General features: G+C 54.8%; 1 protein-coding gene across 9 annotated transcripts; it reads right to left on the reverse strand.

The window, feature by feature from the left end:
• Positions 1 to 23,100: 23,100 nt before the first annotated feature.
• On the reverse strand, positions 23,101 to 59,628 carry MATK (megakaryocyte-associated tyrosine kinase). 9 transcript variants are annotated; one of them, XM_073324013.1, is made up of 15 exons: positions 59,400 to 59,627; positions 57,820 to 58,175; positions 43,887 to 44,018; positions 41,185 to 41,263; positions 40,152 to 40,265; positions 39,420 to 39,535; positions 38,479 to 38,698; positions 37,078 to 37,171; positions 36,706 to 36,771; positions 36,129 to 36,228; positions 31,757 to 31,841; positions 31,224 to 31,297; positions 30,528 to 30,723; positions 29,573 to 29,659; positions 23,101 to 29,153 (listed from the first exon to the last, which is right to left on the reverse strand). In XM_073324013.1, exons 4-15 carry the CDS (start codon positions 41,191 to 41,193, stop codon positions 28,971 to 28,973), a joined length of 1,344 nt encoding a protein of 447 aa, XP_073180114.1. In that variant the 5' UTR covers positions 41,194 to 41,263; positions 43,887 to 44,018; positions 57,820 to 58,175; positions 59,400 to 59,627; the 3' UTR covers positions 23,101 to 28,970. The 9 variants fall into 9 exon arrangements, with proteins under 9 accessions (XP_073180114.1, XP_073180119.1, XP_073180117.1 ...); XM_073324018.1 differs by lacking the exon at positions 43,887 to 44,018 and having other exon boundaries at positions 39,420 to 39,532; positions 40,161 to 40,265; positions 59,400 to 59,628; XM_073324016.1 differs by lacking the exon at positions 43,887 to 44,018 and having other exon boundaries at positions 40,161 to 40,265; positions 59,400 to 59,628.
• Positions 59,629 to 60,948: the final 1,320 nt, after the last annotated feature.

Consider the following 60,948-nt stretch of genomic DNA (forward strand, 5'->3'; position numbering starts at 1 on the left):
TGAGGATCAATGGATTTCTGGATCAATGGATTTTTATACTGTTTAAGGACTGCACATTCTTCATCCAGATATGGCATATCGATTTTTTGGCAGTCACATGGGATGGACTTGCACACAGCCTTAGAAATTGCTTTGGTAAACCTAGAATATGCTTGACCTCTTGAGATGTTACGCTGGATATAGACTATGGGCTATGAGTATATTGGGCTATGAGCTTACCATAATTGTCCCAGTCCGCATTTCTGTAGTTCCAATGTAGCCTTGGACTAGTGGTCACTATGGATACTGTAACCCCTATTTGGATGAGAATAGGGTGACACTGGATATGAGGAAAATTTCCAAGGCCCCTGCAGGTGGCTTGTAGGGGGAAATCTCCCGCAGAAGTGACCCAGCTGAGGTCAGAGGAGTAGCCTTGGTTTCAGTGGGCAGAGTGAAAAGTTGCCGGTTGATTAGGGTCAGGAAGAAGGCGTAGTTAACCAAGGGAGGCTCCGTTGCAAAGTTTAGCCCACTTTGATCAGATTCCCTGTAGCCCCAAGTGGGGCGTGGCTATTGAAGTCTCTGGCATAGATGGTAGGATGCTGAAGTGATGGTAAAGCAGGAGCAGGCCATAACAGATGAGGCGGCTTGTAGACATTAGCCACTTTAAGCTGATTGATCCTTACGAGGTCAGAGTTGTCAGATGTGGATGGTAGACTCTCCGCAGCAGCTAAACTGCATCTTATGTAAGTGGCTCGGCCATATTTTTCATGCAAACTGTAATTGATTATGTCAAAACCAAAGATTATGAACCATGGGCAACATGGGAATTAACTTGGGTTTCCTGAAGGCAGAGGACATGGATGTTGTGACAGGAGGCATAATTATAAGGGCGTTGAACTAACATCACTTGGGTAGCCTGAATTCAGGCATTTCCTGACTTGTGAGTGCTTGACTTTGCACCCTTAATGATGTTCTTTTCATGTACCTTTTGGGTGTGTAATCAGGCACTGTACAGACACATAGTAAGAGACAGTCCCGCTCCTGAAGAGATTAGAACCTAAAAAGTCAAGACAGAGTGTGAAACAGAAGCACAATACCTTCCTCCTGGTCAGCAGAAGAGCCAGGAATAGAGCCCAGACTAGAGCCCCAGCCCACAGGCACTGACTTTTGTTTTCGCCGGTGGTTGCTCCTTTCTGCCCCCTCCCGTTCATGAGAGCAGTAGACAGGGCCTTGAGGGGAAGAGGCCAAGCAGGGGGCAGGGCCTTGGGGCAGAGCAGCAGGCAGAATGGGGGCTGGAGCTATGGTCTGGGCACCAGGGCCCACAAAAGATTAAACCGGCCCTGCTGGTCCTGAGCATCGTCTATTTTTTTTTTCTTTTTGGTGGATGCTTGAGCCCCGGAGCACTCATGGAGTCAGCGCCTATGCTGACTCACACTGACCCACACTGTCTCTGTCAGAGGAGCTATACAGTGCTACCAAAGTGAGCCCTGCCCTCTGTCACAGAGTGGCACAAGCTGCCCTGCCCAGGTTTCATGCTGTTCGGGGTTTGATCCCATGTGCCCATTTCTGATCTGTTGCAATACCTCTCTCATGGTCAGGAACAGATTTCTCCATCACTGCTTGATGAGCTAGACATCTCTGAGGATTCCTGATAATTGGAGGCTGTACTCTTCTCATTCTCCCTTGCATTTCACACACTGGAGGAGACAGTCTCGGGGCCAGATCCTCAGCTGGTGCAAATCCACACATTGCCAGGGAATGGAAAGTAAGAGAATGTACCTGTCTCAGAGGTCAATCAGGCAGCATCTCTACTGACCTGTGTAGCTGAGAGACACTAAAGAAGTAGAAAACATTATTATTTTTACAACACAAGCTATGTTTCTTGGCCTTTACATCCTGGAGTTCATGGTAAGGCTTTTTCAGTACACTTCAGTTAATATGCAGTCCTGATCTCAGTTACGTCAGTGTAAATCTGGACTAACGCCATGGACGTCAGTAGACTTACTCCAGATTGACAATGAGAACAGAGTCTGGCCCAATAGATTTTCAGTATCATGACTTTTTTACATTTTAGGGAAAGGGTGTACTGGGTCACGGGTTTTACCGACCAGCGGCTTAAGTCCGGACCTGGTTAGTGGCTTATGAATAAGGGAAAAATAGTTACTATGAACTAGGTGGTGCTATTTAGTTATTTAGCAAGAGAGAGAAAGAGAGAGATGAACACAAATACTATCCCAATCCAAACCATCCCAAACCCTGGGGTGATTTGGACCTGAATTATAAGAGGAATGGGAAACTGTCTTTGATGTCCCTTCTTAAGCACAGCTGGAAATGGTTAGGAACCTGATTCAGCACTCATTACTTCGGCCTGCCCTGCACACAGTGGTATAACTGTTTCGGTTAGAGGTGTGATTGTTTACTGATATAGTTATACTGGTACAACCTCAGGTGTGGAGACAGTTGTATTGGTATAAAGGTGCCGTATCCTCATATATTTTATTCCTCTTCCCAGATGTGAATAGCTATACACCGTGGTGTAAGCATATTTATACCAGTATAGCTGTTCTCCAGTGGGGGTTGGTAACACTTTAGCTACACCAGCCTAGTGAAAGCTGTACAACTTTGTGTGTAGTCAAAACCATTACAAATCCAGACTGGAAATCAGGCATGTGTATTTTAACAATCAGGGTAATTAACCATTGGAACAACTGACCAAGGACTGTGGTAGATTCTCCATCACTGGCAATTAATAAATCAAGGTTGGCTGTTCTCCTAAAAGTTGTGGTCTAGTTTAAACAGAAATTCTTTCTGGGATGTTGTCTGGCCAGGGTGATCCAGGAGGTCAGGCTAGATAATCACAATCGTCTCTGCTGGCTTAGAATCTATGAATCACAGGCAAAGCTCCCCTTGACTTGCTGAGGAGAATTTTAGGAACATAGGAATGTCTCGGACAGTGGCCCGCACCAGCTGCTTCAGAGGAAGATGCAAGTGCCCTGTAGGGATGGGGTAGCCTGTCGCCAGGGACAGTTCCCTCCTGACGCCCCTAGTTAGAGGTCAGCTTATGCCCTGAAGCAGGCGGGTTTCTAGCCTTTCCAAAGCTCTTATTTACTTTTTGCTGTATACTGTTATGACTCTGGTTATGCTCATTCACCAGAGAAATGTCTAATCCCTTTTCTGAATCCTGACAAGCTCCTGGCTTCAGTGAGTTTTTGTGGCAGTGAGTTCCACAGGCCTACTGTGCATTGTGTGAAAAAAGAATTTCCTGTTTTCAGTCTGGATTTTGCCACCTTTCGATGTCCTTGAATGTCCCTTTGTTCTTGCATTATGAGGCAGGCTGAATGGTTCTGTATGCATGAGGACTGTAAGGTCAGGTCTCTGCTGGAAAATTAAGTATGTTGCTTAAAGCATTGCCTTCCATGGTAGCCATGAAATCATTCTGATGGGTGATTGTCCATTTGTCCTGGTGAGGGTGCCGAGACAATTTTCCAATTAAGCCATTTTCAATGAAAAATGGGGTTTTCAACCAAAGAAAAAATGTTCGCAGAAAACTAAACAAAACTTGGCCTGGCAAGTGTCTGCGGAAAAAAGCCACTTTTGTATTGAAACCCCAAAACTTTCATCCAAACCCCAAAAGCTTTTTGATCATAACCTGAAAAGTCAAAATTTTCTGTGGAAACAGCCCTGTCCACCCCCAGCCCAATATTCTGACCTGCTCTAATAGGTGGTCTGGTGGAGGATGCTGCAGGTTGGCTGGATTGTGGTCTAGTGCCTTGAGCAGGGGCCTATGAGTCAGGAAACCTGGTCTCTATCTCCAGCTTGTCATTCATTTACGTGGGCAAGTCCCTTAGGCCCAGCCCCTCAAGGGTGTTTAAGTGCCTCACTCCAGGGAAGTGTGAGCGCTGTGACAGGTGTGGGCGTGCCGGAGTGTGAATTCCGTGAGCAGGAGCATGTGTGGGAGAAAGTGAGTGTGCACATCAGAGGGCATGCTGCATACGTGTGAGTGTGTGTGTTGGCATGTATGCGAGCGTTGTGCACCAGCGCTCACAGATATGAAAATGCAGCCTACACAGCTGAGTGCGTGACTGTGATAAACCCAGATCTGAAGCAGCCTCTGAAACGCATCATCTCCTCCGCTCGCATCCGCTGCACGTTTAGGGAGACCAAGCCTGCCTCAGACCCAGCCGGGGGTCATCTGAGTTAACCATGCTCGCCAGTCAGTGCCTATCTAATTGTAGGTGCCATGGCACGGTGGCAGCTGTGAACCTGGGAGGCCCGTCCAGCTGCCCCCTGCCTCTCCATGTTAGGGATTTGCCTTTTCCTGACAATGGCTGCGTGCTCAGAGCCTTCCCATCTAACCTCCTTAAGGTGTTGGTGAGCACGGACGGGAGGGAGGGGATGTATCTGACAAATGATTATAATTGCCTTTTAGGCGCAGATAGCAAATTGATTTGCTTCCTAGTCTGAGGCCCATAATCACTTCATCACTTTAAAATATTAATGCTATACTTCTTTGCTAGTTTCCCAATTACCCTAATTGAAGGCAAATTGGTTAAGAAGGTGCAATGCAGGGTATCAAGAGGTTTAGTTCACTCAAATGACAGTTTTAAACCTTGCTAATCCTATTAGAAGCTAAAGCTGCTAACGCTTAGAGACGCTGCGTCAGCTTACCAGGGAGGGGATGGGTGGGAGGTGGGGGGCTGCCAGGGGTAGGGGAAGGCCGGGAGGTGTGGGGCACTCACGTGGTCAGCTCTGAGAGGGATTTATCACTTTTTTAGTTCATTAAGAGGACTGGGGCAGGCGGGGGAGCCAGGCAGGAGTGACCCAAAAGAGTCCTGGGGAGGCGGAGGCAGAGGGAGAGGAGGGACAGGTGGTGACATGGTAGGGGGGAGCGGGGTGATTAGCCAGGTTCTGACCCGAATCACACACACGCTCACAACTGCGCCCAGAGTGGGAGCCTGCAAACTTGTCCCTGGCTATGCGGGCCCCTCCCAGGCTTGGAGGGGGCAGGGGGGGAATGGGGGAGGAGGAGGGGGGAGGGGAGGGGAGAGGAGGGGAGGAGGTAGCTGTCTGTGATGAGAACACCAGGTGCTGAGGGCATCCCATAGCCCACACACCTGAGCCCAGAGGGACGGTGCTGAGCACGGCTAACTGGATACTTCCCCTCCCTGTGTTCTGTGCTTCCGGGTGGCTGAGCCCATTTGGGCATGAGCTCACCACGCCCCACCCCCCGGGCCCCAGCGCATCTCCACATGTCGCGGGGTGAGGAGAGAGAGGCCAGCAAGCCAGAGGGCCCGCTTTCCCTTTTGGTGCAGGGCCTCGGGGGGGTGAGCCCAGGTCCCCATGATGTGGATGCCCAGCAGCCCTGCCGTGTTTCCCCAGCCAGGGGGCAGAGGAGGTTGTGGGGAAGTGTATCTCCTTCCCCTCCCCTCCCCAAGCTCCCCTCTGCATTCAGCAGTCTGAGATCGGAGCCGCAAGACCCTCTGAGGCGCTGACCCAACTCTCGCAGTCTCAAGGGTGGAGGGGAGCCACTGAAACCCGGGCAGCCTCTGAGCGGAGCACTCCAGATGTCTTCACCTTAGCATGCATGGCCACACCTCATGCACCACCCTACTTCAGAGCAAACCCCAGGGCCTCTGCACCATGTGATGCTGGAGATCACTAGGAAGCCCCCTCAGGCCTGGCCATGAACACGGAGCTGGCTGGGATAGAGGGGGGATGGGAGATAGGGAGTAGGGCAGCAGTTCCCAAACTTTCCAAAGCCCCTGTTCTAAATCTGGGTTAATATCACAATCCTCATCCCCGGCCGTCTGGCTCTCTGCCATTGGCTGATCACAAGCTGGTGTCACCCTGCCCAGAGAGTTGCCCTGAGCTCCTTGGCCGGGCACTGGGCAGACAGCCCGGACTGAGATTAGGGATCGTGGCACAGAACCGGTGCCATGGTTAAACAGAGGGCGAGCGCCCTCCCCGCCATGCCAGCCCCTTCCCCCTTCCCCTCCTCGTTGCTGAGCACCCACCTCAGCTCTGCATGGCTTCCCCAGCAGCAGTAGCCCATTATTGCCTTTACTCAGTCAGTGCCACCATGCCTGGAGGAGAGGCAGGGCAGCCGAACCTCCAGGCATGGTGGCACCTCCCTGGCAATAGTGTGCCTCCCTGCCAGTGTTGCTGGCTCCGTGCCCAGTGCCCGCCGGTCCCCGTGCCCAACCCCACTGGAGCGCCACAGGCTTGGGAATCGCAAACGTGCTGTCCTCCGGGCAGGCTGCAAGGCGTAGTTCACTGCCGAGGATTAGTGATGAGCTTTGAGATCATCGGACAAAACAGGCCAGGGAAAGGTTATTAATTAATAATTACATTAATTAATAATAATTGTAATATATTAATTACATTAGTCATTATTATTGAGTCAGTATCAATAATCATCCCCAGATTTTATCCCTAGGGAGCTGTCCATCAATTATGTAACACTTTGGGGGTGATTGTCAAGACCCACACTGAAACAAACATGCAGCATTAAGCCCCACCCCCCACGCATGATGTAATTCACAGACAGCCCCAAGCTGTCAAACGGCTCCACACAGGAGGTCGGTGGCATTAGCTCTACTTTACAGATGGGAAAACTGAGGCATCTCTAAACGAGTTAATCTGGGGCTGGTGCTGATCTACCTCAGTTGCTCAGCAGGTACTGGAGCTATCTGGAAATGCTGTGGGGAGGCATGGGGGGGTGCGATCTGCCTGTCCCAATGCCAGTGTCGACAAGCACACTTCAATGGGGAGCCCTGACTGTGCAAGGACTGCAAGACCACCCCCCAGCTTGTGCAAAGCTGACGTTTACCATGAAGGATGTTACAATACTCTAGCGCCAGTTTCATCATTTTTGGAGCACTGGCCCCAAAGGCCCGTGTTTTGCAGCAGCCGTTTCAGTGCAAATACTAACCTTCTCCAAAACGAAATTTCAGAGTCTCAAATTTCCAACGTGTTGCTATTTTCTGCCTCAGAAGCAGGGCCCTTTCCTTGGAAGAGAGGGGGAGGAATTGACCCAGTTTCACTCAAGCTGGTCCATTTCCCCCTCCACTGGAACATGCTGCAGCTCCTCCATAAAAACAGGATCATGGTGTGACTGCAAAAAAGCCTCCTCAGATTTGTAGGTTTTCGAATCTGGTGGTGCGTATTCCCCATGCCTGAGCCTGACACATGCTGAAACCCACTAGCCTTAAACAAGGGCCCTGCCCACAGCACGGCTGGAGGGGAGCATGGCACAGCGCTGGGTCAGGGACGGGCTGCACTTGATGTGCAGGACCTGTAGCTTTCACACAAGCAGGCACGTGGGGGTAGGTGGGCGAACTGGCTTCTTGTCCCCCTCGGTCACACACCCAGGCATTTGTTACATTTTAATATAAGGCCAGATCTCTGATGCATCGCTGTTTCAATTGTTCTTTCCTTCCTGTCCCTTCCCATCCTACCTCGTCCCCCGAAATCAGCCATGAGTGTGTAATTCTGGACCCTTTGAATAGTTCACTGACAAGGCAGGGGCTGGGAGATGTCCTCCAGGGCTGGGGACCCCCCTCCCACATGCCTGGGCTATTTTGCCCTGGGAGCAACCAGGTACCCCCAAGGCCATGTCCCAGGAGCTGGCCTGGCTTGCAAGGCACCTTCGCCGCAGCCCTTAGTCCCAGGCAGCTCCATATTCCTCAGTAACAGGAGAGAGGGGAGGAGGTCATGGCCTTTCAGAGAAGTATTTGCTTACCATTCCTTACCATCAACTCCAGCAAGCTCTGGGCCAGCACCCCCACAATGCTGCTCACCCCTGCTAGGCCCATCCCCGCCATGGGTGTCACCCTGCTGTATGAATCTGGGCTTGGCATCTTTCCTTCTTCCCCAAAAGGACCAGAGTGTTGCCCCCTGGGGCACCCTGGGCTCCTCTGCTCAGGCAGGCACACATCAGCAGGGGCTGGGATCGCTGCTGCTGGACTCCCAGCGCCTCCCCTACGACTACCCAGTGCTCCCTGGGATGGTGGCAGTTGCAGAGGTGCCCCCCGAATCATTCTAGGGAGGAAAGAACCCTGGGAAGACACAAAGGGCAGCCCAGCCTGGCCCAGCCCAGCATGTCAGACGGCAGCTTGGGACAGGCCTGGCATGGCAAGTGTGCTGTGTGCTTGGGGCTGAGTGGGTGTTATTCCTGTGGGGGCAGCAGATATCCTGAGAGAGGTCTCTGTAGCTTACCTGAACTTCTGTGTGCTGCTAAACAGCTGGTGCGTTCCACCCCGGGGTGACTACATTTTAGTTGTGGCTGGTCTGTGTGAGATCCTGCACGGTGCTCAGCACCCACTGAAGCTAATGGGAATTGAGTGCAGCAGATATCTCGAGGGGGACCTCTGTGAGAGAACCTGGATTTGTGCAGGAAATGGCCCACCTTGATTATCATACACATTGTGAAGAGAGTTGTCACTTTGGATGGGCTATTACCAGCAGGAGAGTGAGTTTGTGGGGGGGGGAGGTGAAGGGTGAGAAACCTGGATTTGTGCTGGAAATGGCCCAACTTGATGATCACTTTAGATAAGCTATTACCAGCAGGACAGTGGGGTGGGAGGAGGTATTGTTTCATGATCTCTGTGTGTATATAATGTCTGCTGCAGTTTCCACGGTATGCATCCGATGAAGTGAGCTGTAGCTCACGAAAGCTCATGCTCAAATAAATTGGTTAGTCTCTAAGGTGCCACAAGTCCTCCTTTTCTTTTATCTGAACCAAGTGTCTCCTCTCCCCATTACTGTGATCTGTGGTACCTGGACTATGTATTCTCATAATACTCTGTCCTTCTAGGTGCTGACAAGGCCCCTTCACTGTCATATCCAAGCACGTTTGTGCTTTCCAGTAGAGGAGGATCATGAGCCTCATTTTACAGCAGTTGAAACTGAGGCACAGAGCAGGGATGTGACTTGACCAGGGCCACTCAGCAATTCTCTGACATGGTTAGGAAGAGACCCAAAACTCTCCGACTCCCATTTCTGTCTTTAGCTGCTAGATCACGTTCCTGAGTACTTGGCCTACCAAATATCTCAGTTGGCTACCAAAAGTACTGAGGAACACCAGGAGCCAAGCCAGCGGCTATGGGAACAGGGCAAGAAAATGTCCCTGCAGGAAAAAAGGCTCTCAGTTACTGAGATTAAACATGCCAAGAGTGCATTACCCAAAGGGAGGAGAGCAGCCAGGGCTAGTGTTGCGAAATGGGATTCAGGACTCAGGGACGACTCTCACCTCAGCTCTCCCACTGTCTGCCTGTGGGCCTTGGTTAAGTCACTTCACCCTGTGAAACCTGGACACTACACTTGTTTGCCAAGAAAAGCTCACCACTGTGGTTCCAGGAGCATCCACGATGCCGGAGGTGCTTTGCAAACACAAACGGAGGCAGAGTCCTTGGCCCAGACAGCCTCCTTTGAAACTCCAGCTCTTACAGACACATGGGTTAACATTCAGGCAGGACAATGCACAGCCACATGCAGCCCAGTGCAGGGGCTGCAATCAAAGGGCTTGATTTCCTTTATAAACCTATAACCCAATATTCTCCAGCCATGACCCCGAGCCCCACAGCTTCCTTGGTCACACAGCAACGTTTGGGGCCATTACTATAGAATACTGCCGTGCATTTTGCAAGGGTTCAGCTAGCTTAGTGCTCTGGGGACAGGAGATTCAGGCAGATTAGACCTCACTAAAATAGACAGGTATTAGTGATCTTAGCAGCCTTCAACCTTCCATGGCTATTTGTCTGCTCTGCACTATTTAAGCCTATGGTACCTGTGGAATATACGTAATAAGGGAATGTCCTCAATGAAGTAATCTTAGAGTTGAAAAATAGAACTAATGTCATCTTGATTTTTTTATTTATTTTTTTTGTCTTCCAAAGACAGGAGCTTTTTAACCATGTAGCTCACGTGAGGAGTTCAAATGGGGCTAGGAGGGAATGAATAGCCTTTCCCTTCAACAGCGGCGAGTTTATTTTTAATAAAACTGAATAATAAAAATAACATATTGGGGCCTTTGAGTCTGAAGTCGTTTACAAAGAGAGGTCCTAATCCTGTAAGGCAGCCACACTCATTCCTATTCATTTCAATAAGCACTCACCACCTTGCAAAGCATCTGGATAGATCAGCCACAGCTGAAATGCAGCCACCTCTGGGGTAGAAGGCACCAGCTGTTTAACAGTCAACAGCAGTGCTGCACAAATAGTTGAGGTCAGGAGGGCAAGAAGAATCCTGGATCCGTGCGAAGCTTCAGCAGGGACTGAAGGTTGAATCCAATTTACTTGGGTTGGATTTTAGTTGGGACAGCAGGGTTATCATGTCCGCTCTGGGAAAAAGTACCCTGATCTGTGTTATGGCTACAAACAGTTAGGATCTGGATTTTATTGAATGATATTGAATGAAAACATGCCCATTTACACCAGACACACTCTAGGGCCAGATCCTCAGCTGGTGGAAATCGGTGCATGCTCTTCTACACCAGTTGAGGTTCTGAATCTGGATGTCCATAAATCCATAAAAACATGCATCTGAAGAAGTGGGTTTTTTACCCACGAAAGCTTATGCCCAAATAAATCTGTTAGTCTTTAAGGTGCCACCGGACTCCTTGTTGTTTCTGTGGATACACACTAATACGGCTACCCCCGATACATAAATCCATAGTCATTCCTGTACTTCCTCCCCAGTCCCACGCCTTGGCTTGAACTAGCGAACGGCCTCTCCGTATCCGTTTGCCTGAGCTCTGGCAGGGCAGATAAACTGGAAGCAGAAGTTGAACCAGTCTGGGCGGTAGTGTCATTTTTGGAGAACCAAACCCAGCCTCCCAACAAGCCCTGTACTGTTGTGCAGTGATGAGACAGGCCCGTGGTATTGAGCTTCAGTTCTTATTCATTAGATTATGGTAACTGCTAGGCCTCTGTGACCCTAGGAGCCCCTCGTGCCAGTTGACAAAGGGCTCACTGTCATGTACCAGCAACCTCTCTCAGACCTGACAAACTCACTACACCTAACACATGGCTACCATGGTATTAATCTATAAAGAATGTTGTGTAAGGTCTTAAATAAAAGGTTATATTCTACTGGGCATCATAAGCATTGTGAGGTGTATGAACAGGTGTCATGCAAGCCGTTGTATGTATGTATTACAAATCTGTTTTCCCCAGACAAAAGAACGTTGGTTGACTGGGCTGCCTGGAGCTCTGATGCATAGTAAGCAGGGTAAGGCAAACACCATGGGAGTTTATTTGCATCTGAAGTCAACAGGAAAAGCAAACTAACAAGAGGATGAGAAGAGCAACAGAGCAACCAGCGCTCCGGAGAGCAAACAGCCGGTTACGTTTCAAAGGTCTACTGGACTATAAGAAGGAGGCAAACAGGGATTTTTGGTATCCAGCACTGAGGAAGCAAAAAGGGCAGCGTTTTTCGCACCCATGAAAGCTGGATCCTGGCCCTGGGGGATGGTGACACGGAGAGGTTGCTTTAGGTGAGAAGCTTATCTTAGACAAAGAGTTTAGCCTGATAAAGTTATGTTCAGTCTCTCAGCTGTTTCCTCTCTTCTTACACAGTATCACTTAAATCTCTATCTTTGTTAACAAACTTCTCCTTGTGTTATCGTACCTAACTCTCAGTACAGTCTGTGTAATATGAGTCATTGATTCAAACAAACCGATGTGTGCACTCTCTCTCTGGAGCTAGCGGACTTGGGCGTTTCTGGGCACATCCAGGGGAACACACTCATCCAGGGGGCTTGGGAGCTGGCAAGAACCAAGTGTTACCTGCAAGGCAAAGTAAAGGCTGGCAGACCTTTGGAGGAGATTGATTGGGTGGCAACTGACTGTGAGTGTCAGGGAACTGGTGTACACTTCAACTCCCTAGCAAGTCTCTTTGCTAAGGCAGAGGGGTAAAGAGGGGAGGTGACCCATAATTCTGGGTGCCTTGAGACAGTGTCAATTCTGGATGCCCTGAGACAGCGTCACAGCCTCAGTCAAGATGAGGATCCCTCAGTGCTGAGGGCTGTACAAACATAGAGTCAGAAACCTCCCTGCTCCCAAGACCTGACAAGCTAAATAGACAGCAGGTGGGAGGAGAAACAGAAGAGACCTCTAGGTCACCTGCAGAACCAGGTGTAGAATCCAGAGGTCCCGGGTCCCATACCAGGACCCTATCCACTGCACCACACTGCCTCTGGCTAGGAATGAAAGTGACAATTGATGCATATTTGTACATGAGAAAAATAAAATGAGGCACATGGGTTTTGTAAAACTAAAATACCCCGATTTCCCCTAGTTCCAGGTCCTGTGAGGCTTTGATTATGGATTGGACACAAATGCCCCTTGGGGCTGGTCCTGCATTCTGTGCGCTTCCAAAACCTCGCTGTACAAAGGGTGGTGGGGTCTGACCAGATAGATTGGGTGGTGGGGTATGGCTAGAGATGGATCCATAGCTAGAGGGGTAGGTAGCTAGATAGCCGGGTACTCTCTGGAGACAGAGAGAGGAGAATTCAAAAGCTACCTCAGTGCTTAGACCCCTGGGACCCTGGCCGTGCTCGGTGAAAGATGCACCCCTCCCCCAGCCAGCACCTTCACAGGGTGTTTGATGCCAAAAAACGATTTCACACATTGCTGTTCGAAATCCTGCAACAGTGGTGATACTTCCCTCTCTCCAGCAGGGGGTGCACACAGACCCCTTCAATCTCAGTGTCAAGGGGGGAACAGAAAAAGGGGCAAGTGGCATGGCAGGAATTCCCGGCCCAGCCTGGGTCTCCAGCTGTGGATCCATAGCCACAGGGCACCCAGAACAGGCTGAAATCCTGAGTATGGGACGGAGCCACGGGCTTGTGCAACTCCAACCTATCCAGGATGACAGAGAGCTTGGGCTGAGCCCGCCGACTGTGGCGCTCCAGTGACCCGGAAAGCAGTGCCAGGACATGCACCCTCACCCCCGAGGGCAGCGGGAAAGCCCCAGCCTTTCCTGGGGGAATTTGCCACCAGAGCCCTGATTTCAGCCAGGCCCTAAACACCAGATCAGTTGAACGCAGCCTCATACACAGTGAGGGAAGCGGGTGGCTGCACCACACCCCAGAGGAGCAGGAAGGGCTGTGGCAGAAGCAGTCTCTGCTGAACAGGGTCTGGGTCCCTGCACCAGCTGTCAGCAGGGTTGTGTCTGTGCTCTGTGGCCGAGGGAGGAGAGGAGGCAGTTGGGGGTTATTCTAGTCCAAGTCTTAGCTGGCGCCCAGCATGGTGGGATCCGAATGTCTAAAATATCAAGGTTCTGAATGTTCCCATCCCAGATGCCATTTGAAGCCACCTTGGCCGGCATAGGCCGCCCCCGCCTCACCCATTAGGCCACGGAAGCCGAGCAAGTGGGCTCTCAGTTTGGATTCATTTAGCAGGAGGCAAGCTGGGTCATACACCAGTAAGCACTTCTCCTTCACCACATGGGCAGCGCCCTGCACTCGACTCCTCAGGCTTCAAAATCCACCTCTTGCAGCTTCCTCAACCCCTGCCTCCTCCTCACCTTCACCGCTAATGCCAGCTTCTTGGGGAGATCTCCAGCCATTTGGAGCAGGGCACCATCCCGGTCCCTCTGCAAGTAGGCAAGGTGTGTGAGTGCAACAAGTAACAGTCCCTCTGCCCTGCCCGTAGGCTCAGGGCTACTGCCAAGCAGCAATGGGGGCCAGGGATGCCACAGCCAAGAAAGTGACAAAAGAACAGAGGAAAACAGAAAGCAGCCTGCAGAGGTGGCAACTGCTGCCTGGCTATGGTGACAGTGTCAGCTTTGAGAACCCTGCATGAAGACAAGAGCTATTTCACTGACTCACACTGGCTGTCAGAGCAGGTGGGTCTCATTAATGCCATATAAAAGATGGAGAGGCTCTGAGCCAGGTGGAGGCCAGGGAAAGAGGCAGGAGGGTTGGCTGGGAGAAACCCTGGAAACAGCCAACACAAGGGGGAAACCCCTTGGTATTGCAGGGAGGGGAGATGGGTGAGTTTTGGACAATAGCCGTTTGCGAGCCAGAGCTGCGCTGAACCCACTTGGGATGCTGCTGCATTGTAGGCAGGCACCTAATTCCTTTGATCCCAGCTACACCGGAGGCTGCTGCTTGGCGTTGTCATGTCGCCAGCTAGTGTGTGCATGTGCATATGTGCGCGCCTGCTGCCCCCTGCTGCAGGGGATGAGCCCTGCTCTGTGTGGGGGTGGGTGGGGGGAGACCACTGCCTGCTACGGGAATGAATCTCAATCTGGTGTCACCCCTCCCGCCCCAGAGACCAGAGGACACCTAAGGCTGTTACAGCAAGCGGTGAGGACCAGCAGGGCCTGCATCTCTGGATCTGAAGGGCCTGAGCACGTGCCCTGAAGTGCATGCGATGGAAGCAACAAGTGTGACTGCTGCAACCACAGTACAGCTCGGTCCCTTGGCTCTCGGGGGTTTCCAGCCACTGGAGTGGAAAATGTGGGGAAACCATGTGGGGAAACCATTGGCCAACCCCTTAATTTAAGGGACATTTTAGGGAAGCCCCAGTGCCCTGAGCATGTTGTGCATTTTCCTCTCCAGCGTACACTTCTACTGCCCTCTGCAAGCGTTCTCCCAAGCTGCAGTGTAACGTTGCCATGGTACCTGTCAGCCGTAGGGATACACTTCAATACGGCTTAACACCAGGGACGCCCTAAGGGACAGATAAATGAAATATGGGGCAGTGCCTTAAAATCAGGGAGCGGAGGGCGGAGTGACACTGGCCTGCAGCAGCTGGTACCTGCCCCTCAGGTGCCCCCACACAGCTGCCCTTTCTGCCATCCTGCAGGAGGAATGAGACACAGCACGAGAGAGACTCTCTGCCAGGCCACAGCCGCACCCCCGGGGCCCCCCAGCCGGGGCCACGGGAGCTCAGCACTGCCAGGCCCAGGGTGTCTCAGGCTGGGTCCCCAGTGACTGAGGTACCAGCAGCAGGGGTCACTTGGGAAAATATTGATCGGACCCTGCTGGAGAAACGGCTTTGTCCTCTAGTAGCCGCGATCTGCACTCACACAAACTTATTCACACACCAACCAACCACGCCCTCAGACAGCCCCCCACACACATTCACAATCCTTCACCCTCACACACACACTCCCACACCCTGATGCACTCACTCCCAGGCAGACGTACGCATTGAGCCCTGGATTCTGAGCGGGGCAGAGCCTCAGTGTCCCAGCCCCTGCTGGGTTTAGCCATTGAGACATGGATTTCTGCAGGTGGAAAATGCAAATTGCCTTCCCAACAGCAACGCCTGTAGAAGCAGCAGGTACTTGTTTGTAAAGCACTGTGCAAACTCCTGTATGCCACCAAGAAGACACAATGCTACAAGGCCCCATGTCCCAGGATCTGAAATGATTCCAGCTCACCTCATCCTAATTCGTCCGCAGGTGGCACTGCCAGGCCTGCTCCTTAGCCGGCCCCAGCACCTTCCAGCTGAGGAGCTCGGAGAACTTTATCAGCTTCAAAAAGTGGCCTCTGCTGCTGGTTGTTGTGGCTCCGTCATCTGGAGAAGTGGCTGCTCAGCATGTCTCTGGGCATTGGGCCCATGGGGGCTCAGGTTGGGGGCCCCAGATCAGTGGCTGCTTTTGAAAATTTGGCACCCACTGATCAAGCCTCATGGCACCCTGTACTGCAGCGCACAGATAGCAGAGAATTGCGGCTGCAGTGCCATAATCAAGGGCAAGGTGAGCTTAGCACTTAGTGTATAATATCGGAATTGCTTTACCCACCACTGAAATGCAGCCCCCTCTGGGAGGAAATATGGCAGCTTCTTAACAATCTATAGCTCATGGTGGGAAGCAAAGAATTAGATGCCACCAAATGCCCACTCTGAGCCCCTTTGTACTACTTGAAAACATCCCATTCATTGGCCACCGTCAAATCCTAGCCCAGCTATTAAAGGCTCCATATCTGTTTCCAGTCAGCAGGGACACAAGCACTGTGTGTCCTAGCTTGGCACCTCCCATCTCAAACAAACAAACAAACAAACAAATACATAAACAGAGGGGAGAGATAGCTCAGTGGTTTGAGCATTGGCCTGCTAAACCCAGGGTTGTGAGTTCAATCCTTGAGGGGGCCATTTAGGGATCTGGGGCAAAAATTGGGGATTGGTCCTGCTTTGAGCAGGGGGTTGGACTAGATGACCTCCTGAGGTCCCTTCCAACCCTGATATTCTATAATCTCCTAGGAGCCAGGGGGAGCTCTGGGAACAAGTACCAGAAGTGAACTTAGCCCAGCGCTTCCTTCTGCAGCCGCAGTCTCTGCAGAGCCCTCTCCCTGCTCATGTGCCCACTAGCTTTCCTCCTCTCGCTTTCCCTCTAGCACTGTCTCTATCCTCATCCTCCTCGTCGGGTGTGGGGCTGTGGCCAGAGAAGCCCCATGTTTCTGACATGGTCAGGGCACCAGCCCCAGAAGGCGGAGAGTGAGCCCAGCATGGCCTCTCCCCTGGGGGATTCTGACAGCCCAGGTGACACCCGGACTGGGGCATCGGCCACACCCAAACGCTGATGGATGTGGCCTCCCTGGGGGCTCACTCTGTGCCCACTGCTGGCATTCCTCAAACTCCATGCGGGCCATCCCACTGGGCAGGGCTGCCGGCCCCCCAGCTCCTTGCCTCCTGGTGGCCTGCAGAAGGGAGGCCATGGTGGATCACCTCCAGCCAGTCCTTAGGTCTCAAAATCCTGGTGCCACAAGCTGCCGGGGCCCCCTTCCTGGAGAGGGCCAGGGTGTCAAGGTCAAGGGAATATCGTTGTCGGGGCTGGCAGGGATAACAGCAGGATTAAGGCATTAGGAGAGGATCTGCAGCCAGCAGGGTGGAAAGCGAGTAGCTGTGTGGGGCAGAGGCCTGCGCGGTTCCCTGCTAGCTCAGATACCTCAGAGACAGACCTGCCCTGGAGAGAGGCAGACAGGCGGCTGGAGCTCGGAGACGGGTGGCAGCAGCAGGGGTATGTGGCCGGAGGGTGGGTTTGACAGAGCCAGGTGTTCAGAGGAGCTGAGCTGGGAAGGAGAGTGACAGGGCTCCAAGGGGTGGCTCAGCACCTGGTAAAGGATGGAGGCTGAGGCCCTGCCACGTCACATGCCCCCTCCTTCGCCCCGTGCAGCATCCTGGAGGTCGGTGGGATCGTGCTGCAGCCCCTGCACCGGCCCGGGCAGCTGGGACGGGGGGTGGGGGAGTTCTGTAAACCGGGCTCTAGGCTGGGTCACTGGAGGGGCTGGGCCCCAGGGCCAAGGAGCCCCAGAGTGGGAGCCTGACAGGGGCCAGAGGGGAGGCAGCCAGGCGGCAGCAGCACAGTGAGCAAAGGTGAAACGAGTTTGGTGGGGCTCAGTACAGTACCCGATAGGCAGATGTCCAGCTTATCCAAACCACCCCCCCAGCGGCTACGAACTGTCCCCTTCTGGGCAGCCCCAGCTGAGGGCCAAGCGGGCCATGGAGCCCATGCTCCTCTCATGTCCCCATCGATGGCCATGCCAGGCTGGGGGTGGGGACACGTTGGCTGCAATCCAGGGAGAGGCGCTTCCAGTGCTGCTCCCCTGGCCACACCTGATGTCCAGAAACCACAGTGATGGGTGCATTAGAAATGCAGACGGACAGACAGCTACCTCCTGGAAAGACATACTGGGGGCTGCAGGGCTGACTAGGGCCTATGGGAACCGTCTCAGGAGAAGAGGGGTGGACTTCCCTTGAGCTGCCCTTCACCCCCTCTGCTCCCCCACGGCTATATCTCCTGGAGCTGACAGTCCTGCAAAGGCGTTGGCCTGCCTGGCCCTGGCCCCAGCCCTACGGTGGTGTCCTCCAGCCTGCTGCACAGCTACACGCAGCTGAGATCCTCCACCCCAGCTGGCCAGGCCGATGGCTGGAGCTGTCCCAGCCGCCATGTCTGCAGCCGCGCAGAGCTCCCGGGGTTAGGGAGGTGCCGGAATGCAGCGCAGAGCGAGACACAAGAGGATTAGGCAGCAAAACTCAGCCAAGGTTTGAAAGGCTGGAATGGCGACAAGAAGGGGATTGGAGTGGAGCCACCCATCCCTGGCACACACGCGCGCACTTGATTAATCTGGGCACCACCAAGGCAACGAGATTGGTTGTTAGGTGGGGGGCTGAGTACATTGCCCCCCTTCTGTGGCCGGGCAGGCTGGGTGATCACGGAGGTGCCCCAAGGAGGTGCCTTGCGCTTTATCTCTATGTGAGCGATTTTCCACACAGCTGCCGATTAAAAGTCTAATCCCTGTGCAGGGCAGGGAGCGGGGCAGGGCCGTGGTCTGAGCCAGGGCCAGGAACTAGAGACCCTCCATGCAGCATATCAGTAGAGAGGGGGTATTTTAGGGTTAAATCTCTATGCCCCCCCAACACACAGAGCCTCCTCTCTAATTTTGCTATGCAGCCAAGCCCCTTACCCTGAACCATGGGCTGGGCTGACCCTTCCCTGAGTCAGGGATAGATCTCATTTGAACTCAGAGGCTTAGAGACGCTGTTGAACTAATTTCTTTGATAGAATCGGGATATCTCCATCCTAGGCCATTGAGCAGCTGTGTGAGTTTTGCTCTGTCTCTCTCTGAGGCCAGGGATGGAGGGAGACGGGTGCACACAGGCCCTGGGCCCGGGTGTTGTCTGCTCTGGAGGGAAGAGGGATGGGGGAGGTGGAGGCTGAGTTTTAATCTTCATGGAGCCGAGATGCCCCTTGGCCCCCTGCCACCCTACGTGAGGGGGTTTGTTTAGAAAACAGCAGTTGTTGCTAGGAGGGTTGGGGAAAGGGACCAGCCCATGCCCCTTCATGCACCTACCTTCCCCCCAAGCCAAGGCTGCGATCACTCAGCACTCAGTGGCATGTCTGGGCTCCAGACATCATCGAGGGTGGGTCCAGATGTACCGGGCTGGGAGCCGCCCTAGAGCAGCTAAAGTGCCTAGGGGGATTTCAGGCTGTTATTGAGAACAGGACGGGGCCCGCACCAAAGCCCCAAGCCGCACCGGCGTTCCGGTCTGGGTCTAAGCTCCACAGCGGGGACTCTGCCCGCAGGCGCTGCCAGACAGAAACCCTGCCTGCTCCAGCCCTGCTGGGGTGGAGGGAACGGAGAGTAGCTGGCGTTGCCAAAGAAGCAAATCACCCGATAAACAGAGTGAGGCTAGTCCCGGAGTCAGTGGTGAGCTGGAGCCGGCTCGCACCGGTTCACTGGAACCAGTTAAATTTAGAAGCCCTTTTGGTTTCTAAAAGGGCTTCTAAATTTAACAACCAGCCAAAAGTGGTGCTTTAGGCGCTGACTCCGTGGATGCTCCCGGGCTGGAGCACCCACGGGGAAAATTTGGTGGGTGCAGAGCACCCACCGGCAGCTCCCCACCCCACGCCCGGCCCCAGCTCCCCTCCACTCCACTCTGCCTCCACCTCTGCCCCTGAGTTACACACTGCCCCACTCAGCTTCTCTGCCCTGCCACCCCCCCCCCTTTGTCTTCCTGCGGAAAGCCAGGGGTGGGGGGGGCGGAGAAGCAGGCGGCTGCTTTGCGCTCAGGCCCAGGGAGGCGGAGGGGAGCTGGGGCGGGGAGCAGTTCCCCTGCGACCCCACCCTCACCCCGGGTTACCTGCTGCAGCGCGGGCGCCCCTCCTCGCCCCCCCCCCGCCCCAGCTCCCCTCTGCCTCCCTGGGCCTGAGCATGAAGCCGCAGCCTGCTTCTCAGCCCCCCTGCACGAACAGCTGATTCGCGGGAAGCGGGGGGGGGGAGAAGCAGAGCGGGATTTGTGGGAAGCGTGGGGGGGGGAGAAGCAGAGCAGGGCAGCGCGTTCAGGGGAGGAGGCAGAGAGGAGGTGAGCTGGAGCCGGGCGCGGGGCGGGGAGCTGCCGGGGGCTCTGCACCCACCAAATTCTCCCCCTGGGGCCTCCAGCCCTGGAGCTCCCACGGAGTCGGCACCTAAGGCGCCACTTTTGATGTGATCGGTGGGGGCAGCGGCTGCTCCCCCTGCTCCCCCCCAGCTACGCTCCCCCGCCTCTAGGAGCCAGAGGGACCTGCCAGATGCTTCCTGGGAGCTGCCCCAGGTAAGCACCGCCGGGACTCCCCACCTCGCCCCCCGGCAGGTCTCTCTGGCTCTTAGGGACAGGGTGCGCACCCATTACGGTGGCCCACGAGACCCTCCTGCCCGGTTCTTGGGGCAGTCAGGGGACGGGGGGGGGGGGTGGATGGGGCAGGGGTCCGGGGGGGCATCAAGGAACGCAGGGGGTTGGATGGGGCAGGAGTCCTGGGGGGTGGGGGTGATCCACGACACCCTCATGGGGTGAGGAGGGAACCGGTTGTTAAGATTTTGGCAGCTCATCACTGCTCGGAGTCATGCCCCAGCCCAGGGTTCAAGTCTTGCTCCAGCCTAGACTTGCTGTGTGACACTGGGGCTGTGGCCAGAAAGGGGACTTGGCTCAGTGTTGCAACGCCTGATGGTTAGGTGCCCATGAACTCCTCAGCCCTGGGTGAGGTGCCCAGGCACCCTGCACAAGGCTTGGGAGTGTCAGGCGTCTAAGGACGGTGAGCGCAGAACCTAGCGTGGGGTGCTCGCAGAGCCAATCAGGAGGCAATGCTGAGGCGATAGGGGTGGCCCTCACCCTGCCACTCAAAGGGGGTCAGGCGCTGTGTGGGCTGGCCGGAGGCACCTCGCAGCTGTGACCCCTCGCCTGACCGGAGGCACCAAAACCACCGCGGCCCCTGCTGGCAAAAGGAGGCGGTGCTACTGCCATGCCCATCCCTGTGAGCCGAGCACACCCCAGTGCGGGGAGACCAGGGTTCAAATCCCCCAGGGCCTGATAGCAGCAGGGACCCACACCCGGGTCTCCCACCTTACACGTGCCATAGTCTCTGGGCTGCATCTCACCAGCTGAAGCTGTTCTGTTTTTGTATGAAATAGCTAAATACTCAGCAGGCCTGCTGGGGCACACGCCTGGGGTGTGGGAGAGCCAGCTGCTCAGGGACTATTTGATTATCTTACACAGAGTGAAGCAGCTTCAGCAGCAGAGACGGAGCACTCCCCTCCAGTGTGCCCTGCAGCCAGTGGGCTGGGCACGCACCTGGAAGATGACAGAACTGGCTTTAAGTCCCAACTGCTCTCAGGCAGAGCAGGGATTTGTACCTGTCTCCCCACAGCCTGGGTGAGTGGGCTAACCACAAGGACACCTGGGGGGCAGGGGGTTCCTCCTCTGGCTGTGTTTAGTGCTGCCATCTGTTTAGTCTGGTGGCCATTCTCTAAGGTGGCCTCAGACCAGGCTACCAGCTCAGGCCCTGCAGGTGAGTGATCGCCCAGGTTCTCAGTGCTTAGGTACAAGCTAGGCACCAGATGTCAGGTGGCTGCACACATGCCCCTGGCAGACACTTAGGTGCCATGGGGACTGGAGAAGCTGGAAGGTTCGGCAATGGAGCAGGCTTCTGGGGGCTGCGTTTTGGTGTTAGGCGCCGACTGCGACAGTCAGGGCTAGATTCACAAAGGGACTTTGTGCTGTGCCACTGAGCGTCCCAAGGCCTTCCTTCAGGTGCCTCAAAAACCACTGGGATTCCCCCTGCCTCTGGCCAACGCCAGGCTCCCTGTACCATGGATAGGGAGAGGTAGGTGCCTTAACCTGCAATCCATAAAACCCGGCATGCCAGGCAGGGAACCCCTTGAGCAACCCTGGCTGATGCTGAGGAGTATCTAACCACCAGGCTAAAGGCAGCTCCCTCCCCTAGGCAAGTGTGACTCTCTGTACCTCGGGGGAACGCATATGTTCATCTTTATAAAAAGAGTGTGTGGCATCCAACACAAACTTTGTGTTGGGTGTCTTTGGAAGGCTCATAATGCACTCAGTGTGGTTATTATAGTGACATTATTGTACTTGTTACAGTAATGTTATAGTGAGGTTATAGGTTATAATTTCATGTATCTAGTTATGAGGCTGAGAATGTATCCTCATGGCTTAAAGCAAGCCCATGCAAAAACTCTCCAAGAACAGGGAGGCTGTTCACACCTCACCAGGGCATGGATGGAACAAACCCAGCCCAGCCTCACAGGAACAAAGGACACTGGCTCAGGCAGCAACAAAAGACCCCCCTTCCTGTGGGCAGTTTGGGACTGCGATGAGGTAATGCTCCCCTGACTCGGAAGTTGGGGCCAGGGCAAAGCCAAAAGGGAAGGGTCAGCGTTCCCTCCCCACTCTGAACTCTGGGGTACAGATGTGGGGACCCTCATGAAAGACCCCCCTAAGCTTAATTCTATCAGCTTAGGTTAAAACTTCCCCAGGGTACAATTCCTTTCCTTGTCCTTGGATAGTATTGCTGCCACCACCAAGTGAGTTAGACAAAGATTCAGGAAAAGGACAACTTGAAGTTCCTGTTTCCCAAAAATACCCCCCCCCAAGCCCCTTCACCCCCTTTCCTGGGGAGGCTTAAGAATAATATACCAACCAAATAGGTTAGCACAGACGACACCCTTGGGTTTTTAGGACACTAAAAACCAATCAGATTCTTAAAAACAAAACTTTATTATAAAGAAAAACGTTAAAGAAGCACCTCTGTAAAATCAGGATGGAAGGTAATTTTACAGGGTAATAAGATTTAAAACACAGAGGATTCCCGTCTAGGCAAAACTTTAAAGTTATAAAAAAACAGGAATAAACCTCCCTCTTAGCATAGGGAAAATTCACAGGCTAAAACAAAAGATAATCTAACACCTTTCCTTGTTATCACTTACAATTTGTAATCTTAGATGCTTATTTCAGGTAGGGTTTTAGGAGATGTGTTTTTCCTGCCCTGGTCTCTGTTTGTTCTGGAGAGAACAACAAAAGACCCCACAAACAAAACTTCCCGCCACAGATTTGAAAGGATTTTCTTCCCTTTTTGGTCCTTTTGGTCAGGTGCCAGCCAGGTTATTTGAGCTTCTTAACCCCTTACAGATAAAGGAGGGATTTTATGCTACCCTTAGCTGTATGTTTCTGACAGGAAGAAAGGACATGATAAAAGGGAGAGATATTTTGCCCTGCTCTCTCTCTTCCACCTACAGACACCAACACCAACGGCGCTGACTCCATGGGTGCTTCGGGGCTGGAGCACCCATGGAGAAAAATTGGTGGGTGCTCTGCACCCAATGACAGCTCCCTGCCCCACCCCGCCCCACCCCCAGCTCCAGCTCACCTCCGCTCCCCACCTCCTCCACGAGCGTGCCATGTGCCTGCTTTCTCCCCAGCTCCCAGCGCTTGCACCATGAACCAGCTGTTTCAATGGGCAGGGAGGAGGGGGAACGCGGCGCACTGGGGGAAGAGACAGAGGGATAGCTCAGTGGTTTGAGCATTGGCCAGCTAAACCCAGGGTTGTGAGTTCAATCCTTGAGGGAGCCATTTAGGGATCTGGGGCAAAAATGGGGGATTGGTCCTGCTTTGAGCAGGGGGTTGGACTAGATGACCTCCTGGGGTCCCTTCCAACCCTGATGTTCTATGATTCTATGAAAAGGCGGGGCTGGGGCAAGGATTTGAGGAGGGGTCCAACAGGGGCAGGGAGGGGGTGGAGTTGAGGTGAGGACTTTGGGGGAAAGGGGATGTAATGGGGGTGGGGCCAAAGCAGGGAAAAGGTAGAGGCGGGGCCAGGGGCAGGGGGGCGCAAGCACCCACCGGCACTGGGGAAAGTTGGTGCCTATGACCATCACCACCAAGGGACTGAACCACTGATCAAAGGGGAGAGCCTGATTAGAGAGCCAGCCTGTGGTGAGAAGCATCTAAGTTTGTAAGGACATTGAAAGTGTTAAGATCAGCTTAGAATGTGTTTTGCTTTTATTTCATTTCACCAAATCTGACTTGTTGTGCTTTGACTTATAATCACTTAAAATTTATTTTTGTAATTGATAAATCTGTTTGTTTATTCTACCTGAAGCCGTGTGTTTGGTTTGAAGTGTGTCAGAGATTCCCCTTGGGATAACAAACCTGGTACATATCAATTTCTTTGTTAAATTGATGAACTCATATAAGCTTGCAGCGTCCAGCAGGCATAACTAGACACTGCAAGACTGAGGTTTCTTGGGTTGTGTCTGGGACCGGAGATATTAGCTAGTGTCATTCAGTTGCACAATCCAAGGAGCAGCTGACATGCCAGAGGCTGTGTGTGAACAGCCCAGGAGTGGGGGTTCTCCCAGCAGAGCAGGGTAAAGCTGGCTCCCAGAGTCAAGGATTGGAGCTAGCAGATCACTGGCCCCGATAACACCAGAGGGGAACATCACAGCGAGCACTTAACTTAGGGATAAAGGCAGCTCCCACCCCCAAAGCGAGTACTGAACTACTGGGCTAAAGGCAGTTCCTCCTCCACCGCCTCTTGGTTTGTGTGCAGCGTGGTGGCCCCTCTGTATGGCCAACGGTTCAGGCCCCACAGGTAAAACAGACACTTCACCACCTGTCTTCCCCCCTGCGTGGAGCTCTCTGGCAGCTGGGGGAGGGGAGAGAGGGATCCAGCTGCCTGCAGGGCTCAGAGAGCGGGATTTCCTGAACCAGTGGTGCCTACACCTGCATCCCTTTGTGGATCTAGCCCTTCAATGTCTAAACCGTGCTCCTGCTTTCTCTGTGCCTCAGGTCCCCATTGGTCCCAGGATCACAGCACATCAAAGGGGGGGTGGGAGGTGAATCCATCAAAGGCTGCGAGGGGTTCGGATACTGTCGTGACTGAGGCCAGGTAAGTGCCACACACGGATGGATTTCCACCATGTTCTCCACCACGGGGAGATTTCGTGCCTCCAGGCAGACACATTGGCCTGTTTGCTGCCTGTACCCACTGGAGCATGTAATAAACTGTTTTCTCCTGTGCAGAGACAGCGCACAAGGCCTGTGCCCCATGAAAATCCCACGGGAGCAGCTGTGAACGCTGCACATGCCAGTGAGTACCAGTCACTCGAGTGGGTGTGACGGCCATCGTCTGGGCCAACACCCAGGGCTGAACTGGGCACCAGCAGAGCTAAAAGGGTGTGCTGTTGGTATGCCCTACGTGGGGTGCAATAGACTCCTCTCCGCTGTGGCTCAGGAGCAGCCGGGACAGAGCAACACGAACTCACCAGCGCAGAGCCTGCAATCAGTGCCGCTGGGAGACGGGCCTCAAAATCCTGATTTAACAAAAGGGGGGCAGGGGAGGGGAGGGAATTCACAATTCTCCCCACCAAAATATTACCCAACTTTCAAATCAGCTCTAAACGCCAGGGGTGGGGGATGGCAGAGGTAGCTGCATTTTCAGTGCACCTTGCACTCCAGCTGGCACCCAGGGCGGCTCAGCACAGGGCCCTGCAGGACTCGGGAATGAGCTAAGCATCATCAGGTGTCGGGGGAAGGGTCTGTGCTGGGAGGGACGGGAACCCAGAGCACACGCCCTACCCCCACTGCCTTGGGGGTCCTTTGTGGCACTATCACCCCCCACTTCAGGTACGGAGGTGGAAACATTTTGGAGAGGGTTTGGGGCCCCGTGAGGGAAAATCCCATCCTGGGAGGGTCAAATCTTAAGTGAAGTTTCCAGCCAGGGGAAGTTTAACTAGCTATAGACTGAGCGTGTGCTAGTGAATGCTAGTGTCAGAGGGAGTGCATGCTAGTGAGAGCAGGTGGGTGTGTGCAGGAGCGTCAGCCGCTGTGCGTGTTAGTGTCAGAGGGAATGCATTAGCGAGAGTGGATGTGTGTGTTGTGTGTGAGTGCACTAGTGTCAGCAGGTGTGTCCATGCTAGCATCAGGTGTGTGTTTGCACGCTAGTGTTAGAGGTTTGTTAGTGTGCACACACACTAGTGTCAGCAGGTGTGTCCATGCTAGCATCAGGTGTGTGTTTGCACGCTAGTGTTAGAGGTTTGTTAGTGTGCACACACACTAGTGTCAGCAGGTGTGTCCATGCTAGCATCAGGTGTGTGTTTGCACACTAGTGTTAGAGGTTTGTTAGTGTGTGCACACACTAGTGTCAGCAGGTGTATGTACATTATTATTATTTGTATTACAGTAGCACCCACTGGCCAGCCAAGGATGGGGCCCCACTGTGCCAAGTGGGACGCAGACAGAGTAATAGATCGTCCTTGCCATGGACTAGCCCAGCCCAACCTGGGGGAAGGGTGTAACCAATGCACAGACAGCAAAGTGAGGGGTGCAAACCTCACTTGGTGCCAGGGTGTGTTAGTTTAACCCTTTTGGTGGGGTTTAGTGCTGTGGGGAGGGCTGGGATTGGCTAACTGGGGAGACCAGGGGCAGGAGCAGGGCCACAGAAGGAGATTGGGATGGGGAGAGGAAGGAGGGAAGGTAGGCAGGAAGCATGCAGGGGGCGGGGGGGGGGGGGTGAGCCTGGGCGAGAGGGGTCAGAGCCAGCAGCCAGTAAGCAAAGGGGCAAGAATGGCCAGCCAAAGCCACCTGATGCCTGGTCACACCCCATTTGTGGGAGCTGCTGCAGAACCAGCTTCTAGGGCTGCTCCGGTGGGGGTGGGGGCTCCTCCCCGGGATTTCTTTCTTTCCCAGCTCACATGGCTCAGGAGACCGGCACTGTGAACATGGCCATGTTTCCAATGTGTGCACACACGAGTGTTTGCCTGGGCACACGTGTGTAGGAACATGCATGTGTGAGCATGTATATATACATACCATGCATTTTTAAGAACATAAGAATGGCCATACTGGGTCAGACCAAAGGTCCATCTTTGCAAGTGTCCACGTGTCCACGTGGTGCGTGCATATATGGGTGTATGTGCCTGTTCCTGTATGTTTGCATGCATATTGGGCTGCATTAGTAGGAGCATTGCCAGCAGACCGAGGGAAGTGATCATTCCCCTCTATTCGGCACTGGTGGGTGAGGCCACACCTGGAGTATTGCATCCAGTTTTAGTCTCCCCACTACAGAAGGGATGTGGACAAATTGGAGAGAGTCCAGCAGAGGGCAACGAAAATGATTAGGGGTCTGGAACACATGACTTATGAGGAGAGGCTGAGGGAACTGGGCTTATTTAGTTTGCAGAAGAGAAGCGGGGGGGGGGGGGGATTTGATAGCAGCCTTCAACTACCTGAAGGGGGGTTCCGAAGAGGATGGAGCTCGGCTGTTCTCAGTGGTGGCAGATGACACAACAAGGAGCAGTGGTCTCACGTTACAGTGGGGGAGGTTTAAGTTGGATATTAGGAAAAACTATTTCACTAGGAGGGTGGTGAAGCACTGGAATGGGTTACCTAGGGAGGTGGTGGAATCTCCTTCCTTAGAGGTTTTTAAGGTCAGGCTTGACAAAGCCCTGGCTGGGATGATTTAGTTGGTGTTGGTCCTGCTTTCATAGAATCATAGACTTTAAGGTCAGAAGGGACCATTCTGATGATCTAGTCTGACCTCCTGCACAACGCAGGTCACGGAATCTCACCCACCAACTCCTGTAACAACCCCCTAACTTATGTCTGAGCTACTGAAGTCCTCAACTCGTGGTTTAAAGACTTCAAGGTGCAGAGACTCCTCCAGCAAGTGACCCGTGCCCCACGCTGCAGAGGAAGGCTTTGAGCAGGGGGTTAGACTAGATGACCTCCTAAGGTCTCTTCCAACCCCAATCTTCTATGATTCTATTACGAGGGTGTATCCATGTGGCTTGGTGTGTGCTGCTGTGTATGTACGTTAGGTGTGGATATGTGCCCACTGCCTGCACTTGTGTGTGTGTGTGTGGGAGGGGCGGTTGCGACAGCATCTCAAGCAAAGAATCCACGTTCCTCACGGGCTCATCCAAATGACTGTTGCAGCGTGGGCTGGCCTTTGCCCCACCTGCAACTACTTGGCTGCCATCCAGGTGTCGGGTCTGGGATCAGGCGACACCCTACAGGCCAACTGGCAGCTCGGTGAGGGCGAGCCATGCCTAGCTGGAGCTGCCTGCAGCGAGAGGCAGAAGCCTAAAGAGGAACAGGCTGGAGGGAACACCAGGCAGCAAGGGCTGAGACACTTGACTTACAAGAGTCTGGCTGAAGACCTCCACAAAGGGAAACTGGGGCAAAGGCTGGGTCTGACACCCAATCAGGCATCCCTTGTTACAGCAATGCCTTTAGCCATGAAGCTGCTGAGCTATTTTGGCTGAAGCCATGTTGGTGAATTTTGCCAAATCCCAGCTGGTCCTGGTGAATGACGCACACGCCAGGCTGAGGACAGTGGAACTCTCTTCATTTTGTGCTGCGGCCACGTTTTCAATCACTAAAACACGAGGGAAACACTTGGAAATAAACTCAGGAGAGCTGAGTCCAGGGGCCAAGAGCTGGGGAGCAGCACTTCCTCTCCCCCACCCTTCCCTCGCCTCAGCCCCAGCCCCATCCCTGGGCCCTGGAGACGGCCTGGCTACGCTGAAGAAACGCTGAACCTTTCTCAGACAGGCAGTGGGCCACTTGCACTGATTGAAGAGGTTAGCATGGGATGGAGACACCCAGGAGTGTCCAGGGCTCACGTGCTCGAGCACCCAGGAGGGTGCTGCTGGCTCCGCGCAATGGGACGCACTCCTCCAAGCCGTCCCTGAGCTGTGGTTAGTGGTGAGTGGACAGGGGGCATGTGGTCACCAGACTGTGATCCATGGGGCCATCTGACCAGACTCATCCTGAACAAATCAGAAACCTGCCAGGTATGGTTCAGAACGAGCACCAGCGACATGTACCCACGAGGCACCCAGTGCCAGTCTAGTCCCAGCCAGTACACGCTCTCTGAGAGCTGTGCTTGTGGCAGGGACATGCTAAGGCTGCCAGGGTAAATACGGCCCCTTGGAACCAGTCTCTCAGCCTGGTGCAGGCACACAGAGTCGGAGGAGGAGAAGGTCAGGTCCCATCCCCATCTTTACTGCCTGGCAAGGCAGCACAGACCCAGTGCAGCAGCAGGACCAGCCCTGGCAGCTCTGTGCTGCGGCGTGTTTCCGGTCCCAGGTGTGGTGCCCTGGTGTGTCAGGCAGGGGTGACCCAGGCCAAGAACCCCCAGAAGAGTCTGCATGGAGCCTGCCAGCCCCTGCGCTGTTTCGGCCCTGGAAGCAGGAGCCCCCAGGGCTAACTGTCCCCTATGTGCTTCAGCTCCTTCTGCAGCTTCTCGGTGAGCTTCTTGAAGGAAGGCCGCTTCCCCGGCTCTATCTCCCAGCAGGTCTTCATCAGAGTGTAGAGGGAGGGTGGGCATTCCTCAGGGGCCTCCATCCGGTACCCTTTCTCCACCATCTCCGTCACTTCCTTCAGAGTCTTGTGGGGAGAGAGAGAGACCTGCTGTGAGATCCCCGGCTCCCTTTCTGCATGCATCCTGGGGCCTTTCTGCAGAGTAACGCCATGATCCACCCCATCACCACCCAGGGCAGTGCTAAATCCTGCCCACCTCTGTCTGTGTGCTCTCACTCACCCTCGAGCCCCCATCTCCCCCTGTGACACAGACACTCCTGCTGCACTGCTGCTCCCCATGATTTCCATGCCCCACGGAACAGCTGCTCTCCAGGGTGCTGGATGGACATGGGGATGGGCATGGAGGCTCCCATGCTTCCCCCACGCTCAGGCACTTGGCATTAGCAAGACCTGAGAAATCTGGTTTAACTGGAGCCTTGTGCCATCCAGGCCTTAGCCCAGGGGTGGCAGGAGTCAGCCAACCCCTCCCCATGGGGAGCACTCACCATCTTGGAGTAGGGCGCCCGGCCGTAGGAGAACACTTCCCACAGGAGGATCCCATAGCTCCAGACGTCCGACTTGGCCGAGAATTTCTGCAGGGAATGTGAGGAAGGTGACGCTGCCGCAGGCAGTCGCAAAGCCACGCAGGGCTGGTGGCAGGAGCTGTATCCCACCCGGTGAACGGCCCAGCCCCATTTCTGGGTGCTCCCGGGAGCGTGGCAAGGCCACGCACTGGGGGATGGGCCCTTTGCAGAGAATTGAGCATTGGCCTGCTAAACCCAGGGTTGTGAGTTCAATCCTTGAGGGGGCCATTTAGGGATCTGGGGCAAAAATTGGGGATTGGTCCTGCTTTGAGCAGGGGTTGGACTAGATGACCTCCTGAGGTCCCTTCCAACCCTGATCTTCTAGGATTCTATGAATCCCCTCAGCCCTGTCTCTAGTGTAACTGGATCTGGGTCTGTAACCAGATGTGACACAGCTGGCTCCACACAGGGCTGTGCCCATGCACGTGGCTGTTGCAGGGCTCATCCCCACGGCACCCCAGTGGGGGTTGCTCTGCCAGAGGTTTGTAACTGGTTTGGCAGCTCCGCCTTGCTCCCTGTTCTCTGTGCACTAGCAATCCCAGGATGCATTGCCACGCTGGTGCCACTCTACGCATGTGTCCCTGGGCACTTCGCGCCCTGCTGAGGCACAAAGGGACAGCGGCCTGGAATGCCAGATTCTCCCAGAATGCACTGAGACGAACCCAGCGAGGCAGCATCGGGGACGCTCAGACACAGGGAGATGCGTGGCTGGGTTGGGAGACAGGCAGCTGCGCGGGCATGTTGCTGTACCAGGGTCAGATGCGGGCGTCACGGCCTGTGACAAATCTCACTTGGCCAAGATGATGTGAAGGGCAGGAGCCCTGTGGAAGGCTGGGCTGGGCTGGGTGGCCCTGCCAGTCCCCTCCCCCTCACTCACATTGTGTTTCAGGGCCTCCGGAGCTGTCCACTTGACTGGCAGCTTGGTGGCGTCTGTGCCTTTCGGGTCCACCTTGGCCAAGCCGAAGTCACTCACTTTGGCCACGTTCTCCTCTGAGATCAGGATGTTGCGGGCGGCAAGGTCCCTGTGCACCAACTTCTTGGACTCCAGGTAGTCCATCCCCTGGGCGACGTCCCTGCACGGCATGGGCAGCCAAAACCAAGGTGCACGGGGAGAGAAGAGATCATCCATATTCAGTGCCCACCTCCACACCTCTCAGCCACAGACGTGCACTTAGCCCCTCACTAAAGAGGACAAATGTTTGCTGCAGCCTGCCTGGGCATGCCATCTCTGCGCAGCCTGAATCAGAGCATAACCTAACCCCAGCCTCTGACCTGTGCAGGGCAGGGGACTGGGACTCAGGATTCCTGGATCCTGGTCCCAGCTCCACCACTGACTCACTGCGTGGCCCTGGGCAAATCACTTTCCCTTTGTGACGTGGGGACAATGGCTGGGGCCTGCCTCCCAAGGGGAGCGAAATGTGAAGCGCTTTAGATCCTTTAGGGGACAGAGGGGATGGAAAGGGGCCACCTGTGATGAGGGTGGCCTTAGACAAGGCTTGTCCTGACTGCAAGGACAGAATTATCCCCTGCTGGGAGCATCCAGGTCACAGTGCAGGAAAGGTGCAGGACTCACAGGGAAAACTGGATGAGCTGCTTGGGCTGGAGGACTGATCTGCCCCGTGTCCTCAGGAAGTTGACCAGGTTCCCCTGCCAGAGGAGAGAGAAACACTTATCAGAACCCAAGGGCTGCTGGAGCTGTCACCTCTTGCATTAGCCCCAAGGAATGCACGGCCAGCCCCGATGACAGGAGCCCTCTGGCCCGCCAGCCAGGCTAGCGCCGTCTGCCACCCATGCCTCCTCCCTGATCCCACCTGCAGGACTAGCTGGAAGAACGGTCTCCATGGCCCAGTCGGTCCCTGGCCTCTCAGCAGGGGTTGGGTTTGCAACGGGGCCTATTCCCTGCAAGCCGTCCTGGGACCCGCCATCTTCCCCCAGAGGGTTTCCAGTCACTGCTGAACCAGGCCAGATCTGACCCTGCGGCCTAGCCGTGAATGGCTCAACAGACCAGGCCCCAGCCCGAGTGCCCGGGGGAGGGCGTCTCTGGTGGAAGGGGCTGGTCGGGGGCCCTGGTTTGCTCTGATGCAGCAGAGCCTGCGATGCTCTCACCTTGCTCATGAACTCCATGACGATGTAGAGGCCGTTGTGCAGGATCACGCCCAGCAGCAGCACCAGGTTTTTGTGATGGACCTTCCTGGAGGAGGGAATGGCCACATCAAGGGCCGGGCCAGAGGGGTGGGCTCTAACTACACGTGGCACCCACACTGAGAGAGCACCTGGCCTGTGAGGGAGAGGGACACAGGGAAACACCCCCCCACACACACACACCCAGCCCCTGGCCTGCAAGGGAGGGGGGCCTGGGGAATACACACACACACAGAGCCCCTCCTGCGAGGGAGGTGGACACAGGGAACGCACATGTGTACACACACAAACACACACCCAGCCCCTGGCCTGCGAGGGAGGGGGACACAGGAACACATGTAACCCACACACTCCGAGTGTGGGGTTCTGTCCCATCCAGTGGCACAGGGACCACTTAGAGAGAGAGGTAAAATGAGGCTACTATATACCCTTAGCTAACAGCCGGGTGGCTGTCAGCTTGTGCAGTTGAGGCTCATATACTAAGCTTCAGAGGTCCCCGGTTCGATCCTGCCGACCGGGGCTGTCAGCATTACACACACAAATCAAAAGCTGAGCTGCTGGAGCCTTATTCCGCACTGTGGGCGAACTTTGCAGCTCACAGGGCCCTGGCTGCAGCCCTTGTTCTTTGTGGGGTGAGTATTTTTCAGGCTCAAGGTGTCGTTAAAGGGAACCCACACGCAGTTGTTAAGTCAGAAGACACCAGGCCCAGCAAACCTCCCAGATGTCTCTTCCTAGTTAGGGATAACCCTGTCACTGTCCTGCACACAAAGGTAGGAAAGGCGACGCGGCGTTCCCCTGACTAACTGCTGAACTCTCAACACCGGGCCAGCTCTGGGTTCTTAAAGGGCCCAGACATTCTGCCAAGCGGTGCATCTTGCAGGGGAAGCCACACAAGCTGCTAATGCTTGTGGGGGGGCCCCACTTGGGCGAAGCTGCCTGGCACTGGGGATACCTGAACCCCTTGTCCCAGCCATCAGAGCCCTCCCCAATTTACCCACCCCCATTGTTGTCGTGCAAGCTCACCTGTCTGCTCTGCCAGCATTGGGAGGGGGACACAGGCTCCATCGCCCGGCTCCCCAGCGCACACCCTGGGCCTTCCCTCTCACAGGGGGACAAGCTGCCAGCCGAAACCTGCAAAGCCACCACTTCCCCTCCTCCAACCCACTCTGCTGTGGCCCCTGCAGGCCACCCCCCCCAACTGCTCTGCTGCTCCTACCAGCTTGGCAGTGGGCACATAGCTAATCTGTAGGGAAAGACCCTGTTTGTTCTATTACCCCCCAGCCCCCACCCCCACGTGGAGAACTTGTCGGCAGGTCCCACCATAGCTCCCTGCTGCTCTCATCCCCCTGCTAGGGCTTGTCTCTTACACTCAGAGCTCTTCCTACAGTAGGGCTGCCAACTTTCTAATCACACAAAACCGAACACCCTGCCCTGCCCCTTCTCTGAGGCCCTGCCCATGCCCCGCCCCTACTCTGGGGGTCCGCCCCCCACTCACTCCATCCCCCCCCCCGTCGCTCACTCTTCCTCACCCTCACTCACTTTCACCAGGCTAGGGCAGGGGGTTGGGCTGTGGGAGGGGATACGGGCTCTGGGCTGGGACTGGGGATGAGGGGTTTGGGGTGCAGGAAGTGGCTCTGGGCTGGGCCAGGGAGTTGGGATCCAGGGATGGTGGTGCGGTGTCCCGGAGGCACTTACCACGGCTCCGAGGAAGCAGCCGTCAGGTCCCTGCAGCCTTCAGGTGCATGGGCAGTCAGATGCCTCTGCACAGTGCCCTTGGCCTTCCCAGCCAATGAGAGCTGTGGAGCTGATACGCGGGGTGGGGGCAGCGCGCAGCACAGAGCCTCCCTGATTACCCCAGCACACAGGGGCTACAAGAACCTGGTGGCTGCTTGTGAGAGCAGCGTGGAGCCAGGGCAGGTAGGAAGCCTGCCTTAGCCCTGGGCCCCCGCTGTGCTGCTGACCGGGCTTTTAACAGCTCAGTCGGTGGTGCCGACTGGAGCCACCAGGGTCCCTTTTCGACCCGGCATTCTGGTCGAAAACCAGACACCTGGGAACCCTAATCCTACAGTCACAGATCTTACGGCCAGAAGGGACCGTAGAGCACAGACCTGAGAGCCTCACCCAGTGAGTCCTGCATCCAGCCCACAACTTGTGGTTGAGCTAGAGTAGGTCTTCTAGAAAGACACATCCAGTCTTGATTTAAAGACTGCAGGAGGTGGAGAGTCTGCCGCATCCTTGGCAAGTTATTCCAATGCTTCGCTAACCCCACTGTGCTAAGAGGATGCCTTATTGCTAGTCTGAATTTGTCTAGTAAGCTTTCTCTTCAGGGCAGAGGCTGTCCCTCACTACATGTTTGTCCAGTGCCCTCATCAGGGGGCTCTGGCTGGCTGGAGGCCACCACAGTATAATGCTAAAAAGGAGTCCGAATAATAAATGATTAATATTGAAACGGGTAGTGATCAATGGCTCCATGTCTAGTTGGCAGCCGGTGTCAAGTGGAGTGCCCCAAGGGTCGGTCCTGGGGCCGGTTTTGTTCAATATCTTCATAAATGATCTGGAGGATGGTGTGGATTGCACTCTCAGCAAATTTGCAGATGATACTAAACTGGGAGGAGTGGTAGATACGCTGGAGGGCAGGGATAGGATACAGAGGGACCTAGACAAATTGGAGGATTGGGCCAAAAGAAATCTGATGAGGTTCAATAAGGATAAGTGCAGGGTCCTGCACTTAGGACGGAAGAACCCAACGCACCGCTACAGACTAGGGACCGGTTTCAGAGTAACAGCCGTGTTAGTCTGTATTCGCAAAAAGAAAAGGAGTACTTGTGGCACTAGGGACCGAATGGCTAGGCAGCAGTTCTGCAGAAAAGGACCTAGGGGTGACAGTGGACGAGAAGCTGGATATGAGTCAGCAGTGTGCCCTTGTTGCCAAGAAGGCCAATGGCATTTTGGGATGTATAAGTAGGGGCATAGCGAGCAGATCGAGGGACGTGATCGTCCCCCTCTATTCGACATTGGTGAGGCCTCATCTGGAGTACTGTGTCCAGTTTTGGGCCCCACACTACAAGAAGGATGTGGAAAAATTGGAAAGAGTCCAGCGGAGGGCAACAAAAATGTTTAGGGGACTGGAACACATGATTTATGAGGAGAGGCTGAGGGAACTGGGATTGTTTAGTCTGCAGAAGAGAAGAATGAGGGGGGATTTGACAGCTGCTTTCAACTACCTGAAAGGGGGTTCCAAAGAGGATGCATCTAGACTGTTCTCAGTGGTAGCTGATGACAGAACAAGGAGTAATGGTCTCAAGTTGCAGTGGGGGAGGTTTAGGTTGGATATTAGGAAAAACTTTTTCACTAGAAGGGTGGTGAAACACTGGAATGTGTTACCTAGGGAGGTGGTGGAATCTCCTTCCTTAGATATTTTTAAGGTCAGGCTTGACAAAGCCCTGGCTGGGATGATTTAGTTGGGGATTGGTCCTGCTTTGAGCAGGGGGTTGGACTAGATGACCTCCTGAGATCCCTTCCAACCCTGATATTCTATGATTCTATGATTAGTAATTATTACTGAGGTTCATTATGAAAACACACAATCTCTCTCACAAACACACACAGCTCCCAGTCTCTCAGAGGAACGCCAGCTCTTCACTAGGCATGTTTGCTGGTCTAGCTACACCCTTGTGCTAGCCCAGTGGTTCTCAACCAGGGGTACACGTACCCCTGGGGGTACACAGAGGTCTTCCAGGAGGCAGTGTCAACTCATCTAGATCAGTGTTTCTCAACCTGAGCATCAGGACCCACAGCGGGTCATGGGACAGCTTTAGGGGGGTTGCAAGTGAAGGCAAGCATTAGGGCTTGGCCAACAGGGCAGTTGCCTGGGGCCTCACATCACAGGGGGCCCTATGAAGCTAAGTTACATGCTTCAGCCCTGGGAGGTGGGGGGCTCGGGCCTCAGGCTCCGGAAAGGGGTACAGTAGTCTGGGAATGTTGAGAGCCATGGTGCTAGACCAGCAAAGCGCGCCTAGTGCAGATGCCACTCACGCTGGCCAAACCACGCTTTCACCAGCGTAGCTTATTCCAGTCCCCGGTTAGATAAGCTCTCCTGGTACAGCGGCTTAGCCCAGGGGCTCAGAGATCACACCCTGAGCAACACGGCTTTACCAGCACAAGTCTGTCCTGTCGGCCTGTTCTCCGTCTCCCGCACACACGCTCCAGCAAAATCCCTGCATGCTCAGTCATCCCCTGCAGGCTGCCCGTGCCCCTGCTCCCTGCCCGCGGGGGAATCCTGCAGACCTCTGGGGGCAGGGTAGGGAGCGCCTGCCCAGCCTCCTGGCTCACTTACGTCATGGCAGCGGTCTCAGCGAGAAAGGCCTGGGCGGTGACGTCGCACCTGATGTTCTTCACGGCCACTTTCTGCCCCAGATACTCTGCCTGCAGGACGGCTGTGGGGTGGGGAGAGAGGGTGGTCAGGTGCCAAGAGGGCGGCCCCACCCCGGCAAGGGGGAAACAGAAGCAGGGTCTGGGGCAGGGAGGGCCCATCCACATCTGGAAGAGGTGAAGGGAAAGAGGTTGGGGTGTGACTCCAAGGGCGAGTCCAGCCTGGGAGTGAGCCGGGGGTGGGTGGGTGGGGCATCATGGGGTGGCTCCTAGGGGCCTGGTTTGCATGTCCCCATGACAACTATCTGCCCCGTCCATCCCAGCCGCGAGGCCAAGGCCGAGCAGACCCTCCCTGCTTTGCCACCCATGGCTCCCACAGGGCATGCTGATGGGAGCAAGGGGGTGTGCCTGGCACTGCCCGGCTGGCCCCTCTCTGGACTCAGCCTCCAGCCTGCTCCCCAGAGCTCTTTCCATGCACTGGTGGGCAGGGCCTCATGCCATCTCAGGATCCACCCACTCCCTGGACCGACCCAAGCGCTCACCTCCAAATTCTCCTTCCCCAATCTTGTCTCCCAGTTTGAGGTGCTGCAGTTTCAGTAACCAGCCGGCTGCATGCGAGAGGAGACTGGCTGGTTACAAGTCGCAGGGCTGGGTCTTCCCCCCAAGTGTCGAGCCTGACCCCCATTGAGCTGCCGAAGCCCCTCCATGAGTTGAGTGCGAGTTTCATACCCCATAAGCTCCACTCAGCTCAGCCCTGGCAATAGGATTCCTTGGCCCGAGCTCCCAGCTCTGTCGCTCGAGAACGTTGGACCCTGGGGATTTTACCTTCCCCCCCAAAGTCCCGGCCACTTGCCCTAGTGTCCCCATCCCCTTTCATCCCCCACCCCTGCAGTTTGCAGACAGATTCTTCATACCCTTGGCCAGCTCCTCCTCAGCAGACTTCATCCCGGGCTTTGGTTTCGGTTTTACCAGCTTGGTACAGATGGCTCCCTGGTCATTCATATAGTGCTGCAGACAGACAGACAGAGTTATTTAGGCTCACAGCTGCTGCCCAGTAAGTCCGCTGCACCCTACATCACAGAGCCCGGGTGCAGCCCTTCCCAGGGTGCTTCTGCCACTGGGAGCAGCTGCTGAGACCCGCCAGATTGAGCAGGACTGGCAGCCCAGCGGGTCCCACACCACCCTAGCATTGTGCCACCCTCCCCACTCTGCAATGAAGCTGGAGGGCTTCTTGTGCCGGAGTCGGAGGAGAGGGTGTCTGGGCTGCTCCCTCCCATTTCCTGCAGGGGGCGCTGTTGAGACTCTGTGTGCGTGTGTGCACTCGCAGCAGACCCCAGTGATGGTGAAAGGGAGCAGGGACAAGCTCATCACAAAGTGACCGTTAGGGGGCTCTCTAACAGCCAGGACAGCTCCTCTCCTAGCCCCCCACCCCCACCCCCGGGAATGCGCTGCCACCCTCTCAGCCCCAGAAGCAATTGCCAAGTCCCTACCAAGTCCTCGAACCCAGAGCAGGAAGAATGGCCTGGCCAACAGGGCCTTGGCCAGGGGTGCAGGAGACCGGGGTTTGATTCCTGGCTCAGCCACTGGTGCGCTTGGGCAAGTCACTGAATCTGCCCTGTGCCCATCTATCAATGGAGATATGCTCCCTGCCACCTGGTGGGACTGGGCATAGGCAATGGGAACCCCTCCCCCTCTGAGCTCCATCTCCTGGGAGGGCTCAGGATTGGCACAAGGGACTCCTGAGGGATATTTCCAGCTCTTGGAGGGAGTTAGGACTCCTGGGTTCTATTCCCAGCTCTGTGGCTGAGTCACTGTGCAACCAGAAGTAGGGCAGTTCCCTGTCTCTGTGCCTCAGTTTCTCTGCCTGTTAGGTGGGGATAAAAATACGTCCCTGCTTCCCAGGGCAGGGTTTATTCCCCAAATTTGGGAGTCAGCAGCGCTGGGCTGGGAGGCGATGCAGAAGGCCAGAGGGTGACTATTAGAAATAGCTGACTCCACTTCCTTCCGCAGGGTTTCAGCAGCGGCTCTATATTTAGATCATGCGGTTTTAGCCGCTGCTTTATGCGAGTGGATCACTCAGGGCTGACAGAGCCGTACTGCTCGGGAACAGAGAAGATGGGGAGGGGCAGCCGTCTGTCTATCCAGCCACCTTCCTGTCTAGGTTCTTATGCAGCCCAGGAGCCCGGGTGCTGTTGGGCCTGATGCTTTTGCTCTGGTTCATTTTTTTGCCTAGTGGAGCCCCCTATTGACTCCAGGGAGCTGTGCCTGCCCAGTTGCCACGGGGGGCTGGGACCCTGGGTAGGTGTCCTGCTGACCTCAATCATGTCAATGAGGTTGTAGAAGCAGACAGAGGCGTCGATGCTCAGACAGTTCTCCTGGTAGATGACGCGGTAGTGGATGACCTCCTTGCCGAAGCTGACGCACAGCACGTAGTCCCCGGGGTGCCGGATGGACTCCCGCACCAGGAAGAGCCCATCCTCAGGGGGCTGGAGTGCCTGCACGGCCTCCACACCAGAGATCTTCCCGTGGAACCAGCTGGGGGGCAAGGAGGAGAGGAACCACGCTGCACACACTTGGGAACCAGCCCCAGCTCCACACAGCTCTCCCCACATGAGCAGTGTGGCGGAGATCCCCCGCCCCTCCTGAGTTCCCTCCCATCCCAGGGAGTGTGGGGAGGGGGCGTGGGGTGAGCTGCTCCTGCACTACATCCAGCCAACCTCCCCGCCCCCCCCCTCCGAGTGCCACACTGGAGACCAGCAGCCCCGGAGAAGGTCACTGCCCAGCTGGCCCCTCTCCTAACCAGAGCAGGGCCAACCCCTGCTCACTCCAGTCTGGTTGGGGGGCACTCCAGGGGAGGGCCACATAGCCAGACATCCAGCCTGTGGCTAGATCTGATCCTTGATACTTTAGGGGAAGGGCAAAAAGCACCCACAATGCACCTGGCCAACCCCTCACAGCTGACTATAGAGCAGGGAATATCCCCTTCCTGACCCCTGCAGTGACCAGCACATGGCCTGAAGCCTGAGATTCGAGCTACCCCTGCGTCAGCCAATAGAGCTGTAAAATAACCTGGTCTCCCCACTTCCTAGACGTGACCTGAGCCATGGCAAGGCCCGCGGCCCGGGCATGACGTTAACTCCCAGGTGCTCAAACCAGCTGATCCCAGCCAGAAGTGGGACAGAAATCGGTCTCCTTCACAACGCAAGCGCACCCCATGCCACAATGCTGGCGCCTTCAAGCGCTCGGCTGTACTCACGGCATCAGGCTGAGCTTGGGGTCAACGCGGATGGCTTCGCGCTCCCGCACTGAGCTGGCCGAGAGCAGCCCCTCCTCGCCGGTGTCGTTGTGTTTCGCTCGGTACCAGCCTTTCTGCTGAAGGGGAACATGGTGGGATCTCGATGCCATTGGCACTTTGTGGGGAGGGGTCTTACTTCTCGGTGGAAGGGGCCAACTCCACGAGCCCACCCCCAGCTCTCCTTGCCCCACGACTCCCTCCACTGGCAGGTTCTCATTGCTGCTGTGATGGGGTGGGGGGGACAAGGTGGGAAGGGAGCGGGGGGGAGGGGCGAGGTCAGGTGGGGGTGGGACGGTGGGGAGAGACAAGGTGGGATCCTGCCATCCTAGGGTAAATCAGAGTCTGACCCTCCTGACTCTATGGCCCACGCTCCATGGCGTATGTTACAGCAGCTCCTCGGGGCCCAGGCGGCTGGGGGCCTGCTTGTGCCAGGCTCTGCACACACGGCTAAGGAAAGGGGGTCCCTGCCCCGCAGAGCCCCCTAGAGGGAGGCTGGGGGCTTTGCCCCATTACCGGGAGAATGTGGGCAAGCAGCCGCTGCCCCTTCTGCGGGTCCCCTTCCCAGCGGTTTGCCCTCGGGAGCAGCCCCTCCCCAAGTGCTCGTGCCCTGCGGCCTGGCCCTCTGGGCTGGTGTCGCGGCTCTGGCACCCCGTGCACAGCGTTCCTCGCATGCCTCCATGCCGCCCGGCTCACCTCACAGACCTCGACGACGGTGAGGATGTCGCCCTTGCGGAAGGCGAGCTCGCGGGCTTTGGGCTTGGTGTGGTCGTGCTTGGCGATGCACTGCGTCCCCGGCAACCAGCGTTTCTGTGGCAACAGCGGGTAGCATGAGGGCAGCCGGCAACAAGCCAGGGCTCCCCTTTCCTCCCCCAGCAGCTAGACACGAAACTGTCACCCCTCCAGGTCTGTGTAAAGGACACGCGCTAAGGACTGGCTGAACCCCTGCAGGACTGCAAGGGTGAGACGGTCACCGCCATGCTGTGAATTTGGGGTACTCCCCACCTGAGCTGCAAGGGGTATGGGATGCTCCACAGCTGATCAATGGCCAAGCTGGTATGACACAATGCCAGGCATTGCCAGGCAAACAGGTGCCAACTAGGCAATGGCAGAGGGGCGTGCGGGTGCTGTAGGTTAGCTAGGAAGACAAGCAGTGTCATGCCAGATGGAATCATCTCCCCCAGTGCCAGCTGCTGCAGGAGAAGGGGTGCGTAGCCCCATTAAGGGACAAGGAGCCAATTGTCTGCCCATGGTGGAAGGTTCTTCCTTGCTGGCGCCAGGCAGGTAGCGGCTGGTTTATACCTGGGAGCTCGAGGGAATAAATCAGATCCTGGCACTGGGAATTTCATAAAGGAGGGGTGGAGGGGTTTAGCTACCCATGCATTTGGAGATGGTCCCAGGATACAGCCCAGCCCAAGGGCAGTGAGTGGGTGAAGGAGAGGAGGGGAGACCTGCGAGTACCTGGGGGGAGGAAGTTAGCGGGATTTCACTTTAGGGTGTCACATTCAGTGACCCCTTCTTGACGATTGGGGCCTGCACAATCTGCACCCCTCTGAGGCTGTGTTCCCCAGGCTGCGGTACCCTCACGCTGCCCATTTGCATGGGCTCATGTGTCCTACAGGCACCTGGGTCTGAAAATCAGCCCTCCAGGAAAGTGAAAGTCAGCCACGCTCCAGGTTTTTGTGCTGCCAGGAGCCTTGCGAGGGCTGGAACAGCCTGCACTACTTACTGTTGACATGCTGCCTGGCTCATCAGCACATCCACAGCTGCACTGGGGAGTCCTGTCTCTGAGGAAATGCAGCAATCACCTGGGAGAAGGAAACAGCCATTGGTCTCTGGGCTGCAGAGAAGGAAGGACCGCAGGGCCAACACTGCCTCCACTCTGTTGGGGTTTTCTTGTTTAAAGAGAAACTGTCAAGCAAACATTAGAACAGCTGCTGCACTCCACCCCAGAAGCAGCTGCCTTTAACCTGGGGTAGAGTGATTCCCACTATATGTTGCGCAGTTGTGAAGAGCTTTGGGATCTTTCGAGGTGTCGACGTGAGCGATTACATATCACTCATTATTAGAAAGGCGTTTTCCCCTCTCAGCACCACAACTGCTTGTGAATGTGAGTCTGAATGGGTGTGTTCTCACCTGGCGGGTCTGAGCTGAAGGTGTTTGTGGTGACCACCGTGAGCCAGCGTCTGACCCAGCGCCAGGGGATCTAGGCAAGGTTGTAGCAAGAAGCTGATAGTGTCACAAATGGTCACATGGTCTAACATGAGCCTGGTGAGGTGGTCCAGCCTCCCCAAGATGGCAGCCCGGCTTTGCACATAGAAACAATAGAAGGGTGGGATTCTCAGGTGCTCGGCTCTGGCCCATCTCTGCTCCCACTGAAGGCACTGGGTGGGCGGGTACTCCCTGAGGCCAGCTGGGAGCACTTGGGAGAAGCCCCCCCACCCCCCAAGCTGTCTTGCCCAAGGCCATCCAGCAAGTCAGTGGCAGAACCAGGACTAGGACCCAGAAGTCCTGACGCCCTGGTCCCTCTGCTGTCCCCACTAGATCACATGCTTTCCTACAGCCTGGACTAGAAGTGACGAGCCAGGACTCCCCTGCCCTGCTCTAACCACTAGGTCCTAGAGTTTAAGGGCAGAAGGGATCCCCAGACCATCCAGCCTGACTTCCTGGAGATCACAAGCCCCCACTCCCACCCAGCCCCTGCATACTGACCCAACAACCGACATGAGACCACGGTATTACGGCTCACAGGAGACTAAACCTCGCCGTGCCACAGGCAGAGAACAGGACGGGCCAAGGGGCCCCAGTGCCCGAGGCCCCGCAATGGCAGGGAAATGAGTAAGTGAGAGGTACCCAGAGAACCCTGGCAAGTGACCCGCACCCCCACACTGCAGAGGCGGGCGAACCCCGCCCCCTGGGTCACCGCCAGCCTGACCTGGGGCAAAATTCCTCCCTGACCCACAGTGGGCGATGCGTCAGTCCCTGGGCATGGGAGCAAGGGCCAGCCAGCCAAGCACCTAGCTAGAGAGAACATCCAGTGTCACCTCAGAGCCCTGGCCCTCCCTGTCCAGTGACCCAACCCAGCCCTGGCCCTCCCCGTCCAGTGACCCAACCCAGCCCTGGCCCTCCCCATCCAGTGCCATCTCAGAGCCCTGGTCCTCCCCATCCAGTGCCCCAGCCCAGCCCTGGCCCTCCCCATCCAGTGCCATCTCAGAGCCCTGGTCCTCCCCATCCAGTGACCCAGCCCAGCCCTGGCCCTCCCCATCCAGTGCCATCTCAGAGCCCTGGACCTCCTGTGCAGTGCCACTTCAGAGCCCTGGTCCACCCCATCCAGTGACCCAGCCCAGCCCTGGCCCTCCCCATCCAGTGCCACCTCAGAGCCCTGGACCTCCCTGTCCAGTGACCCAGCCCAGCCCTGGCCCTCCCTGAGGCTTCAGAGGAAGGAGATAAAAAATCCCACAGACAGCCCAGCATGCACTGTATGCGGGTGTATGCGGGGGTGGGGATCACTGTAGGTGGCCGGCTGAAACCCTGTCGCATGGACTTTTAGGAACTTAAGAAGAAAAACAAAAATGGCCCCACAGCTGTTGGCCCTGGCCCCAGCTGGGCTCACACACTCTTCTTCCCTTTTCTCCTTTCTGGGCAGGTCAGTTCTGTGCATGGGAGGAGGGTGTGGAGCCCCCTGCACATCTCTTACGCTTCCCCTTCCCAGGTCAGACCAAGCCAAGGAACTTTTTCCTGGAAACAGAATGAGCAATATTTTTTCCTTTCAAGAAACCCTTTCCTTCTGTAACTGGCCGCAGGCACCCAGGGCTTTGCTGAGAGCTGTCAGCAGTGCGGCCACAGAGGGACCTACGAGTCTGTCTACACAGCAATTAGGCACCCGCGACTGGCTCATGCCAGCCAACTCAGGCTTGCGGGGTTTGGGCTGAGGGGCCATTTCACTGCTCTGGGCTCAGCCTGGAGCCCGGGCTCTAGGACCCTGAGAGATGGGAAGCCCCAGAGCGGAAAATGTGGTTTCACAGCAACTTTTTGAAGGTCAGGCTTGACAAAGCCCTGGCTGGGATGGTTTAGTTGGGGGTCGGTCCTGCTCTGGGCAGGGGCTGGACTAGAACCTCCTGAGGTCCCTTCCAGCCCTGGTAGTCTATGATTCTAACTTTCTGCTTCACACCCCTGAAGCTACAAATACACCTTCTCTACACACACTGGTCGCCTCGCTCCAGAGCCAGGGGCACAAGCCCTTAGGCTGCCTGGCAGTGGCAGATTTAGAGTTAGTGGGGCCCTGGGCTCGGCTTCATTTTTGGGGTCCTCCCTCAGGACCAAGCCAAGAAAAAGACATTCTCTCTTATCTCCCCATCCCTGTTTTTCATTCTTTTTTTCTTCCTCCTATATTATAAGTAATAGGAAGTAAATGAAAATGAAGTGAGGTACCTGGATTGGTTTTGTAGTCGAAATTTTTTTTCACAGACCACTTGAAAATCGCGAAGGGTCTTTGCAGATCACTTAATGAACTTTCCAAACATTGTTTATACCGACAGGTTTCAGAGTCGCAGCCGTGTGAGTCTGTATTCGCAGAATGAAAAGGAGGACTTGTGGCATCTTAGAGACTAACCAATTTATTAGAGCATGAGCTTTCCTGAGCTACAGCTCACTTCATCAGATGCATACCGTGGAAACTGCAGCAGACTTTATATACACACAGAGACCATGAAACAATACCTCCTCCCACCCCACTGTCCTGCTGGTAATAGCTTATCTAAAGTGATCATCAGGTTGGGCCATTTCCAGCACAAATCCAGGTTTTCTCACCCTCCACCCCCCCAAACACAAACTCACTCTCCTGCTGGTGACAGCCCATCCAAAGTGACAACTCTTTACACAATGTGCATGGTAATCAAGTTGGGCCATTTCCTGCACAAATCCAGGTTCTCTCACCCCCTCACCGCCCTCCCAAAAACCACACACACAAACTCACTATCCTGCTGGTAATAGCTCATCCAAAGTGACCACTCTCCCTACAATGTGCATGATAATCAAGGTGGGCCATTTCCAGCACAAATCCAGGTTTTCTCACCCCCCCCCCCCCCCGTACACACACAAACTCACTCTCCTGCTGGTGATAGCTCATCCAAACTGACCGCTCTCCAAGTTTAAATCCAAGTTAAACCAGAACATCTGGGGGGGGTAGGAAAAAACAAGGGGAAATAGGCTACCTTGCATAATGACTTAGCCACTCCCAGTCTCTATTTAAGCCTAAATTAATAGTATCCAATTTGCAAATGAATTCCAATTCAGCAGTTTCTCGCTGGAGTCTGGATTTGAAGTTTTAAGATAGCGACCTTCATGTCTGTGATTGCGTGACCAGAGAGATTGAAGTGTTCTCCGACTGGTTTATGAATGTTATAATTCTTGACATCTGATTTGTGTCCATTTATTCTTTTACGTAGAGACTGTCCAGTTTGACCAATGTAAATGGCAGAGGGGCATTGCTGGCACATGATGGCATAGATCACATTGGTGGATGTGCAGGTGAACGAGCCTCTGATAGTGTGGCTGATGTTATTAGGCCCTGTGATGGTGTCCCCTGAATAGATGTGTGGGCACAATTGGCAACGGGCTTTGTTGCAAGGATAAGTTAAGGATAAGGTGGGATAAGGATAAGGTGAAAGCTGGAGGTCTTTTCCATGGGTCCAGAAAAGAAGCCCTTGAGGAATTCCACCATGATTTCAACAATTTCCATCCCACCACCAACCTCAGCCTGGTCCAGTCCGCACAAGAGATCCACTTCCTGGACACTACAGTGCTAATAAACAATGGTCACATAAACACCACGCTATACCGGAAACCTACTGACCGCTATTCCTACCTGCATGCCTCCAGCTTTCACCCTGACCACACCACACGATCCATCGTCTACAGCCAAGCTCTGCGATACAACCGCATTTCCTCCAACCCCTCAGACAGAGACAAACACCTACAAGATCTCTGTCAAGCTTTCTTACAACTACAATACCCACCTGCGGAAGTAAAGAAACAGATTGATAGAGCCAGAAGAGTTCCCAGAAGTTACCTACTACAGGACAGGCCTAACAAAGAAAATAACAGAACGCCACTAGCCGTCACCTTCAGCACCCAACTAAAACCTCTCCAACGCATTATTAAGGATCTACAACCTATCCTAAAGGATGACCCAACACTCTCACAAATCTTGGGAGACAGGCCAGTCCTTGCCTACAGACAGCCCCGCAACCTGAAGCAAATACTCACCAACAACCACATACCACACAACAGAACCACTAACCCAGGAACTTATCCTTGCAACAAAGCCCGTTGCCAATTGTGCCCACACATCTATTCAGGGGACACCATCACAGGGCCTAATAACATCAGCCACACTATCAGAGGCTCGTTCACCTGCACATCCACCAATGTGATCTATGCCATCATGTGCCAGCAATGCCCCTCTGCCATTTACATTGGTCAAACTGGACAGTCTCTACGTAAAAGAATAAATGGACACAAATCAGATGTCAAGAATTATAACATTCATAAACCAGTCGGAGAACACTTCAATCTCTCTGGTCACGCAATCACAGACATGAAGGTCGCTATCTTAAAACAAAAAAACTTCAAATCCAGACTCCAGCGAGAAACTGCTGAATTGGAATTCATTTGCAAATTGGATACTATTAATTTAGGCTTAAATAGAGACTGGGAGTGGCTAAGTCATTATGCAAGGTAGCCTATTTCCCCTTGTTTTTTCCTACCCCCCCCCCCCAGATGTTCTGGTTTAACTTGGATTTAAACTTGGAGAGTGGTCAGTTTGGATGAGCTATTACCAGCAGGAGAGTGAGTTTGTGTGTGTGGTTTTTGGGAGGGGGGTGAGGGGGTGAGAGAACCTGGATTTGTGCAGGAAATGGCCCAACTTGATTATCATGCACATTGTGTAAAGAGTTGTCACTTTGGATGGGCTATCACCAGCAGGAGAGTGAATTTGTGTGGGGGGGTGGAGGGTGAGAAAACCTGGATTTGTGCTGGAAATGGCCCAACCTGATGATCACTTTAGATAAGCTATTACCAGCAGGACAGTGGGGTGGGAGGAGGTATTGTTTCATGGTCTCTGTGTATATATAAAGTCTGCTGCAGTTTCCACGGTATGCATCTGAGGAAGTGAGCTGTAGCTCACGAAAGCTCATGCTCAAATAAATTGGTTAGTCTCTAAGGTGCCACAAGTACTCTTTTTCTTATTGTTTATACCATTAGCCAACTATTGTAAAGTGCTTTGGATAAGAGCGCTTTATAGAAACACTTAAAAAAAAACATTGGGGTGTTCGGTTTGGCCAGGAGTTAGGATGTGGAAGGAGGCTCAGGGTTGGGGTGTGGGGTCTGGGAGGGAGTCAGGGGGCAGGAGCAGGCTGGAGGTTGGGTTCGGGGTCTGGCCAGGAGTTAGAGTGTGGGAGGGGCTCAGGGCTGGGACAGAGGGTTGGGGTGCAGAGCGCTTATCTGGGGCAACTTCTGTTTGGTGCTCAGGGCGGGGCTGGGGATGGGGGAGTGCAGGAGTCAGGGCAGGGGTGTGGGGCGGCTGGGTGAGTGCGGGGGTGCAGGAGTCAGGTAAGTCAGGGGGCTGAGGGTGCGTGAAGGGGCTGCAGGAGTCAGGGCTGGGGCTGTCGGGGGTGCAGGAGTGAGGGCAGGGGGTTAGGGGGGTGGGCCAGGTATGTGGGGTCACCCCAGCCCCCTGCCCTGAACAGGGGGGGGTGTATAGGGGGCGGGGCGGGGAGAGAGCTCGGGGCTGGGACAGTGCCAGTCACGGCCGCTGGGTTACCTTACCGGGCTGGCTGATGCGTCCCTGCCCCGCCACTGCTCCTGATCGCGGCCAGAGGGAGCTGTGGCGACAGCCGCGTTTGAGAGCTGAGACCCCCTGGCCTGCGGCTCCCTTCCCCTGGCTTTTCTCCAGGGGCCGCCGGCAGCAGGGCACGCCAGAGACTGCACCCGCGCCGCCCGGCAGCCAGAGGAGCAGGGCAGCAGGCCGGGGGTGGACGGACGCCCCACCAGGGGAGCGCACCCCCAGCCGGCCCCCCCGGTGCCTGCCCCCCCCGGTGCCTGCAGCAGGAGCCCCAGGAGCCCCGCTTACCATCTAGGAGAGCGCACCGCAGGGCGCGTGTCTAGCACGGCTCTTAAATGGCTCCCTCCCTTCTCTCCCCCACAGCTTCTGCCCCCGCAGAGGTCCCCCCGCAGGGCGTGCTGGACGGTGCTGGGCTGCTCGACCCTGGAGCCCCATGCCAGGCACTGTGTGTTTCATTGTAAATCCTCCTTCGCTGCCTGGCTGCCAACAAGTGAAGTCTAAAGAGAGCCAGATCTGACCCCACAGAATGCTGCAAAGCTGGCAACCCAGCTCCCAAGGTGATGGCCGTGGGATCGGGGCCGTCGGTACAGAGTGCTTGCCAGGAATCTGTGTGATCAACACCAGCCAGATACAAACTTCCCCACTGGGAATGCACCTTAGAACCAGCAAGGGGATTATGGTAGACTCTGCCATCTGCTTTAGGGGGACAAGTAAGTATTGTTTCCATTTTGCAGATGGGAAAATTGAGGCACAGTGGGGCAGGGGAATGACTTGTCTAGTGTTAGAGGCGCTGTCACTGGCTAAGCTGGGACAGAACTGAGGAGAAGCTGTGCTTAGACTGCTGACCACTCCACTGGGCCCCGTCTTCCCCTCACAGCAGGGCCCGATGCACTCACCTCACTCTCCACTGGCAAGACACTATTGCACTCAGAATACTTTGTGTCACTATGGCCCCTTCTGTAGGGAAAATCTGAAGGCACCTTCCGGAAGGAGGGCAGCACGCATAACCCCTGTCTGGCAGTGTCCTGTGGCCAGGCAGGAGCAGAGATGGGAATAGAACCCAGAACTCCTGACTCCCAGTTCTGAGATGTCATAAGAACGGCCATGATGGGCCAGACCAATGGGCCAGCTAACCCCGTACGCGGGCTCTCACAGCAGCCAGTGCCAGCTGCTTCTGGGGGAGTGAACGGAACAGGCAATTTCAAGTGATCCATCCCGTCATCCAGCCAGAGGCTATGGACACCCAGAACAAGGGGTTGCGTCCCTGACCAACGTGGCTAATAGCCATTGACGGACTTATCTCCAGGAGCTTTCTAATTCTTTTTTAAACCGAGTTACATCTTTGGCCTTCACAACATCCCCTGGCGACAAGTTCTACAGGTTGACTGTGCACTGAGTAACCCAGCACCTTCCCAGATGTGTCTTAAATCTGCTGCCCGTTCATTTCATTGGGGGGCCCCTGGTTCTTGTGGGATGGGCAGGGGTAAATAACTCTTCTTTCTGCCCCTCGCCATTCTGTCACACTCTCCAGTCAGCAGGAGAGAGGGCGCCGCAGTGCACTGGGCTGAGGCCACTGGCCTTTCACCACTGTAGGCCACAGTTAAATCCTGCCTTAGAGAGTACAGCAGTGCCATGAGTCCAGTGCTCTTGAGTCTCATATTTCCTCCACAGCAGCTTTCCCTCTTTTAAAGGCAAGACAGCTTTGTGGCTAAGGTACTAAGTAGGATTTAGTCAAATCTGGGGTCAAATCCTGGCTCTGCCACAAATGCCCTCTTTGACCTTGGGAAAGTCACTTACCCCCTGATTTCTCATCTATGCAATGGCGATAATTATCTATTTAGACTGTAACTTCAGGGGGGCTGGGGCTGTCTCTTAATAAGCAAATATGTGATGTCTAACAATGCCACATTGATCTTGGCTGGGGCATCTGAATGCTGCGGAAATATAAATAATACTTTGGGGTACTAATTTGGAGGCTGAGTCTCTATTGCAGTTTCCCTCGGTCCCTTTCCAAAGCTCTCCTAGTCATTTCAGTGGAGCTAAACACTATGGACCAATTTCTAGCTCGTCATCTGTTGGCAGCACACAGACGCACCATCGGGGGCACTTGGCAGTGCCAGCAGGGAAGGCTGGAGCATCACCTGGTCTGCTGCTGTGCAAAGTTACCGTAATGACCAAGAGAGCAGCAGAGAAAGGCAATAATTGCCCTGATTTAATCCCGGCAGGCCAGATGAGGCTGATTAAAGGAGATAGTCTGGGGCCAGTCAGAGCAGCCTAGAAACAGAGAAAAGCAGCTGGGGAGGTTGAGTGGGGGCAGAGTTTAAACACTGGAAGCTTCAGGCACCTGGACTTGAAAGCAGGGACACAGCTGGAGTTTGCTGGTCTTGTTCTTGTGCCTTGGAGGGTTCTGGTAGGTGGCCTCTCCCGGCTTTTCGGGGCAAACAACACCAGAGCCTCTCTCACAAGAGAGAGAAAAACTCCTGGGATTTTTGCTTGGATGCAAGCCAGATTCATGGCCGATCGGGCCAGTGGAGAGCAGGTCAGGCAGAGCTGTGACTGAAGCTGCTGTAACCAGCTGCCCTTGCTGGGCCCATGTCCCAGGCAGCTGGATGCACCATTTGTCTGAACACTCACACACCCATACTATGGTTTTGGTAGGTCATTTCTTTTTAAATGGGATCATCCAGGCTCAGCGTGAGGCACAAGATGAGCTAAGATCCTGCTGCCCAAAGAAGAGGAAATCGCTACTGGGCAAGAGGCGTCACCCTGCCACAGAACTACAATATGGAGAAAATGAGTCAGGACTTGACGCCAGCTGTTTCTCTGAACCCGGGCAGTGGGGGGAAGTCAGCGTGGGTGGTGCTGGCACCCTCCTTCTGCTTCGTCTGAGGTCAGCCTGACCCCACAGTTCCTCTCAGCCTGGAAAATCTAGATGTGACCATTGTGATCCCATGACCTCTTGTATAACACAGACCAGAGAATGGCCGCTGGTGCGTCCAGTATCCAGCCCATATCTTGTAGTTGAGCTGGACTGTATCTTTTAGAAAAACACATCCAGTTTTGATTTTAAGACTCCACCACATACCCTGGCAAGTTGTTCCAATGGTTAATCAGCCTCACTGTTAAAAGTTTGCACCTTATTTCTAACCTGAATTTGTCTAGCTTCATCTTCCAGCCACTGTATCTGCCTACAGAAATATCCTGTTTGTAAACCCAGAGTAACTCCCTTGACTTTCATGGAGTTATTCCTGATTTATTCTACCATAAGCGGGGCTGGATTAAGGTACTAGGTCAGCACCTATGGCTCCAGCTCCAGGAGTCATGTGATTAAATCACAATGTCAGCTTTAAACAAGTAAGTTTCTAGCCCTCAGAGCAGTGAAGAAAAGATTTAAAAGGTTTACACTCAGGCCATGATGTAGGGATGTCTGCTGAGAGCCTGAGACCATCACTCCAAGAGGGAGGAACTGCCTCTTGCATTTCAATGGGCTGTTAACTCCAGCACCCCCTGGCTCTGGAGAGCACTGCCAACCCCACCCTGGCAGTGGACCATCTGCAGCAGCAGGACAGGAGTGCAATACTCCCAGCCCCCCACCAAAGCAGAGAAATATCCACAATCATGACATTTTAAAAAATAATATATTGGAAGTTCTTGCCCTTCACCTTCTGGTTTCTGAGCCTTTTACTTGCACTCACTTCATGGTTTCAAGCTTTTCTCCACAGCCATAAGAGCTAGGAACTTACTTTTTTTGAAAAAAGAAAGCTGAGATTCCCATATATTCACATGACTCCAGCATCTGGGGCTTTAAGAATAACACCAACTATTGTGAGACTTGAGTTAGCCATGGGTGCCAGGAACACTGGGTTTGTGCCCTGCTTATCTCTGTCTGCCCTGTAAAGAAGGGCTGAAAGCTTTTCAAGTTAGAAATTCACAGCCATTTTTTTTCAAGAAGACCCGATGGATGACTAGAGAACTGACAGACTCCAAAGAAGCAAAATGGCCTGACGGACTGAGGGGGAAAGTGATTTTTGTTCACCCTTTTTGTTTCTGTTAGCGCTGATTGAACTCGAATGCCTGAGATTCAGTGCTTCCCACGACCATTCTAATGATGGACTGAGAATGTGCTCCATTTCCTCCTGGAGTTCTCCAAAGAGACCTCCAGCACAGACCTCCAGACAGTTCTGATATTGCTAAACTCTCTCTCTCTCTGTCTCTTTTGGATCTGCTATATAAAGAAGCAAAAAGGGCAGGGTGGGGAACACAATCCTAATGTCGTCTCCCTTTGCGGGTCACCTATGAAAAGCCCCTGGGCGTGTACAAACCCAAACCAGCACTGCACATCTGGAAGGGGGGGCAGCAGCTGCATCAGCAATTCTGTGCAGGACACAGCAATGAGGCCCTGCTTTCCCCCACTGGATTAATACACTGGCACCTTAAGGTGACAAACCCACCCTTTCTCGGTTCCAGGAGGCCAGGCTATGAGACTCCTGCAGCGACCCTCCCCGCATCTGAGCTGCATGGGGGTAGGGAATAAAAATAGCAGCATTTCATCAGCTGAGCAAGCTGGAGGTCTTTTTTAGTTTGTTTAAAGACATGTTCCTGCAGAAGAGGTGATAGCAGCCCATCCTCTTCCTCTTCTGGGGGGTGAGTCACAGTGGTTTCTGGGCATCACAAGGGGCAGAACAGAGTGGGTTTTCTTTGTAATCTCAAGTATTGGAATCTTTATTGCACCAGACCCTACTAGCACTTCCTTGCTGCCTGCTATAAAATGAGAAGCAACAGGAAGAGATAACTGCAGATGTTTCAAGGCTAAAAATAAGCACCAGGTGGCGATTTGTTCATTTCCGAGACAACATTTGACCAAGAAACAGTGTGGTTGTCTTTGGTGCTACCGTCCGTTCCTTAGTAATTTTAGTGCCTTTAAGTTCCTGTGAAAAGCGCCAGGTGGGTGGAGGTGGAGAGGGAATCCCTGTTCCTCCCCAGAACCAGGACAGCATGAACAACAGCAGGGCCAGCTTCTCCCTGCTCCACCAATCTACCCGAGCCTGGGAGAGGGACCAGCCGCAGTGGGAAAGCAGCGCCTTGTGTTCAACCACATGAACTAAAAAGAACAGGAGGACTTGTGGCACCTTAGAGACTAACCAATTTATTTGAGCATAAGCTTTCGTGAGCTACAGCGCTCAAATAAATTGGTTAGTCTCTAAGGTGCCACAAGTCCTCCTTTTCTTTTTGCGAATACAGACTAACACGGCTGTTACTCTGAAACCTCACATTAACTAACAAGACCTGAGACACATGGGTCACACTCGTGCCAGGACAAAAGTGCATCTTTAACCCATGTGAGCTCTTGGGTGCTAAAGTACGAGTGAAGACTAGGCAGCTGTAATTGAAACACGCTAGCTGGTCAAGGTAAATCTGAGACAGGAGCCCAGGTTTTATCTTGATCAGCTCACACAACCTGAAACCATCATCTGCCTTGTTCTTACTAGCATTTTAACAAGTGTTAAAATACACCATTTTCCCGAGTCCAGAGCAGGCCTGTAACTGTAACTGACCAGCAGCCGCAGAGCCAACTATGCAGGGCTTAATTTGTAAGGAAAGAGGTGCCAGGTGTCAAGCAATTTTTTTATATTCATAACTGACGTGGCAAGCCCTGGCACAAATTAACCACTGCAGCTATGACAGTGCCAGTCGACACTGAGCCAAGTCCTGTTTTACACCCCATTAATGAACACCTGCTCCTGCATGAAGCAATCCCTAGACTGGATGAGCCCCAGAAACAGAAGGGCGGGGAGCAGAGACAGAAAGCTCTCCGTTGGCTCTTCTGCGGAGGCTGCTAATAGCAGTGCCATGGGCAGGGGAGGATTTGGGGATGTGGCCCCTTGGGATAGCTCCAAACTTGTGTCACCTCTGCCACTGAGCCAGCAGGTGGCTGCTAATAGCCTCTGGCTGGGGCAGCGAGAGGGAGAGGGGAAAAGCTCAGTAACCCACCATTCTCAGTGGATCAACCTTCCCTCCTTCCCTCCGGCAGCATCTGCCGTAAGGTCGGAGAACTGCAGCCTGGTGGGCTAATGGGAAGGAGAGGAAATGGAAGGTTGCTTGGTACGTAGCAGAGAGCTTCACTTGAGACAGGGTCTCTGAGATCTTCATGGACAACTGTGCTTGCCAAATGCCACGGCTTCATTGGAGCCCCCGTGGCTCTCTGGCCTATAAGCCTCCCGCTGCTCCAATAGGAGCGGAGCCTGCCAAGCTGGAAACACCCATCAGCACTGCTGCAAAGAGGAGCAGGCAGCTGAGGTAACAGTCAGTGGCTGTTCCCAAAGCATCCCCGGACCCAGTCAAAGGCAGGGCAGCAGAGACCAATCCATCCAGTGCAGGGAGGCAAAGAGTGAACAAAGCACAGCCATTTGCACCCACAGCAGAGCTTAGCACATATGCCAGAGGCGCCAGCTCTGTGCGTGCTCGGGGCCGAAGCGCCCAGAGAAAAAAACTAGTGGGTGCTCGGCACCCGCCAGCCACCCGCCGATCAGCTGTTTGGTGGGCAGGAGGTTCGGGGGGGGAGCGGGGGCAGGTAGAGCCCAGGCGAGGGCAGAGCCCTGGGGGAAGGGGCAGAGTGGGGGTGGAGCACCCACCTGGACACAAGAAAGTTGGAGTCTGTGACATATGCCACTTCAGGACTGCTCCCCAATCACTCACCCCACCTCTGCCTGGCTTCCTTGTGGGTTTTCCCATCCACACTATGCCCCCCCTCCCAAGCCATATGCTCCCTAGGAGGGAAGGATGGTTGTGTGATTAAAGCACAGAGTGGGACCCAGGAGATCTGGGTTCAATGCCTGGTTCTGCTACAGACACTCTGGGTGACTTGGGCATGTCACTTATGCCCAGATCCTCACAATTTCTTTCCTCTGAAGCATCTGGCACCAGCCATTAGCAGAAGACAGGATATTGGGCTAGATGGACCATTGATCTGACCCAATATGGCCGTTCTTATGTTCTTCTGATGTTCTTTCATTCACAGGCCTTCAGGAGCAAGCAAGTTCATGGGGCCGGACAAGTTGCATCCGAGAGTGCTGAAGGAATTGGCGGCTGTGATTGCAGAGCCATTGGCCATTATCTTTGAAAACTCGTGGCGAACCGGGGAAGTCCCGGATGACTGGAAAAAGGCTAATGTAGTGCCAATCTTTAAAAAAGGGAAGAAGGAGGATCCTGGGAACTACAGGCCAGTCAGCCTCACCTCAGTCCCTGGAAAAATCATGGAGCAGGTCCTCAAAGAATCAATCCTGAAGCACTTGCATGAGAGGAAAGTGATCAAGAACAGCCAGCATGGATTCACCAAGGGAAGGTCATGCCTGACTAATCTAATTGCCTTTTATGATGAGATTACTGGTTCTGTGGATGAAGGGAAAGCAGTGGATGTATTGTTTCTTGACTTTAGCAAAGCTTTTGACACGGTCTCCCACAGTATTCTTGTCAGCAAGTTAAGGAAGTATGGGCTGGATGAATGCACTACAAGGTGGGTAGAAAGCTGGCTAGATTGTCGGGCTCAACGGGTAGTGATCAATGGCTCCATATCTAGTTGGCAGCCGGTATCAAGTGGAGTGCCCCAAGGGTCGGTCCTGGGGCCGGTTTTGTTCAATATCTTCATAAATGATCTGGAGGATGGTGTGGATTGCACTCTCAGCAAATTTGCGGATGATACTAAACTGGGAGGAGTGGTAGATACGCTGGAGGGGAGGGATAGGATACAGAAAGACCTAGACAAATTGGAGGATTGGGCCAAAAGAAATCTGATGAGGTTCAATAAGGATAAGTGCAGGGTCCTGCACTTAGGACGGAAGAACCCAATGCACAGCTACAGACTAGGGACCGAATGGCTAGGCAGCAGTTCTGCGGAAAAGGACCTAGGGGTGACAGTGGACGAGAAGCTGGATATGAGTCAGCAGTGTGCCCTTGTTGCCAAGAAGGCCAATGGCATTTTGGGATGTATAAGTAGGGGCATAGCGAGCAGATCGAGGGACGTGATCGTTCCCCTCTATTCGACATTGGTGAGGCCTCATCTGGAGTACTGTGTCCAGTTTTGGGCCCCACACTTCAAGAAGGATGTGGATAAATTGGAGAGAGTCCAGCAAAGGGCAACAAAAATGATTAGGGGACTGGAACACATGAGTTATGAGGAGAGGCTGAGGGAGCTGGGATTGTTTAGCCTGCAGAAGAGAAGAATGAGGGGGGATTTGATAGCTGCTTTCAACTACCTGAAAGGGGGTTCCAAAGAGGATGGCTCTAGACTGTTCTCAATGGTAGCAGATGACAGAACGAGGAGTAATGGTCTCAAGTTGCAGTGGGGAAGGTTTAGATTGGATATTAGGAAAAACTTTTTCACTAAGAGGGTGGTGAAACACTGGAATGCGTTACCTAGGGAGGTGGTAGAATCTCCTTCCTTAGAGGTTTTTAAGGTCAGGCTTGACAAAGCCCTGGCTGGGATGATTTAACTGGGAATTGGTCCTGCTTTGAGCAGTGGGTTGGACTAGATGACCTTCTGGGGTCCCTTCCAACCTTGATATTCTATGATTCTGTGATTCTAAGTCAATTGTTTTTTCCATTCACCTGCCCCACTAAAACTAAACCAGAGTCAGGGTCAAGGAAGGGAGCCAGTTACCACAGTCACAAGCAGAGGTGAAAGTAAACCGGTACTGGGGACACGGTGTACCGGTAAGAAAGGGACCGCCGGTATGCAGCTGATCGTACCTGCAGGGCCACTGAGGGGATGGGGGGCAAAAGGGGCAGCTGCCCAGGGGCCTGGCGATTTCAAAGGGCCTGGGGCTCCCAGCCGCTACCACTACCATGACAGCGGCCAGAACTCCAGGCCCTTTAAATAGCCGCCAGAGCACCAGGCGGCGCAGGCTGGGCAGCACTGAAGGGCTGGCTGCGGGAGCCCCTCCCCAGCCCCGCCCCTTCTGCCCAAGGCCCCGCCCCTTCCAGGAGCCCAGAGATGCCCCCCCCACACACCTTGCCCAGGCTCCCGGCAGCCCTGCATACTAGTAAGTCCTTTAAGTTACTTTCACCCCGGTCCCAACTGATGAATGAAGACATGGCGGGAACAAAGCCTACTGAATGAGCCACACAAACCACCCATGAGGCTCATCGCATCTATCAAACCAGTCTGTCCCATGGGACCTGCCTATTGGATCCCATTATCCCTTCCCCCTCTTCTGTTCAGATGCTTTCCTGGGGCAGGTACGCGGAGAGCTGAGTGCTGAATGTTTCTCTGCTGAACCAGAGGCAGCAGGCAGAGAAGCCAAACAGCAGCTCTTGCTACAGCATTTAGAAAGTGCTGAAGCGTTGCACATGGGGAGCTGACAAGGATGCTTTGTACTGGCTTCTAGATACCACAGGAGAGGAGCTTTGTCTTAGGGATCAGTCCTGCACTGGCAGGGGGTAGAGTAGCTGGCCTTACAGGTCTCCTCCATTCCCTACTTTGAACGCTCCATGACATAGGTAGAACAGATGCTGAGCAGCGGCTGTTTTCTCCATATCAGAGCTCCTTGTGGAGCACACGTTTGCCTACCCTGCTGGAGAAAGCTGGCTGCTGATCAGCCCTGGGAATCCAAAGTACTGAAGAACAAACTGGATGGCAAGTTTCCCCACCCAACCCAGCCAATGCATCTTGTGAGCTGGGCTTGATGCAGCCACTGCTAGGCTGAGAGAAGGGTTCACTGCCAAACTGTGGTAGTTTGATGATGCAAATGCCTGGTCTATCAAGCTCATTCACAGAAGTCAGTGCCCAGCTTATTGGGAGGGTTAAAGTTGGTCATTTTGTTTCCCTGCCTTTCCTGAGCAGTGGGAAAGGCCTGACAGTAAGTGTGGTTCTTTGAGATGTTTTGTTCACGTGGATCCCCCAGCTGGGACTCGTGCATCCCAGAAGTAGAATCCACATGGACAAATGTTTGAAGGAGAACCATCCAGATTACAACCCTGTCAGATGCTCCTCACAACCTTCAGTCACTCCCAGTCTGACCTAGGGGTAATGGGGAAATCCTTCACCAGCTCCTGAGCTGGTCCAGCCCACTTTAACCGGGTTTGATTGCTGTAGCCTGTGGAATTGAAAGTCTCTGACATACTCCATGAGATTGGGCCAAGCCTCATGGTCCCACCCTCCCTTCCCACTGTCACAAGTGCTTTGGAAACCTGCCTCGGATCCAGAAGTCAGGCTGGTTTGTACTGCCTCAAGCATCACCCCAAGGAGCAGCTCCTTCTGCAGAGCTAAAGGAACCCGGGGGTCGCAGGCCCAGCGGCCGCAGAGCTGGCATCTGAGCAGCTCTGCATCAAATATCCAACCGGCCACATGCCCCGACCGCCTGCCCCTCACTTACACCTACCAGCCCGGGGACCTGCTGTGTATCCCCCTGAGCGCAGCCCCTTGAATGCTGCAGGCCCGTTTGTCTTCGGCTGCCCCCCTGCAGGGGAGAAGGGAAACACCTCACCCAGCCGCAGCGGTTGCTTCAGCCAGAGCTTTGTACTCACCTCCCTGCAGCCCCCATGCGAAGCCCCACGTTGCCCCCAGCCACGCCCAGGCTCGAGCCCCAGGACTCTGGAGACTGGGTCCCAGTTCAAACGGCGGAGCGGGGCGAAGCGTCCGGCGAGAGCTCGCCTCCGCTTTAGTTCCTCGTTTCGCTTCTGGGCTGGGCGGCGGAGGCCGAGCCCCCGAGGTCCTCGTGCCGGCTCGCCTGCGGCCAGTTCGAGCCCGAGGGGAGTCTCTCCCCGGCGGCGCTTCACCCTGGGCTGCCTTGACCCCTTGCAGCACAAGTCCAGTCCCGCGGGCGGCGGGCGGGTCCGGGACCACGCAGCCCTTCGGGCGCCCGGGGCGAGCTTGCGATCGGCTGGTGGAAGGAGAGTGAGTCACAAACTGCCCGGCCTCTGTGCTCCGCGGGTGACAGGGCGAGAATTAGTGCGAGGCAGGGGAGATTTCCAACGGTTCGGAAGGAAGCGTGGCCAGACCACGGGATTCTTGGGTTCCAGCCCCAGGCCCAGCGCTGGGTGACCCCTTCCAGCCCCAGCCCCAGCCCCAGCGCTGGGTGACCCCTTCCAGCCCCAGCCCCAGCCCCAGCCCCAGCGCTGGGTGACCCCTTCCAGCCCCAGCCCCAGCCCCAGCCCTGGGTGACCCCTTCCAGCCCCAGCCCCAGCGCTGGGTGACCCCTTCCAGCCCCAGCCCCAGCCCCAGCCCCAGCGCTGGGTGACCCCTTCCAGCCCCAGCCCCAGTGCTGGGTGACCCCTTCCAGCCCCAGCCCCAGGCCCAGCGCTGGGTGACCCCTTCCAGCCCCAGCCCCAGCCCCAGCCCCAGCCCCAGCGCTGGGTGACCCCTTCCAGCCCCAGCCCCAGGCCCAGCGCTGGGTGACCCCTTCCAGCCCCAGCCCCAGGCCCAGCGCTGGGTGACCCCTTCCAGCCCCAGCCCCAGCCCCAGCGCTGGGTGACCCCTTCCAGCCCCAGCCCCAGCCCCAGCGCTGGGTGACCCCTTCCAGCCCCAGCCCCAGCGCTGGGTGACCCCTTCCAGCCCCAGCCCCAGCGCTGGGTGACCCCTTCCAGCCCCGGGTGACCCCTTCCAGCCCCAGCCCCAGCGCTGGGTGACCCCTTCCAGCCCCAGCCCCAGCCCCAGCGCTGGGTGACCCCTTCCAGCCCCAGCCCCAGCCCCAGCGCTGGGTGACCCCTTCCAGCCCCAGCCCCAGCCCCAGCGCTGGGTGACCCCTTCCAGCCCCAGCCCCAGGCCCAGCGCTGGGTGACCCCTTCCAGCCCCAGCCCCAGGCCCAGCGCTGGGTGACCCCTTCCAGCCCCAGCCCCAGCCCCAGTGCTGGGTGACCCCTTCCAGCCCCAGCCCCAGCCCCAGTGCTGGGTGACCCCTTCCAGCCCCAGCCCCAGTGCTGGGTGACCCCTTCCAGCCCCAGCCCCAGCCCCAGGCCCAGCGCTGGGTGACCCCTTCCAGCCCCAGCCCCAGGCCCAGCGCTGGGTGACCCCTTCCAGCCCCAGCCCCAGGCCCAGCGCTGGGTGACCCCTTCCATTCTTTGTGTCTCAATGTCACCATCTGTAAATGGGGTGAAATAGTGACCTACCTCTTAGGCACACCACCAGGCACAATTAAAGACTGCGAAGTGCAGACAGACCCTTAGATGAAGCCAGCTGTGGAAGGGCAATGCATTATCCATAACCCTACAGCACTTGCAACCCCCTCTGGGCCAGGTCCCGAACTCTCCTCCCCTTTCTGTTGTCACTGGACCGTTGATGCTCCCGTTCAATGCCTGGAGCAGACCCTGTGGATTGGCAGAACTCCACGGAAGTCAGCAGAGCTGCACCAACCCTCACCAGCTGCGCCGCTAGCCCCTGCTGCTTCCCTGTCATAGAGCAGCGAGCCGTGAGATGGCAAAATCCCGCAGAAAGACAGACCCTTGCATGGGCTGCAATGAAATGAACATTCCCCACTCTGGCTCGAGACGTGCTCCTGTGAAAATAACTGGAAATAGATTTTAAAGTAACTTACGGACCAAATGCAACGTAAAGAGGCGCTTGCGTTTGGTTTGACATACGACATTCATGCTACCACTGCGTGAGAAAGCGTAGGGCAGGTTTTTAGCAGCCTTTTCATTACAAGACAGTTGCAGTGAAGAAAAGGGGTAAGGAAGCAGTTTCCCAGATCTCAGAAGAAGCAAAACACTCCAGTTAATAGGCCAATGCCACATACATCCAAACCCTCGGATTTAGTTAGGGCTTGGACACCACCATGCCAATGCTCTTCAGACCCCTGCCACCCCACTCTCGTTCATCACGGGATTCATTACTCGGGAGCTTTAATGACTTTAGCACTTATCTGTGGTTGCAACAGCATCAGGAAATTGCAATTGAGCTCAGGGCTCCACTGCACCGGGCATTGTGTTAAGGCAGCAAGAGATAGTCCTTGCTCTGAGTAGACAAAAGGTGGGGGAGAAAGGCAGAGCTATTATCCTCCTTTCACGGGTGGGAAACTGAGGCAGAGAAAGACTAAGCAACTTGCCCAATGCTGCCCAGAAAGTCAGTCGAGGTGCTGGGAATGGAACCCAGAGCTCCTGTCCAGCATCTGAACCAGGAGCTTTGCCTGGTATGCCCTCATCAGTAGGTGAACAGCTGCTTCAAAATCTGTGCAGGAGGGGATTTATGAGAAAGGTGACCAAGGTCATGGAGAAGAGAACCAGAGCATTCCCCAGTGCGTATTTTGTGGGAGTGAATTTTTAAAAATTCTCCAAGCCTCACAGAATGGAGAAAGCTTGAAAATGTTAACATGCCCAAGCCAGTCTGTACATGCAGTTATGGCCCAAAGGAGCCAATGAAAAGGACGTATCAGAGAAAGAGTTGTGCAGCCCTACTCTGTGACCTTACCTATCTCCCACTACAGCCAGTGAAAAGCCTCCCATTGGCTTCAATGAGATTTTGGCTCCTGAGTGACTAAATTACATTTGTAAATGAAATTTAATCTCCTAAATCAGTGAGGGTGAGCACTGCAATGTCTAACTATCTTTAAAAAGCTGGCCCTAAGGATTTATTTGCACACAAAAATTAATCTGGAATAAGGTAGGCTGTGAATTTAAAGTGGATTAGCTATGCCTGATTAACTCCATATGTGGTCACACT

This window comes from Lepidochelys kempii, chromosome 25 (genome assembly GCF_965140265.1).
Source record: "Lepidochelys kempii isolate rLepKem1 chromosome 25, rLepKem1.hap2, whole genome shotgun sequence".
NCBI lineage: Eukaryota > Metazoa > Chordata > Testudines > Cheloniidae > Lepidochelys > Lepidochelys kempii.

Excerpts from the sequence above, each read along its gene's own strand:
- MATK (XM_073324014.1), bottom strand. Across the intron at positions 36,229-36,705 it reads TGGGGAAGGAGAATTTGGAG|CCGTCCTGCAGGCAGAGTAT; the intron begins GTGAGCGCTTGG and ends CCCACCCCACAG. Across the intron at positions 30,724-31,223 it reads CAGCTCATCCAGTTTTCCCT|GGACGTCGCCCAGGGGATGG; the intron begins GTGAGTCCTGCA and ends CATGCCGTGCAG.